Source organism: Pinus tabuliformis, chromosome 1_2 (assembly GCF_031772625.1).
Source record: "Pinus tabuliformis cultivar Carrire ecotype Pingquan chromosome 1_2, CPIR1, whole genome shotgun sequence".
In the NCBI taxonomy this organism is placed as follows: domain Eukaryota; kingdom Viridiplantae; phylum Streptophyta; class Pinopsida; order Pinales; family Pinaceae; genus Pinus; species Pinus tabuliformis.
Window position 1 is genome coordinate 508,121,523 of NC_142298.1, and position 72,089 is coordinate 508,193,611.

Sequence of the window (72,089 nt, forward strand, 5' to 3'; positions counted from 1 at the left end):
ACTTAATGGGGTTAGATGAAGAAGAAACTGGTTTTCTAACTCGGGATGACCAAGAATTATACATGCTTCAACAGTTACAGACCCAAACTAGAGAATCTTTCGATTACAAGAAAGGGTATGACTCTGCTATTTTCGAAGTGCATAAACAGTACAATTTGAGGAGAAAAAAGGACACTCATGTTCCAGACCAAAATAATAAGCCAATACCTAATCAGCCTAAGAAAGTAAAAGCTGTAAATTAGAATCCTTCAGTTACAAAAACTTTGCAAATCCTTTCTAGACCAAGTCAAAATCCTCCCAGTCCTATCATTGAAGATGTAACCAATGACCAACCTTCTAATGAACAACCTTCCACTTCAGTTCCCCTCAAGGAAACAGTGGAACAATCTCCAGAAATTGTATTAGAAAATCCAATTAAAAAGACTCCAAACAATGAAAAAGAAGAACAGACTACTTAGAATCCAGGTGCTAAGATTTCAAATGTTCAAATAGACAAATCCCCTCTGCCTTTCAATTTGGGAGCAGAGGTGGCCAAACTTAAAATATCAGTTCCTTTGACAGAACTGGTTAAACATGAAACTTACAGATCTCAAATAAGAAAATCTTTAAACTTCGTTGAAAATGAAGACTCCGTTAACCTATTTGATGATCAACCTGAGTTAATTTTTGGACCTAATGTTAATGGAAAACCAGTGGAAGGAGGGATACCACCCTTCTACATTAGCCTTAACATCCATGATAAAATCCTACATAATTCCATGCTAGACTCTGGGGCTTCACACAACCTTATGCCTAAATCCGTTATGGAGAAGCTAAACTTGGATATCACCAGACCCTACAAAGACCTCTTTTCCTTTGATTCAAGCCAAGTTAAGTGCCTAGGACTTATAAAAGACCTGTGTGTTTCCCTAGTGCAGTACCCTGCTAAAACCATTCTAATGGACATAGTTGTTGCTGATATACCACCTAAGTATGGTATGCTGTTGTCTAGATCTTGGGGTGCTAAACTCCAGGGATCTCTGCAACTTGACATGTCATATGCTACCATTTCAGTCTTTGGACATCCTAAGAAATTGTATAGAGAAACTCTGATGAAGTATGTAGTGAGTACACATGATAGGCCTCAAAACTTTCTTATATATTCAATGCATTCTGATATTGATTCTTTCATTCTTTATAATGCTGAATCTAACCAAGAAAATACTTCAGACAACACTATAGCAGAACCAAAAGAAATTACAGTAACAAAAGAAAATCAAAGTGTCCAAATTCATGAAATTTCAGATAATAAAGATGACCTAGATACTTTAGTCAAAAAATATTTCATTCCCCCAGACAGTGAAAATTATGAGCATGAAATCCTATGGCATCTTGAATTTGATGGGTCAGTAAACAAACTAGGTGCAGGAGCAGGAGTATGGATTTACAACTTAGAAAATGATCATTCAGAGGGTCATGCCTATAGATTGAACTTTAAATGTACAAACAATATGGTAGAATATGAAGCACTTTTGTTAGGTCTGAAATTGGTCAAAAGGTTAGGAGCCATAAGAGTCTCTATTATGGGAGATTTTGAGTTGGTAATAAAACAAATTAACGTTGTTTATATGACTAAGGATCCTAAATTAGGATTTTATAGAGGAACAGTTGTAGAAATACTAAATACTTTTTTAGAAACCAAGCTTGCTGTTATTCCCAGAAAACAAAATATGCAAGCTCACAGTTTAGCGATGTTTGCTAGTACTTGCAAGTTGCCATTTCAACCCAACCATCAGTACACTGCTGAGCTTAGGCATAGACATGCTATTCCTGACAACTTAAAGAACTGGCAAGTGTTCAATAATGATCATCAATTAACAATTTTCTAACTTTAGATGAGGAATTTGTAAACAGAAACATAGACACAAACATGACATTAGATTTTGATTGCACTAATGAAGTAGAAATTAACAAAGTAGAAGATGAAAAGATAGATAATTTCTATCCCACAAAGTTTACAAAATTTGATATTCGAAACCTAAAACAAATGGAAATTGATGAAGCAATTGATGAAGAATCTGAAGTCATCAATCTGAAAGATAATTTTTTTCCCAAAGGATTAACTCCTTTGGAGGACTTATTTGATTCAAACGATGTTCCTAAAAAGCCTAAAATGGAACCCTTGAAATCAGACATTGAAGAATGTAACATAGGCTCTGAAGAAGATCCCAAAATGATAAAATTTTAAAAGTCTTTACCTCCCAATGAAAAAGTGAAATACATAGAACTGCTAAAGGAATTCCAAGATGTTTTTGCCTGGAATTATGAGGACCTTAAATCCTAGGATACCAGCGTAATACAACACACCATTCCATTAAAAGAAAATCAAAAGCCTTTTAGATAGAAGCTTATAAGGATTAACCCTGTTCTATTGCCTTCTATCGAAAAGGAGATCAAAAGAATGTATGAAGCTAAGATTATTGCACCAATTAGATTCTCAGATTGGGTTTCTAATTTGGTACCTACAAGAAAGAAAACTAGCAAAATTAGACTATGTGTTGACCTTAGGAATTTAAATAAAGTTTCACTGAAGGATAACTACCCCCTTCCTAAAATGGACCACATATTACAGAGGGTAGTGGGTTCAACCAGAATCTCATTTCTAGATGGGTTTTCTGGTTATAACCAGATCCTAGTCCACCTAGATGATCAAGAAAAAACTGCATTCACTACTCCATGGGGCACTTTCACTTTCATGTATGTGAAAATGCCTTTTGGGTTAAAAAATGCAGGGGCCACCTTTCAAAGAGCAATGTACATAGCATTTATAAAGGAAATCCACAACTTCCTAGTAATATACCTAGATGATATCACAGCATTCTCTAAATCAGATTAGCAACACCTGGATCATCTTAGGCAAGTTTTCACTAAGTGTAGGAAGTATGGAATTTCTCTGAATCCTAAAAAATCTTTATTTGGGTTGGAAGAGGGAAAACTACTAGGCCACATTATCTCCAAATATGGTATCTGGGTTGACCCAATGAGGATTGAAGCCATTTTGCAGATACCACATCCTAGGAACATCAGAGAACTACAAGCATTTTTAGGTAAAATAAACTTTTTGAGAAGATTTATCTCTAATTTAGCTGAACTAATTAGATTACTAAACAACATGTTAAAGAAAGATTCAACTATTAAATGGACTCTAGATGCTAAAAATTCATTTGAAGATATAAAGCTAGCCTTAACACAAACACCAGTCCTCATCAGTCCAATGTTTGACAGGGATTTCATCATTTTTCTTTCGCTTCATAACATACAATTGCTGCAGTCCTACTGCAAAAAAATGATCAGGGTTTTGAACAACCAATAGACTTCTTTAGTAAAGCCCTGGGTGGTTTAAAAATACATTTTTGTAACATTTATTTTTGAGCCAAGGAGCTATTGTACTCGAGACTGGACTGGTTTTGTTGGATATGAAATAAAGCTAAGGAAATTTCATTGGATTCTTGTGCACAGTTGGAACAAACAAGTATTATCTCTTCATGTTTAAATATTGTTTTCTCTTCATGTTATTAATAGTCATATGTGTTTCTTATAAAATCTGTAAAGTAAACAAGGAATAATATCTCAGAATTAGCTTAAATGCTCTTTGTTTTAACTGTTTACTTTCTATATGTTTTCAACTAAGCTATCTTGGTCTGAGAATTCTTAATTGCTCCCTTACTTCCATAGTTTACCCCACCTTTGGTCCATAGTAAAGGATCCTTCATTTCCCTTTGCTATTGATCATCCTTCCTTTCTTCATCTTAATCCCAGTTAAGGATTCTTCATTGCCCTTTGCCTTGGTTAGGACTACCTCATCCATTTGAACCTGCAGATTTGCTTTTGCTGTGCTAGCCTACCCTATGAACTCATACCTCAGTGATTGATCAGATCCATTTAAGCCATTCCTAGATTGACTCCATAGCCCAATTTCTTGAATACTTGCTTTGCCCATCTGTTTTCTTAATTCCACCACCCAAACCAAAACAAAACATCATGAGCACTAATAACTAGCCTGAAATCCTACCCAAAACAAAGTTGAATTATAAAGAGAGAGCCCTCTCTAGACTTAGGTTGGCTAGAACCTGAGTCTAAAGGATTAGGTTTGTGGTTACCTCATACAATTCCTTCTTTAATAACTTCTAGGGAAAACATCTGAGTGATAACACCTGGAATAGGGCAAGGTCTCCATGGTGAATGACTATTTTGATGCAGTAGCCAACTAACTATTATATAGTATCAGAGCTTACGACTCATTTTCCTCATCATATTCATTATCCTCATCTCTTAATTCTTTGCATGTCATGGATTTCTTAGAGCTAGGTTTCTATCATTCATCAACCTCCATGGGCTCTAAAGTGCCTCATTTATTTCTACAAGGTAAGAGAATATTGGCTCAACTAGATTGAGGATAGCTCCAACTTCTTCCCAAGTAGATTTGTTTGCACAATACTGTACTATGGGATTTGGATCATGCTTACGGTTCTCTCGATCCTTATCTTTTCTTACGTCACAGATTATATTATGTGGATCATACCTCTAGGATACATCTTGTTGGAAATAAAATGCTTCCAATATCTTGTCCACTAGCTCCAAAACATTCCTTGAATTCATGAAAAATGGTCCCACCAATGAGGAAGGTAGAAAGTGACTGCTACTTTCCCTGAGGAAAAATATACACTGTCACTAGCAAAACTATGTCGGATGTACTCCAATGTGAAAATGTGAGGAGTCAAGAATGTCAACAACTAGTATGGTTGGCCCTCAAACCCATTAATTTTCATGATTATGTAGTCCTTGAAAAGGTACTAGTCACTAACTCTAGTATTTGGGGTAAATCACAGATTTTCCCTATGGAAAGAAGGGACTCTTGGAATTGGTTGACCATGAAATAGGACGTACACAACTAACATAAAAGATGAAGTATAGTAAAAAAGGCCCTAATTGTTTTTTGACTTTTAGACCATGGGTAGCTACTCATAAAATAGTAATAAGGCATTGAGCCTAACCATTTTGGGTTTCAGATGCTCTAGGTGGGAGCATTGTTGATGGATGAATAAGTGGGCTAGGTATTCTTGGTAGTGGAAGGAATTTCCTTCCCCAAACTGTACCATTTAAGAATGAGTTTCATCTTATATGAACTATGGGAAATTGAATCTGATGCAAGCCTTGGTGGCTAGATGACACAGTGATACCAAAAGACCTAAGATTTCCTTAGCTATATAAACATCAATATCTAAACTAAGAACTTGGGAAACAATGGAGAATGATAACTTTGACATGGAATTAAAGGACGTGATATGATAAGGAGGGTGACCCATGGTAGGAACCACTCCTTCTTTGATAAAATTGTTGATCATCCTTTGGTAGAACATTGGTGCAAGGTTGATCCATTTCTCTTCAATTTCTTCCTTATTTAACTTTTGTAGGTCTATCATATCGGGGAATGAAAGCATGTATGAAATGGCCTATGTAAGTATTCTATTTATTTCCCTACCATCATCGGACGAGACAATCACTCTCTTTTCTGGAAGGTACCTGTGTGCACACTAGGTCACCATCTCTGAAAAATGGAACACCTACGAGACAATGACGAAGACCAAATTTGATGCATGCACATTATTGTGATCTCCTATTACTCCACTGGTGTTCAACATGATCTAAATAACTATGTTCATATCATATGCAGTTAAAATTGGGTCCCAAAAAATTTGCTTTGCATCATAAAAATATGGTTCTTTAGCTTTCCCTTTTATCTGTACAAAAGTGGAAATTTTAGTAGATGAGGAAGCCATTGTAAAACATGAAAAGATTAAGAATAATTGGCTAAAAAAATAGGGATAATAGGAAAAAAGGGAAGATTCTCAAGGGATTAAGAGTGCCAATGAGGATGTGGCATGTGAAAGAGATATATTTGACAAAGGTTGGAGGGAGAATCTTTTGAAACTATGAGAATAGTGGAAATGGCTAGCGTGCACAAGAGGCGAAATTTGGGGTTTCTAAGGACTTTCAACTCAAATTTTGGTAAATTTTAGTGAGAATTTAGCCCACAAATGCACTTGGGAGGTTAATTGAGCCAGGTGAAGATTTTATTTAATGAAAGGAGATTTTTTTCCCTACAAAGAGCACATTTCTCGTCTGTGGTCTAGGGTTTTATTTTTATGGCTCAATTTTTGTGAATTTAAGTTATAAGGGGCTACCTAGGATGCTGAATTCATATGCAGAGGAAAAGTGGTGGTTAAGGTTCATAGTTTTATATTTATAATGCTTGGAATTCAGTGAACATGTTCCATTATGTGTGTGAGCTAATCTAGAATGATGCAATATACAAATTACAAAAAAGTGGGTTCGCTAGTGCCTTTTATTCAAAAATATTGGATGATGTCATTATCACTTGGGACGTGTTGTTTTGGCAGGCTAACTAGGATGGTGATTGGGAATAGAAAGGGGTCATGTGGTAGGTGATAGGCCGACATGTTATGGTGTGTCAAGAATCTACGTGGAGGGCCATGTGATGCCCTTTTGCACAAGACTCAAGTTGGTGTTGGAAAAAATTGGAGTGGTGCAGAGGGAACAAGAGGGTGCCACATGGCCCCCTCTACACTACCCAGCTCGATTATCTAGTGTGTAACTCCATGATGTGGAGTAGTCGAAGTTGTTAGATGGCCGAGTGTGCTCGTCATTGGATCTTGGCGGCATGCAACTCCTAGTGGTGATGCATCTAACACTAACTATGTGTGTAGAATTTTCTCTACAAATCAACTAGCTCACTGATATCATGTAGAAATTTCACTTGTAGATCCAACTAATATGTGCAATGTACTAAAGCATAATACTAGATCTACATCTACCATAAACTTAGCAGAAGCTTAATCAAACATGAGCAACATCAAGCGTGAACACATATAACTAATAAGAAGGAATCAATCACACATAACATAGAATATATCACTGAGGAAAGCACCAGCATAAAACCCCAACTCTGGAAATCCTCAACAACATACAAAAAGAATCAGCTCAATAGCTATCCTTCTCTCTCTGTAATCAGAAGATGAAGATCATAGACTACCTAGGCCTCAATATATAGGCCACCTCCAATCTCCTATAATACATATTTCTCTTGGAAATAGATCCTTCTCCATGCAAGGAATACCTACTAGAAATATCCAAGCATCTGATAGTACACTGTCCCTCATCTGATCTCAACCGGTTCTCTGTCTGAACTGACATGCATTAGTTATTCATGAGGGAATGCTCAGTTATTTGAAATAATAGTTGTCACATGCATGCAAGCATTAACAAACTATATTTCATTATTTTAACAACTTGTTAAAATAATATAACTGGAACTGACTAAGTTAAACTAAGTCAATTGATTCTCTCATTATAGAACTGAACCTTATCTCCTTTAATCAAGGGATAAATTCCTAAATCATGGGAGAAAATAATTGCATGATCTCACAAATACTTCAAGTTTAATTTTCCATAATTACTTAACTCATGGATATTAATTAATTAATATTTTAAATTGCTGTTAAGACCAAATTTGTGTTTACTTCCTATAGTTAGACCAGGGACTGCTAAAATAAGAAGGGACCCAAAAATGCTATTTTTAGAAGATTCTATTTTTAGTAGTTTCACCTCTCACCGAAGGTGGCAAAAATTCTCATTGGCCAAACTGCTATTTTTAACAATTTCTATTTTTACATTTCTTGTTGCACACTTTTCAACACTCCCTCTCAATAAGAAAGGCTTCCTCTCGAACCCGATCCTGTAACTCTGGAATGTTCTGCATGCAACACATCCACTAGGTCCACTTGCTCCAATAACTCTTGGAACAAAAAATCACTCCCAAGTGACCACTCTATTGGGCTAGAAACATACTCTGATGCTGAAGCTCTACCTGCTACTAACAATTGATCCCTCTCTGACATCTATGCTACTGCAACATCTCCATGCATCTCGCACCATTGCACACCTCTCTGTGCCACCTAGCACTGTGCCACATGCTTGTGCCTCTCGCATTGCTGCAACCTGCATGCTATGCGCTGTCTTGGGATTCCCTACACTATAGCTCTCTCTACCACTCCATCCGCATCTGTCTCTACTCAATTAGTTAGTTGTTGCTACTCCACATCAGGGCTCCCATAGCAAGGTCTCATCCAAGAGGTTGGGTACCTCAAGGATCCTGCCCCTCCTCCTTGGGACGATCAATCCACATCACCCCACCTCCTACCTGGAGGTATGGCTGCATCCGATCCCTCTGCCCACCTGGCTCGAAGTTTCCCCCTACTAGAGGTCTCTGCATGAGTAGATGTCTCCACTTGATCTCCTCTCAGCTTCCCCTGTTGTGGCTACTCCACAACCTCCTGAAGCTGCTGCACCAATTGTGGCTCCTCCACAATCATCTGAGACTTCTTCTACGTTGCATGTTGAGAGGTAACATACCCTCCCTCTCAACCACCAAGTCTCCATCTATTTCCTTGCTGCTCAAGGCTTTGCATGCATCTTCAACCTCAAGAGCATACAGGTTCTTGACCCGTGAATCAATCTGTTTCACCTGTCTAGTGATGATGTGTCTAAGGAAAACCTTTCCCTTACTAAAGACTACATCATAGCCTCTGTCTTCCAACATCGCGATCGACACCAAGTTTCTCTTCAGTCCTGGTACATACTTGACATCGATCAAGGTAAGGCGAGCTCCATGCTCCCTTTGAAAAATGACCGTGCCTACACATGAGACACTATACTTCTCATCATTACCCATCGCTATGAGTATATGGAGATCTTTCTCCTCCAAAGTACTAAACAAACTCTTTTCGCCGGTCATGTGGAAAGAAGCTCCATTGTCAAGAAACCAACCACTTCCCACCATGGATGAAACCATGCATGCGAAGAGTGTGAAATCCAACTCAAACTATGAAGCAAGTGCCTCACCTTTAGATCCTTCCCCAGATCCCTTCTTGGATTTCCTTTGTGGACAATTTTCAACATAATGGCCCACCTCATAACAACGAAAGCATCGCACTTTCGATTTGTCAACCTTCTTCCCACCATTGGAAGAACTGGATTCGGAAAGAGAAACCTTCTCCTTCCTCTTCTTTGCCTTACTTGCTAAGGCATAGTTCTCCTCATCCTCGATGGATGAATAATCGTCTCTGGTGCTTCGTCTGATCTCCTCTTGCATCAAATCTGACCATAGTCGTTCCTAATCTGGTAGTTTCTCCCTTCCATTAACTGAGTCCTGGTAGCTATGCCAGTTCTCAGGAAGGCCAAGGAGTGCTAGACTCACCATATCATCATCAACAATCACAACCCATACGCTTGCAAGCTCATCCCTGCAGATGGTGAGCTTGTTCAGGAACGTAGAGATAGTGTCACCCTTTTTGCACTTGATCTTAAGAATTTTGTCCTTCAGTGCTGGATTCCTCTGATCACTGCTATTCTGATATAAATCTTTCAATGTTTTCCATATTGCATGTGGAGTCTCCTTCCCATGGAGGCTCGAAATTATGTGATCTTGAACTCCCTCAAGGATGATTCTCCTAGCTCTAGCCACACACTTCTTCCATTCCGCCAATTGAGTAGCATCAGTAGGCTTATGGAATTCTTGATCAATGAAGTCCTTAAGGTTGTCATCTTCCAATATTGCCTCCATGTGATCCTTCCAAGCTATGTAGTTTTTGCTGCCATCAAGGGCATACTCAAGCCTCAAACCATAGAAAGCCATCGGTGAAATAGATGTGATAAGAACTTGAGATCTATATCCGAATAATAAAATTTGAATTTCTCTTGCTTGTATATTGTTCTTCCTTGATCACCTGTGCTTTGATACCATGTAGAATTTTCTCTACAAATCAGCTAGCTCACTGATATAATGCAGAAATTTCACCTACAGATCCAACTGATAGATGCAATGTACTAAAGCATAATACTAGATCTACATCTACCATAAACTTAGCAGAAGCTTAATCAAACATGAGCAACATCAAGCATGAACACATATAACTGATAAGAAGGAATCAATCACACATAACACAGAATATATCACTGGGGAAAGCACCAGAAGAAAACCCCAACTCTATATTATCAATCAAGTGGAAATCCTCATCAACATACAAAAAGAATCAACTCAATAGCTATCCTGCTCTCTCTGTAATCAGAAGATGAAGATCATAGACTACCTAGGCCTCAATATATAGGCCAGGAGTCCTCCAATCTCCTATAATATGTATTTCTCTTGGAAATATATCCTTCTCCATGCAAGGAATACTTACTAGAAATATCCAAGCATCTAATAGTACATTGTCCCCCATCTGATCTCAACTGGGTCTCTGTCTGAATTGACATGCATTAGTTATCCATAAGGGAATGCTCAGTTATCTGAAATAATAGTTGTCACATGCATGCAAGCATTAACAAACTATATTTCATTATTTTAACAACTTGTTAAAATAATCTAACTAGACTTGACTAAGTTAAACTAAGTCAATTGATTCTCTCATTATAGAACTGAACCTTATCTCCTATAATCAAGGGATAAATTCCTAAATCAAGGGAGAAAATAATTGCATGATCTCACAAAGACTTCAAGTTTAATTTTCCATAATTAATTAACTCATGGAGATTAATTAATTAATATTTTAAATTGTTGTTAAGACCAAATTCGTTTTTACTTCCTATAGTTAGTCCAAGGACTGCAAAAAATAGGAAGGGACCTAGAAATGCTATTTTTAGAAGATTCTATTTTTAGTAGTTTCACCTCTCACCCAAGGTGGCCAAAATGCTATTTTTTAGCAATTTCTATTTTTACATTTCTTGTTTTTCACTTTTCAACAATGTGGTTGTGTGTGACTTTGACACTTTCCCAATAGGGCCTTGTGCCCCTTTAGCATATTTTTCCTTTTTCTTCTCTTTTTCCTTGAAACCTTGAACCTTGAACCTTCCTTTCTATACCTCAGACTTAAAAGTGCCCTCCTTAGCTCTTGAAAGGTCTTGGAGAAAAATTATTAGGGATGGTGAATTATGACACTAACACAACCCTTCCTTAGTTTATAAGCTTGGAAAGGGGAACATCACTTCATGGGGAAAAATGCAACAAGCCTTGAACAAAATATATAGGGATTATTGGATATCAAGAGACACAAGGGGTGAAATATTCAGAATGATACAAGGTCCAGATGAGTAATTCCTAGATGATTTTGAGGAAATATTCCAACTAAGTTATAAGTGGGAACATAATTACACTTTTGATCCATATTCCTTGATACTAATATTACTCTAGGGAGTGAGAGGATAACTAATTGAGATCCTCAACATGTTGGACAATGGAGATATTTATCATCTCAACTATGAAAATATCAAAACAATATTGAAAAATCATTCTAGAGCTACTAGAAAAAGAGGGAAACAAGAAAGGTTTTGGGAAGTACCTCCTCCTCAACTTCAATCACTAAGAATTAAATAGGAGGTATGCTAGAAGATTTAAAATTTGATATCTTACACACCTTTTCTATGCAGATGGACACACTAGAAATTGAGAAAAAATAAGAGGGAAAAAATGGCATTAGCTATATTATTCCCTATATAGACTAAGAGACACCCTAGTAATTAGTGGCCCTTAGATGTCATAAAGGTATATTTTGTGTGGAAGAAAACCACTCCACTAAAAATTTCCATCTTTTTGAGGTTTGAAAGTTGTGTAGCAAGGAGTAGATGGAGGCATGGAGTAATTATGATTTTTCAACTAGAAGAGGCCACATGATCCTCTACCATATCAACAAGGTATAAAATACCCCTCATCTTTCAATACAACTTATAATGCATAATTTCAACCTTGGTATCCACCTAGCACCTCACCTTGGTTTATGCCCACTCCATGGTATTATCCTTCTCAACATGCCATTCCTACATTTCATCCATACCAACACTAACCTCCTTAATGGGGTAATCCATATCCAGGATGGAGGAATTAGGAATCCAAACCACCTACCTTAATTCGTCCTCCTCCTTAGCCACAATTATCCAAAAATATCCCTCCAAAACAACCACAAACTCCTACTCAACTGAACCCAAATCCCAATAATAAGTAGGCCCAACTAGTCTATAGTGGAGAGACATATTATCCAACCTACACTATAGAAATCCAAGAAATTAACCTCAATTTGGGGAATTTACTTCCAAATTCTTACCCACCTTCTCTAATAGAAAATCCTAAATAATAGAAGGAAGATCCTACTCCTCAAGTCAACAAACCTCCCTACCCTTTAATCCCTCCTAGAACACACACCCCAAAAGAAGCTAAACTTTTGGGAGAACTGAAAAATATGTCTTTCAAGACTCCCTTCCAAAAAGGCATCAATGATGTTCCCATATACAAAAAATTCATCAAAGAAGAATTTATTAGGAGGCAAGGAATGAGGAAAACGGATGCCCCTACTATCAATGTCATAGGGTAGCTAGCTAATTTTATGCTTGGGAAGGTCATCATCCCAAAGTATTTAGATCTTGGAAGCCTGATAGTAGACATGCATATATTAGGAGGCAAGGAATGAGGAAAACGGATGCCCCTACTATCAATGTCGTAGGGTAGCTAGCTAATTTTATGCTTGGGAAGGTCATCATCCCAAAGTATTTAGATCTTGGAAGCCTGATAGTAGACAGGCATATTAATGATATTGTATTCCCCAACACCCTCATTGAATTAGGGGCTACAATCAATTTCATGAACAAGGAGACTATGCTTAATTTTTATCTCCAAGAATCCCTAAGGAAAACCACCACAATGTTATAAATTGTTGATAGATCCACAATAATAACATAAGGAATAATTGAATATGCCATGGTTTCCATTTATTCCTAGGAGTGTCCTACATATTTACTTTCTATTTAACCAAAAATCAAGTTTAATGGTTGTCCTCTTATCTTAGGAGGACTTTAATTTTCCATTGTTGACATTTACAGTAGTTGTAGGGATGGAAATATGACCATCACAAAAGGGCAGTATAAAAAACAACGTGTATTTTACCCCCATATAAACCCTTCATTTAGCATGATTCTTCTATTTAGGTAGAAAAATAAGAATAAGAAAACCTTTATCATTCATCACCCTACCCAATATGTACACTAGAAACTACCATTGATAGCACATAATTAGGCAAAGATATTCTAATTGACAAATTTCTGCAAAATAAATATCTTTTTTTCATGAATATTGATGGAATTTCTACAAGACATCTTAACTATTCTCAAGATAATTCATGGGAATATCTAATCATTATTTTTTGTGAACAAATCCATGTGAAAATCATAGAAATCAACCCCTTTCTTTCATTTGATCATGAAGAAAAGATGCTCATTATTTTGAGGAAGAATATTAATGCCTTTGCATGGGATTACAATGAAATGAAGGGAGTCCATCCCTCTATATTCACTCATCATATATACATCAAAGAGGATGAGAAACATATTTTCTAGCCTCAAAGGAGAATGAACCATGAATTAAAAGACATTGTAAAAGAAGAATTGCAAAAAATATTACATGCAGGTTTTATCTATCTAATTTTAGATAGTGAGTGGGTGTCCCCCTTAATTATTGTCCCTGAGAAAAATGGAAAATGGATAGTTTGTATTGATTACATTGAACTCAATAAATCCACTAAAAAGGACCACTTCCTTTGCCTTTTATTGACAAGGTTTTGGATGTTCTTGTAAGGAAAAAGTTTTTTTTTTCATTTCTAGATGGATTCAACTAGTATAATTAGAACAAAATCAGTGATAATGACTAGGGTAAGACCACTTTCACTACCCATGGGGAATTGTTTTTCTACATAGTTGTTCCATTTGTACTTTATAATTCCCCTGCTACCTTCCAAATGACTGTATTGACCATTTTATTTGATCTTGTACATGAGTTAGTAGAGATCTACATGGATGATTTCACACCTTATGGAGATACCTTCCAAGAAGTTCTCTCCAACCTATGAAATTTTTTTCAAATATTTAAAGAGATGAATCTCTTCTTGAGCCCTAAAAAGTGTAATTTTTTTATGAATGAAGGAATTGTTTTAGGTAACTTACTCTCTAAGGAAGGAATTTAGGTTAATCCCAATAAAATAACCATCATTATAAAGGTTCATGTTCCTAAAAAATAGAAAGATGTTAGGATTTTTTAGGAGTTGTTGGGTACTATAGAAGGTTCATGAGGATTTCAACAATATTTCTTCACCTTTGTTCCCTTTTTTAACAAAAGATTCAGAATTCTATTAGACAAATCTATGTCAAAGGGAATTTGAAGAGATCAAGGATAAAATAAAAACTACACCATTCCTTAGAGGCCCAAATTGGGCCTTTCCCTTCCACATCCACACAAATGCATTAGACAAAGAAGATTGGGCAACACTAGGGTAGCATGAAGGTAAATTTCCTTGTGTAATTTATTTCATTAGAAAGAACTTGTCCAAATTTGAGCTTAATTACATGGTTGTTGAAAAGGAACTTTTAGTTGTTGTACATTCCTTTAATAAATTCAAGAACTACATTACTAGATATTATATTTTTGTACATACTTACCATGTAGCAATTAAGTATTTGACAAATAAAATGGATGTAAATCCTCAAATCATTAGATGGTTATTGTTGCTACAAAAATTTGATCTAAGCATTCTCGACAAACTATGGAAATAAAATGTTGTTGTATATTTTTTGTTAAGGCTAATCTTGTTTGTAGAGGATGAAGAGATGGTGGATGACAAGCTCCCTTATGAGAATATTTTTTCCATATCGCTATTGTCTCCATGGTTTGAAAACATGGAAAACTTTTTAGCTACTAGCCAATTTCCCCTTCATTTATCTTCAAAGGAGAAAATAAATATTATCAAATAGAGTGCTCCTTATACTTGGATTGGTGGTAGCCTCTTCAAGTTGGGGCCTAATCATATCCTAAGAAGATGTGTGAGGGAATATTAGGTTTATTACATTCTCTCATATTTTCATGATTGACCATGTGGGGGCCATTTTGATGATAGGAGGACATCCTACAAGATCCTTCAAGCAAGATACTACTAGCCTACCCTTCATCGATATGCCTAGAGATAAACTGCACAATGTGATGAATGTCATAGGATGGGGAAACCTACTCAAAAGGGTGAGATTCCTTTACAAGCTCAAGTGACTTTTGAGCCATTTGAGAAGTGATTTATGGAATTAATTAGCCCTATTAATCCTCCATTTGGAAAAAAGAGGTACATCATTGTGTGAACATACTATTTGACCAAGTGGGTTGAGGTGAAATTAGTAAAGGAAGCAACAAACAAAAAGCTATATGAATTCTTATGGGAAAACATCTTCTACAAATTTGGTTTCCCAAGAGAATTGGTGACAAACCAAGGCTCCTAATTCACTTCTAATCTGATAGAGGGGATCATGAGGTGACCTTTCATATCAGACATAAAAAATATACCCCATACGACCTTCAAGAAAACGGGCAAGAGGAAGAAATTAATAGAGCACTGTAAAGAACTCTGCCTAAGGTGGTTAGTAGCAGCAGAATATATTGGTCAGAAAGGCTTGTTGAGGCCACTTGGGCCTACAACCCAACTTGGAAGACCAATGATGGGTTCACCCCCTTTGAGTTGGTATATGTAAAGAAGGCCCTACTATCTGTTGATTTTGAGTATAGTATATTAAGAATGGAAAAACAACTTGACATGGATGTCACTAATGTACAATAAGAGAGATTGCAAAAACTAAGTGCACTTGATAAGATCAAAATGCAAACTCTAATGCACATTAAAGTGGTTCTTCTACAAAGGAAATTCTAGCATGGTAAACATATTAGAGGATGATTGAACCCTGTTGTATGACTCTAGGTTCAAATATTTTAAAGGGACTATCATGACCAGATGACTGGAACGTTATATGGTCGTGAAATATCATGATAATGGCTTAGTTTAGATCAGGACAAATGATGAAGAGCTGATCCCACTTCTAGCGAATGGCTATCGACTAAAATTATACAAGAAGGCCCTATCAAATGTTGATTTTACTGATTCAATAATCATAGAGATGAATGTGGTTGAGAACATCAAAGCTCCCAATCCATTCAACCTATGATCAACAAAATAAAAAGAAAAAAAGAAAATATAGAAAAGCCCTCAATCTCCTTTGAGGAACTTGAGGTAGGATCATTCACTAAAAACCTTCACAAGGAAACTTGTGTGCCTAAGGAAAAGAAAAAATAGAAGCAATAAATGATTCCTAGGTGAAAACATCCCTTGAGGAACCTACGGTAGACCTACTAAAGCTGAAAACCTCCATGATACAACTAGTGTGCCTTAAAAATAAAAAGAAGAAATGGTTTTACTCACTCTGATGAATGTGCAAAAATAATATAAAATCACAAGCAAGACAGATCGGCCAGCCTAAAAGAAAAATTACATTCACCCTTATAAATAAAAGGAAACCTATCTACACCATTTTCATCCATTAACCAACCATTCATAAGCCTCCAACCATCATTCCCAAGTCCTTTCCATTTTTTTTTTCCTCATTGTCCTAAGTTTCTACAAAATGGGCTTGTAATGTTATAGGATGTCACAAAATGAATAAACAAGACATAGGTTTGAAGCTTTCTTCACTTGCAAGTGAAAGGAAGGTATGTTAGGCTTCATAAAATTGATACACTCTGTCATCACCTATCACCTCTTATCCTTCCTTTCAATGTCCCTCACTTTTCATTCACAAGAGCTCCACATTTTCATTTTTCCCTATCAATCACAAGTAATAACATCAACATCACCACCAACTTCCCTCTAGATCACCAAAATTTTGTGATGGCTCAGAAAAGTAAAATCATGATTTTGAGTAGATTCTATGATTGGTACAAGAAACACATACTATTGCAGCATCCTTCATAAGCCCTACAATCCCAAGTGTCCATCATGTTTGGAAACAATCCATTACATGCCACAGGTTCCAACATCTTTAGAACAGAATAAAATCAATCTTGAGTAGCTACATGATCCCCTATAGGCTATTATAGGATCTCTCACCTACTAAAAATAGCAACAAAAGAACCAGAATGAAATTCACCTACAACAACATCAGAGCCACCTATAGAAACAACACCAAAAGGCTCTAGCAAGATCTCCATCAGAGATATCAAAGGAAGCTAGATCGTCACTATAATCCTCAAAGGCAGCCTCAAAATATACACCAAAAATATCCATGATACCCAGAAGAAGCAATGAAGGTAAGGCATAGGTATGCATCTCCCAAACCTCACCCTTTGAACTTATTCTAAGCTTGAGAAAACATTAAAAGTGAATGGATAAAAGGTATTTATAGCTACATTTAGTTAGCAAGAAGTATCAACCACATCTAGCATTGGAATTCACTTTTCCTCTAAGACACCCACACATGTGGGAGAAGAACAAGACAAAAAGTGGAGAATACTCGAGAAGGTGGGAAGATATCATTTACTCATTGTGAGAGACATGGAGTATGGCGAAGTATGTGGGGGCTAGCTGACCATTGTGCACTATGCCTAACAGCTCGCATCAACCTCAACAAATGACCATTTAAATCAAGGAACTCTGAGTTTATCTTGCATGCAAACTTGTATAAAATTCCAATGGGGCCCTACCATCACTACATGAGATCACCACCACTACGAAGCTTCTGAGATATCTCACTACAAGAACTTACAAGAATTTTCTATAGGAGATAGACAATCTACTACAATAGACAAAATTATTGTTGCGAGAAGGAAACGTTTTCCTAAAAAAGGAATCACAACTTGGAAAGACTTGAAAAGCAAGGGGGTATTCAAATGAAATGTGAGTAAAAAAATTATCCCCACTTACATTTTAAAATAATGTTAAAAATATCTCAACTATCAAGGATAAATCCTTTGGATTATACATTCTAAACTCAAATAATGTAGCATTTAGATGGTTTGAATGTTTTCTTATGAATATAGTGTACCTAATGGTGGAAGGTTACATGATATAATTATTCTTTCTTATCCTTGAAGAAACAAATATGCATCTTTCCTCTGTTATAGAAATTCCTGCTACACAAGAAACCCTTAACTCTTGTAATAACAAAAGACCAATATCCCATTCTACCAAATCTTCTTTTTTCATTCTATAAAAAAATGTACTAAGCCATGGGGAGAGGTTTTAATAGAAGAGAGCCCACAAATACCTCAATAATCCATCCAAACTTTGGAGTCAAGGACATTTTTTAGAATTGAAATTGTCTTGGATTATTTGAAAGGTTGAGAGGTTTTAATGATGAAATTTCTTTGGAATTTTCCGTAAACCTCCAAGATCCTAAAGGGTGTGAGGTGATTATTGTATTCATGGGCATAATTATATACATGAATAAATATCTCATTATAAGGATCACCACTCTTCCCAAGGAAGTCAAATGGAGTAAATAAGAAAGGCATGATGTAGTCAATGCTAAGAAAATATTTTTTCTCCCAGATGAAAACCCTGTGGAGGATAAGAATGGGGTGAGAAGAGAAATCCTACCACATCCATGGGATGAGGTGGATTATCACATACTCAAGTACATTTCTTGTGAGGGAAGGTTAAGTATTTTCTATGCCTACCAGTTCAGGCTACTCTACCAATTAAGATAGCAAGATGACTTACTTGTGCATGAACAACTAAACATCCCACACTTTCTTTTTCAATCCCTAAAGGAAATGAGTAGAAGAGTAAAATGGGGGAAGAATAACTATTTAGCTCACTGTGGTATGATTATATTAATCATTATAGATGCCCTCAAGCACATATAAAACCTTTTCTCCTCGACATACTTCATTGATATGGATAGGGAAGCTTTTTTGGAGATGCAACTAGGACCTCAAATAGGGTCAAAAGATGCAAGGACTGAAGAAGAGGTTGAGGTAGAGACAAGAGAAGTAGTAGAAGAAGAGAAAAAGGAATAAATGGAGGACAAGATAGAGAAAGAGGTAGAAGAAAAGATAGAGATAAAAATTGAGCCAAAAATAGAGGTAGAGATATCTAATATAAGGTTGGCCAAGCTTCATTTAGCATAATCTAAGGCTCATGATATAACAACACCATAAGAACAATCTCAAAAGCCTCAAGAATCTATTAAGACTTCAAAAATACTACCAAAAGAGAGGAACAAGGAGGAAAAAGAAGGTATGATAGCTTAAAGAGAAGAAAACCTAGAGAAGGAGGTTGTTGCTACTCTAACAACCCTGAGCACTACAAAAAATCCCAAAAAACGAAAACCAAGAGAACCCCATGCTTATTTCAAGAGAAGGAAAAGAAATATAATAAATCTCACTAGAAAACCTTAGCCTCCATCTCCCACTCCAATCACCGTTGAAGAATCACATAGCCTTGAGAAGGAAGGACATCAAGAGGAAAAGGGGAAGAAGATAATGGTGACCTCCACACTGCTTAAAGGAAATGAATCACAAACACATCCAGAAGGGCCAAACACTCAAGATAGAGTACTAAAGGAGAAAAATGTAGTGTTATAGGAGTGGATTGTAGTGTTACAGGAATATGAAACAAAGCAATAGGAAGCTCCAAAATATCTCTCTTCCCACTACTCTTGGATTGAGGTAGTGAAAGTACTCCCTATTCAACTTGCACTAGTCTTATTCTTTGAGCTTCAGGGAGAAAAGGGTAGAACCCATAGGTGGAAAAGGATTGCAGAATCTAAGGGGGGTGTTGATGTTGGCATGATGGAAGAAAAAATAAAAATGATTAGAGAGGAGATGGCCCTACTCAAATCTAATGAAGCTAACAAAAGAGACCATCCAGAAGAGCAAAACAAAAAATTGAGGGCCTAGATATAACAAACAAAAAAATTATTGCTAGAAAGAGAAAGATAGATTTCCACAATGGCTAACCTCTATTTAGAAGCTATAAGCTATAATCACCACTCAAAGACCTATTCCCTATTTTTGAAAGATAAATGATGTTAATTTTAGAATAAGATGCTAAGAAAATAGGGATCCCTTCCCCTACAAGATGTAAGACAACTTATTTATTTTTTCCTCCAGAGCAGCATTGGGGACAAGACCAAGAATGCATAATTCTACATGCACAACTTGGTGTTTACTGACATGAACATATGGGACCCTAATTCTTAATTGGGTGATGTGCAATTGATGTCTCTAACCTCATGGATAAGGCATGAAGAAATCAAGGTAGAGGAGGTAAAGTGATTATTAGCCAAATAAATGGAGGTGCCACTATGGGTCAGACCAAAGCTTCCATCCCCACATCTCCTCATTTCCAATCATAAACTTATATCAGTAGATCCTAATCTAGCAACAATTTACAGGAAAAGGTAGGAGAAGAAAATCCTCCACTTTGAGGATAGTTGTAGTCTATTGAATGAGGAAATATTTCATGCCTTACAGAAGAGATGGCACACATTTCCATTTAGTTTGAGGACCAGGGAATATCATTCACTAGAAAGGTTAAAAACTACATTATCCAAAACTCCCTTGAACAAAAGAATAATCGAAAGACTTGGAGTCCATTGGATTAGATTCAAATGTAGTCCTCCCCTTGCCCATTAGAGAAATTTTGAGGTCTAAAATGGGCCTCGTAAGGAATATTATAAAATAATATTGGAAATAATAAAATAATATTAGATTACATCATCAAAATTTAGAAGGAAAAAAAAAAAAAACTACTTTTCAACTCATATTTTCAACTTATCTCCCTACGGTTTTACTCAAATTTTGAGTAGAAGCACTCATTGGATGAAAAATTTAACTCATCATCTAAGGTTGCCCATTCTGCATACTTTTGATGGACCTTGATGGGGTCCATCATTAGCTTTGTTTTGAGTTCATTGTGTTGAAAGTAGCAAGAAGAAATGTTAAAAATAGCATCAAGAAAGATCTTGATTTAATTCGTGCTCAAATTAAATTAGGAATGAAATTGTAATTCCATATCTCATGACAACTTTTATTAGTTAACTAAGTTAATTTGACTTAGTTGGATCAGTTAATTCAATTTGAGGGTCTAACTAGATTCATGTAGAGTGTCTCCCATATTATAGGAGCTCTGGTTGAGTTTATTTTGAGTTGTAATTAATTAATTCAGTCCAACTAAGTTAAAGTCATTTAAACTAGTCCCAACTAATGGAAGAAATAGTGGGAGGTCTAATAGTGTGGTGTTACCTGAAGTACAGTGTGGTGATGCGTGAAGTGTGGTGTGGAGCTGCTTGCAGTCGAGCGTAGTGTTGCCTGTAGTGATCAACGCACAAACTGAAGATTCACTCATAAATAACTCATGCATGTTAGATTTGAGAAATATCCAATTGAGATTGGAGTTTAGGGACAATGTACTATCATTTGTATAATAATCTAAGTTGTACATATGGTGCATGCAGTTAGAGGAAGAGATTAAGGGAACTGCGTAATCCAATGGGGGAAAATTCCTATTAAATAGAGGCATAATTCCTCATGCAACAACGCAAGGAAATAGGGACTTAGGCAATCTAGAAATTGGTTAAGTATTGGCCAAAGCTTATCTAAGAAGTAGTGAGAAAAATAGAGATAGTGCAGAGGTTTCTCGGGCTTGATAAAAGCATTGTAATCTTCTCATATTTTCTGACTAATGCAATATACAAATAGCAAGGGTTTTTAGTTGTGGCTTTCCCTATGAAATAATTGTGTTATGTGTGGTTGAATTGTTTCTGTTGTATGCTTCTTGATTTCTCAATCGATAAATTGTTTCCGCTGATGAGTAGAGTAGATTCAAGTCTTTTGTTTTAGAAAATTACAATTAGCAGTTTGAATCTACAAGGAATTTCTACATGGTATCAGAGCTACATTTGTAGAAATTTCTACATGGTATCAAAGCTAGATTTGTAGAAAATTCTACATAGTATCAGATCTAAAATCACGATAGAAAATAATAATTAAAATTTTTCCTTGTAGATATAGGCAGTGCAACTTTCCTAGTCACAGTATGCAAGTGAAATTCTAGCTAGGATATTCCTAGTGCAAAGCTTTGCAGTCTAGTTTCCAGTATAGGAGGATAGTGTAAGATTCTAGGAGGGAGAAAATATATTTCCCGTAGGGAGATCGAGACTCAAAGGGAGTGAAGTTTTAGAGGGAGCCTCCCCATGGAAGCTATTACTTTAAAATCTAGGGAGATCAGACTCATTATTGCAATAGTTGCTACAACAATGCGAAATCAGTAGCAGAGGTAGTATGAGTATATCATATTTAGCTCATGCATGTAAAGCCTTAAGGAGCAATGAAAAGTTTAGATACTTGGTGGTTGAGAGGGAGCATGAATTACCTCTTAACATGTAGCCTCAAAAGCAATCTCGGCAAGTTGTGGAGAAACCACAATAGTATAAGCAGAGAGGAGACAAGGTAGAACCAACAACTTAAGCAGAGACCTCCAGTAGGGAGAAATTTTGAGCCAAGTGGGCAGAGGAAGCATATGTATATATACCTCTAGGAGCGAGGTGGAGAGATGTAGACTCTTAATCCAAGAGTTACGGAAATTTGGGTAGGTTACATTGAGGTATTTTTTTCCTCATGGATAATTACCTTCCTACGAGGGCCCAAAGTATTCAGTAATAAGAGGATCAGTGTCAGTCAAATAAGGAGGAGTGCAGAGCAGTGTTGACTGCAAAGTAGGAGGCTCAGTAGTAGAGTCAGCAACAACACATTTTTCCCAGTAGACAATTGCAGATTGGTTAAGTGATTATTTTTATTTATTTTTGGATGATTTTCAATTCTAGATGTTACAATAGCAACAACAAAATTGAGGAGTGTTGCATGCAATACATTCCAAAGGTGTTGTATTAGGATAGATGTGAGTCCCTTTTTTTGTTGAGAGGGAGTGTTTAAAATAGGAACAAGAAACGTTAAAAATAGCATCAAGATAGATCCTGATTTAATTTTTCCTTGAATTAAATTAGAAATAATATTTTAATTCCACGTCTCATGACAAATTATATTAGTTAACTAAGTTAATTTTACTTAGTTGGATCAGCTAATTTGATTTGAGAGTCTAACTGACTCATGTAGAGTGTCTCCTACATTATAGTACCCCTGGTTGAGTTTATTTTGATTTGTAATTAATTAATTCAGTCTAACTGAGTTAAAGCCAGTTCCAACTGATGGAAGAACTAGTGGGAGGCCTAGTAGTGTGGTGTTTCCTGAAGTGCAGTGTGGTGTTGCCCGAAGTACAACATTGTGTTTCCTGAAGTGCAGTGTGGTGTTGCCTGAAGTGTAGTGTGGTGTTGCATGAAGTGTAGTGTGGTGTTGCCTACAGACTAGTGTGGTGCTTCTTGCAGTGATCAACCAGTAAAATGAATATTCACTCATAAATAACTCATGCGTGCCAGATATGAGAAAGACCCACTTGAGATTGGAGCTCAAGAATAGTGTACTATAAGTTGTATAATCACCTGAATTGTACAGATGGTGCATGAAGTCAAAGGAAGAGCCTAAAGGAATTGCACAATCTAATGGAGGAAATTTCCTATTAAATAGAGGCCTAATACAACACAAAGAAATAGGGACTTGGGCACACTAGAAATTGGTTAAATATTGGCCAAAGCTTGTCTAAGAAGCATTGAGATAGATAGAGATAGTGTAGAGGTTACTCAAGCTTGAGAAAAGAATTATAATCTTCTCATATTTTTTTACTAATGCAATATAAAGATAGCAAGGGTTTTTAGCCGTGGCTTTCCCTGGTAACTCATTGTGTTATGTGTGATTGAATTCTTTCTCTTGTATTCTTCGTGATTTATTGATCGATTGATTGTTTCTGCTAATGAGTAGAGTAGATTCAAGTCTTTTTTTTAGAAAATCATAATTATTAGTTTGAATATACAAGGAATTTCTACACATGGTGCTATCCTCCAACCCTTAAAACTCTCCTTTTCTCACATTAATTTTCATTTTTAGACACAATATGCTTAGTAGGAAGACTGAAGGGTGTTTGTCATATTGCGTGGTCTAATGTGATTAATATGTAGGAAAAGAAGCATTTTTGGAGATATTTACTATGCAGGGGCTTGATGGAGACAACAAAAGAGAATATAGGAGACTTGTCCACCTCATTAACTCTCCAACTTGGCTTAAGATCAAAGAATCTTCACCAAAATCTGGAATTCACTATCAGCTAAGGAACTCCAATTCCATGTGAAGATGAAGGGGAACTAGATCCACAAATCTCGATATTTTGGAGGGAATCACTCCTCTCTTCAAGGGAGTTTTCCTCATCTAATTTTTATATAAACAAACCATCCAAAAGGCTCATTAGGATTCAAATTTTTGTTTCATCTAGGAGTATCTACTGAGAGCCTAGTGCTTGACATTGTTAGCATATTTCATATGATGTATGCGACTCTTATTTTTCGTTAATTGGAAGTTCACTATGCGGATACATCTGAAGTAGTTTTGCAGGGCTGAAACCCTTAGGTTTGGGCCCAACTTAGAGGATTTAGTCCCTCTCTTGTATTTTTTCCTTGTTCCTTCTCAAGTTATTACAATGCTTTTCTTGTTTCAATAGGTGTTATATTACAAAATTTGTATTTGCGGGTATACCTATCGCCTCTCTTATGGGAAGAGTGATTGGAAGATCTACAATAACAACCCAAAAATATTTGTTTATGATTTCTTGGATATTGTTAAGTATGGGACTGTAATCCTTCTTCAGGTTTAGTTTCTACACTTTAGGAGTTAGTAGCATTATTTTGGAAATCAAAAGTTATGTTGTAGATTAGAATATATTTCAATAAAATTCAACTCATCTTTTCCATGTTATTTTACTTTGTTGTAACAGTGATCAATTGATGCATGTGTATGATTGGTTTGCAAGGATTGTGTTGACCTGCAGGGCTAGTAACACCTTTCTACATCAACCTAGGCCACTCCATCTCCCTTATAGACACCTCAAATTTCTTCCAAATGATTCCACCAAGGTCACTCTACTAAGGTAAATGGAGGACACTGTGGGCACATACGTTGGTGCAAGATAGACCTCCGAGGGTTACTAGGCTTGGCCATGGGGCTCCCACACCCTTCACTCACCCTATCCTACCTTCATCCACATTCTTCTACCTTGAAGACACCGTTCTTGTCCTCAAAATTCTCTTTGACCCCCCTCCTATAGCAAAATAGGGCCTCTTGTAGCAATACAGAGCCTCCTGTAGCACTTCCTGTAGGAGACCTATAGCATTGTTTTCTTTAGCCAAATTTTGTTCTAGTTTTCGAATCTTGAGTATTGAAGTTGAATAATAGCCCACAAGCCTTGATTTCATGATTATGGAATATTCTAGTACCACTTCAACCCCATCCTTTCCTCACTACAACCATAGGACAACAAATAGAATTAGAATAAGCATTTTTTTTAAATTTTGTTGGAAGTTGAATTTCTTATTCTCAAGCAAGTTTCAAATAGATAATTGATTTATGAAAGTATGTTGTTTATTTGATTAAGAATTCAAATAGAATAGCATGGTTGACATCTTGCAACTAGACTCGCCCTTTCCCTTTTTATACCATTTCAATTCAGCATTTACATTGAAAGATTAACATTTTCTATAGCTAGAATCATGTTCATCTCCTTGTGAGTATGACATGCTTTTCTCTTCATAGTTAGCTGAAGGAATGGTCTCTAAACACCTTGATTTCATTTCATGACTGGGGGTGACATGAGTAGAACCTAACCTACTGTGCATATAGCATTGTCACCTCTAAGTTTGTACGAACCCCTAGATGATAATTTAAGTTGAGAATCCCTCGGGAGTTGCAACATCCTTGGTGCAATACTAGGGCTCATCACTTTTTGGCACCATTTTTGGGGAGGTTTCTAAGTAGGTGTTGTTTCTACTTAAGAGTATGTTGTTTTTTTTTTTTTTTTTGACTTAGTCTTATTGTTTTGAAAAAAAGGTGAAAATTTGGGAAAAAAAACTAGTTCTTTCATTCCTCGTAGGAGGGAGGATAACAAAGGGAAACATTTACCAAAAACCCCCACCCCCTCAAGTAGTCAACCTTCATTATCTATTGGTGGCTGTGAACTTCCCTCTTTGACTACAAGGGAGCTAGAAGACCCTCTAGGTAAGCAACCTGGAAATTTAGAGGAACTCATAGGGGAAGAAGAACCTATCTCACCTACACAAAGCATGGTTGAAAATAAGAACAATGAGATTTTCCCTATCTAAGAAACTAATGGAGAGGCCAGAATGAAGAATATAAGCCTTGTTTCCCTTCCACATTTCCATGGCTTAACCTCTGAGGATCCTGACACCTTCACATTGTTTGAGTTTGTTGTTGTCTGCGGGACTTATATTATGCCTCTCATGAGTAGAATCTGAAGTTTTTTCCTTCTACCCTCAAAGATGCAGCCTTGTGCTGGTTTATGAGTTTACTTGGAGGCAACATCACTACCTAGGCTCAAATGAAAAAAATCCTTCAATTAAAAATACAGGGATTGTTGTAGTTCCAAAGAAACAAAGGAGGAAATCTTTAGTATGACCCTTGAACCTGAAGAATATTGGAGGACTATGAGGAAAGATTTCAACTCAATTATAGGAGGTCCAACTTACCCTTGATCCTAATTCACTCAAGCAAGTTATTCTCCAAGGGATTAGGGAGGATGTAATGGAATCCCTTAACATGTTGCCTAGAGGAGAATCACTCTAAGGTTGCTAGCAAAAAAGGGTAGGTCTAGCCAAATATTGGCTAGTTCCTCTCCCTCCACAATAGCCATCAAGCATGAGATAGGAAGTATGTTGGAATATTTTAAGATTGAAATGTTTCATACCTTTTCCCTACAAATGGATACTATGAAATCAAAAAGGAGGCAAGAGGAAGCATAAAGGGCACTAGCTATCTTTTTCCCTAGATGTACTAAGAGACATCCTAGGAATGAATGCCCATTCAATGTCATAGAAGCATGCTTAGTCTATGAAGAGAATCGTGCAATGGAAAAATGTCCCTCTTTGATAGGCCTAAAGGTTGTATGCCAAGGAGGGGTAGAAGGTGGGTCAAAGAAGTTATGCTTCATTAACTAAAGTAGACACATTATATTCACTAAAATCCAAATTAGAATGCACCTTTCCAGCCTTGGTACCCTTCCACTAATCCATCATGATCTACACCTCCTCCTTGGCCTTATGCTCCTCAATATCCTCCTCAGCCTATCAACCCTCCTTTTCAGCCATTTAAACACCAATCTTCCCAATGGGGAAACCCCTCACTAGGGTTTAAGCCTCAAACAACCCAATCTCCTACTTTGTTGCCTCCACCTTAACCTTAACCACAACATCCTCACCAAACTCCACCTAATAAACCTTAAATTCCTGCTCAACCAAATCTAAACCCAAATAATGAGCAAGCATAATAGGTTTACAATGGGGAGACATCCTATCCTTCTTATGTTGTGGAAATCCCAAAGATCAACCTTCAGTCTAGGAAGGTGCTCCAAGATAATCACCCACCTTATCCACCTAGAGAGATTGAAGAGGAGAAGGAAGAGAATACTCATCAAGCCAATTCACCTCCTTATCCTAAAAGGTTGGTCCACCCTAACCAACACACCTTAGAAGAACTTGAACTTTTGGGAGAATTGAAGAACTTGTGTGTCAAGATATCCCTTCTCCAGGCCATCAAAGATGTTCCAATTTACAACAATATTATCAAGGATAAATGTTTCAAATGGATTGGGAGAAGAAGAAAAGATACCCCCATCATCAATGTTGTTGGACAGTTATCTAATCTGATGCTTGGGAGAGTAATCTCCCTAAAGTAGTTGGATCATTGTCACTCAATAGTGGATGTGCACATCAATGGAATTATGGTCCCTAACAATTTGATCAACCTTGGGGTTGCAATTAATGTGATGACTAAGGAAACCATGTTGAAGCTCAATATCCAAGGGGCTTTGAGGAAGACCACTATGGTGTCATAGCTTGTAGAAAAATCCAAAATAGCTCCTGAAGGAGTTATTGAGGATGTCATGGTATCCATTGAATCCCGGGAGTAGCCCATTAATTTCCTAGTCCTCTAGCCCAAAACCAAGTTTAATGGCTACCCTCTCATCTTAGGAAAACTATGGTTGGTCACTACTGATGCCTATATTAGTTGTAGGGCTAGGAACATGACTATTAAGAATGGGAATTTATCAAAAAAACTTGTTTTGTATCCTCCTGTTCAACCCTATATTGAGCATGATTTACCATTATTGTTAGAGGATGAGGATGAAGAAGAATTTTATCAGAAACCCCCCTACATAGTCTTCACATTGGAAACTATTATAGGGGGAGGGAAACTTGATGAAGATGACCTTATTGACCATATCTTACAAATTCAACCCCCCACTACCATACCATTTTATGAACTAATGAAAAAGCATAAGAGTAATCCTTGGACTGAATTGTGCTTTGTTGAATCTATCCTAGAACATGCCAAAGTTGTGGATATTGGCCCATACAAAACTCTAAATATCAACCCCTCTCTCTGTTGAGTAGGAATAATAGGTGTGCAGTGTGCTGAGGCAACACCTGGATTATTTTTCTTGGTATTATAACGAAATGAAAGTTGTACATCCCTTACTCTGTACTCATCATATTTACATCAAAGGGGGGTGTAAGCCTATGTGCCAACCTCAGAGAGGGATGAACCCATATCGTAAGGACATTATGAAAGAGGAATTACAAAAGCTACTGGATGCAGGGTTTATATATCCCATTTCAAATAGTGCGTGGTTTTCCCCTCTTGTATTAGTCCCCAAGAAAAATTGGAAGTGGAGGATCTATTTTGATTACCTAGAACTTAACAAGGCTACAAAGAAGGACCATTTTCCTTTACCCTTCATTGACCAATTCCTATATGGCCTTGTAGGGAAGAAATTCTTCTCCTTCCTTGATGGATTTAGTGGGTACAACAAAATACAGATCAAGTTACCCTACAGACCAAGATAAGACCACATTCACATGTCCTTAGGGTACGTTTTCCTATAAAGTCCTTCCATTCGGTCTATGAAATGCCCCTGCTACTTTCCATAGGGTAGTTCTAACTATCTTTGCTGAACTTTTTCATGACACTCTCAAGATATACATGGATTACTTTACTCCTTATGGATGTGACTTCCAAGAAGCTCTTTCTAATATGTGAAAAGTCTTAAATAAATTCATTGAAATGAATCTTTCATTGAGTCCTAAGAAATGTGATTTTTTATGAATGCAAGGATTGTCCTTGGTCATTCTATATCCAAGGAAGGGATACAGGTTGACCCAAACAAAATTTCCATCATCAAAAGGGTCCCTATCCCTCAAAAACAAAGACATGTCAGTAGTTTTATTGGATTATCTGGATATTATAGAAGTTTCATTAAAGACTTTAGTAAACTGGCTTTACCCTTGTTCATTAAAGGCATAAAAGGCTAATTAAAGACTTTAGTAAACTGGCTAAAGATTCAAACTTCTGTTGGAAAGACAATTTTCAAGAAGCCTTCAAAGTATTAAAAGACAAGCTAACCACCTCACCCATCCTTAGAGGTCCCGATTGGGCATTACCTTTCCACATACACATAGATGCTTCAGATAAAGTTGTAGGAGAAGCCTTAGGAGAATTGGAGGAAAATTTTCCTTATGTTGTCTATTTCATCAATAATAATATTTCAAAATCTAAGATAAATTATACTGTCACTGAAAAGGAACTCTTGTTGTGGTACATTCTTTAAACAAGTTTAGGCATTATATCACTGGTTATCAAAAAAAATTTCACACTAATCATGCAGCCATTAAGTATTTAATGAATAAACGTGATTTCAGTACAAGGATAATTAGATGGTTTTTATTATTGTAGCAATTTGATTTGATTATTATTAGACAAACCAGGGAAAGAGAATGTGGTTGCAGATTTCTTGTCAAGACTAACACTTCATGTAGAAAATGAAGAGATGGTGGATGATCAACTCCTAGATGAACACCTATTTTCCATCTCGGTGCTTTCTCCTTGGTTTGCTGATATAACCAACTACTTTTTTGCTAGGAGGTTCCCTCCTTATCTATCCTCTAAGGAGAAAAGCCAAATTGTTAGGAAAAGTGCCCCATTCACTTGGATTGGGGGAAATATTTTCAGATTGGAGTGAGATCAGATCTTGAGGAGATGTGTGAGGTAAGAAGAGGTATTTGACATCCTCTCAGCATGCCATGATGGACCTCATGGGGGCCACTTTTTTGCTAAGACAACAACCTTCAAATTTCTACAAGTAGGTTACTACTAGCCCACTTTATATCAAGATGCAAGGAGGTACACCACCGAGTGTGATCAGTGCCAAAGTATGGGTAAGGACACACCTAAGGATGAAATTCCCTTATAACCCCAAGTGACTCTGGATCCATTTGATAAGTGGTGCATGGTTTTCATTCGACCTATTGATCCCCCATCAGGACAAAAGGCTTATATCATTGTGTGCACTAGTTACTTGACTAAATGGGATGAAAAAAAGGAAGTTAAGGCAACAACTAAGAAAAATGTGGCTTAGTTTTTGAGGGAGAACATCTTCTACAAGTTTGGATTTCCAACAGAATTAATCACTAACCAAGGAGCACAATTCACATCAATTTTGATTGAAGATCTCATGAGGTAGTACCACATCAAGCACAAGACATCCACTGCCTATCACCCTCAGGAAAGTGGGAAAGTGGAGGTCGCAAAAAGAGTATTGGAGAATATTCTAACCCATTTTTTTAGCAGTAGCAGAAAAGATTGGGTAGACAAACTCGTAGAAGCCACTTGGGCCTACAAAACCACTCGGAAAGCCACCACTAGATTTACTCCATTTGAACTAGTCTATGGGAAAAAGTCTTGTTGTCCATTGAATTTGAATACAACACCTTAAGGATGGAAACTCAGTTAGGCTTAGACCTCACTACAACAAAACAAGAGAATCTGATCCAACTCAATGGTTTAGATGAATTTAGGTTGCAAGCTCTTCTACACACTGAGGTAATTCAACTATAAAGGAAGATTTGGCATGACAAACACATTAAAGAGAAGAATTTTCAAGAAGGGGATTTGGCCCTGCTGTATGATTCTAGATTCAAGGATTTCAAGGGAAAGTTAATGAAAATATGGTTGGGTCCCTATCTAGTAGATATATGTCATGAGAATGGGTCTATCCAGATCAAAACAATTGATGAGAAAGGGATTTCCTTACTTGTCAATGGTTATAGGTTGAAATTGTATAAGATACCTATGTCCAAGGAAGAGTTTATTGGTTCAATCAGTAGAGAATTGAATGTGATTGGGAGACTCGCAGCTCTCAATCCACACAAATTATAAAAAATAAAGGGCTTACATGAAAACCTCTATGAGGCATATAGGGCCAACTCTAGGGTTGAAAACCTCTCTACGACAGTCCAAAAAAAAAAGAAAAAAAAAAGAAAAGAAAAGAAAAGAAAAGAAAAAGAAGAAGAAGAAGAAGAAGAAGATCCCCAGGTGAAAACCTACTCTAAGGAATTCCTTAGGGTAGGCATGCAGGTTGAAAACCTCTGCAGAGGTAGTCTGCGTGTCTCAAAAAAAGAAAAAGAAATAAGACAAGGAAGAAGTCCTTACACCAATCTAGCTAACATCTCCCTTTTGCAAGGTTCCAGACATCTAGAAGAATAGTGGCTACAAAGAAGGTTCCACTGATTCATTTTTCCATTCCTTCCAACTATCCATTGCATTTCCCCCTCTTCATTCACCTCCATACCTCTCTCCATAATTTAACCAACAATTGGACCATGTTTTCCTCCTTTTTGAAGTGCTACAGGACTATCCTAAATTTCTACAGGAGGCCCTGTTTTATTATAGAAGCAACCTAAATTGCTACAGGAGGTAGATCTGATTGGACATAGGGGCCAAAAGGTCATGTTTTCCTTAGGAAATTTTGGGATAGTTCCACCAAAATTCCTCCATCACTCATACACTCCATATGTCCAAAATTCATCGTCAAAATTATACTCTACCATGCATTAAAAAAACCAAAAAGAAAAGACCGTCTTCAACTTTTTCATTACATACATCACCCTCTGATGATTTTAATCATGTCCCCATACCTCCTATGTTTTTTATAAATTATAGAATTTAATATGAGGTCTTGAGGAGGGATTAAGTGACTACTACAAGAAGGGGATCCCTCTTGTAGTATCCTGTACAGTGACAACAAAATTCTAAACCATTCTCTTCTTAGCCCTAGAATAGAAGATTCAACAACCTTGAGGCATCAAGAAGACATTAATGAAGCTGAGAAGGCACACACCATCCCTAGAGAGAAGATGATAAGTTCTCCATCCATCAAAACAACAGTAGAATGAGCACGAGAAAGAGGCCTACACACAAAATGGGGATTTTATCAATAAAAAAAGCAACAAGTTATGAAGACCTGTGCAAAAACAAACAAACAAAATCAACACCTTCAAACTCATCCTGATATGAAGTCTAGTAGTAACATGCATACATATCCAATAATTCGACATCAAGTAGGCTCTGGTATGACACCCCTCACCTCTTCCCTATGCATATAATGAAAAATGTGTTTAATGAATGAGAATGGAATTTTTTATGGGCTAGAAGTAGCTAGTAAACTTGGCCACCTTTGATCATTTAACTACAGTTTATTTAGCCACCATGCAACATGGAAAATTTGAGTTAAGTGGGGTGATGACTACAAGGAGTGGGGTGATGATTACGAGGAGTGGGGACAATGCTTCAAAAAAGGAAACTCATGCAGATGGCAAATCATCACAGGGCTCCGAGCCTTTACCACAAAAGGAATAAAATGTACAAGGCTCGACTGCACTCACATAATCGCTCATTTCTAGAAAACAGTTGGAGAAGGATGAGCTAGATGTTACCAGAGACTACCTAGGGTGCCACTAAGCTACCACATAACATGTTTGTAGGTGCTACAGGAGGGTCAAGACTGCTATAGAAGGGTATGAACTGCTACAGGAGTGTAGAAAGGAAGCTACAGGGGGGATTAAAAGGAAAACAAGGAGCCAAAGGCCATCAGAGATTGTCCTAAAATCCTCATGCACACAATAAAATCATTATGAAACAATTAAGTTTCCTCCTCCCTCTCTAATTCCCATACACTTGCATGAAGAATTATGTTTGAATTCAGTATCCTCGAGAAAACAATTGAGCAATAGTTTCCTTTGAAATTTTTGGAAGAGAACGTAAGATAGGGATAGAGAAAAAGATGGTTTTTGATAGAAACATATCATTCTTCTCCTCCTCTGAAAAAAAAAGAAGGAAAATTTGATACTATCTATGGACCAGAGTTTGCTCTGAGGCCAAAATTGAAATTCAACCAAAATAACCCCAAGGAGTAAGTAGGAGCAATGGGGGGAGGTTTAAACAAGAGAGATCCCACATACACAAGTAGAATCCATCAACATCCTCCTGTGGTAGACATTTTTCTAAGACGTCAATGGATGGGCTTCTTTCAACAATTTAACAGGTATGATGATGAGATCACTCAAGAGTTTTCCATGGAACTAAATTCTTAGGGAGAAAATAGTGGCACTACTGTTGTTAGAGAACTTTCCATCTCTTTAAATGCTGAACTCAAAAGTAGAATGATTACCCTACCCTTAGGATTTAAATGGAGAAATGAAGATAAAGTAGTAAGTGCTATACCTAGGGAGAACTTCTTCATTCATAGAGAAAATATTGTAGAAGATAAAAATCGAGTGAGAAGATAAAGCCTACCATACTCATGGGATGAAGTTGCCTATCACATCCTCAAATACATATCTTGTGAGGGTAGGTTGAGGATTGTGTATGCCTATGATTTTAGGATACTCTATGAACTAAGGTTCAAAGAAGAATTACCCATTCCATAGAGACTTGGTGTTCCACATTTTCTCTTGCAGTATATCATTGGAATGAGCCAGAAAGTGAGGGAAGGGAAACACCAACACATTTCCCATCATGGCCTTATTAAGTTGATTATTATGGATGCCCTGAGCCACTTAAGGAACCTTGTGCTATGAACTGACTTTGCGGACATGAATAGGGAAATTTTCATTGAAATGCAAGTCATTACCTCCACACAGCAAGAAATAACACCAACCTACAGTATTGGATAGAGAAGTGTTAATGGTGTCAGACTTGCCAACATTCAGGGGATCTCCCTGATATGAAGTCCCAACTAGACCTCACACCATTTGGAGTAGGATTCCTAGCAGTGGGTGGTAATGGCGTTCCTTGACCACGATAGCACGCAAAAATAATTATGATAACTTTGGATGAGACCAACTATGTGGCCCTACAGAGACTCAAGTGCGATACGTGGTTGTTCCAACACATGAAGGGAAAAGGAAGTGCACCCCTTAGAAGCCTATAACAGTACACAGCTTGAAAGGAACACACGAGAAAAATGAGATCACAAACTAAGATGCAGAATATTCCACAAATTAAAGTGGTGAGTTAATCCAATAACATGCAGTCAACAAGATTCATACAAATTAGTTCATAAGAAAATGCATAATTTAAATAACATACATTAGCAATACAACAATAATAGTCCTGCTATATTAATAACATATGAATGAAAGCGTGTTGGCTCTAATTTTATTATTATAAGTGAAATTTCCATCCATACATACACCATTAATGACCATTATCCCCAGTAGTGGAACATTATAGTCAAGAACACCTGCTCCTCCAAAGAAGTATACTCACTCTATGCTATGGAGAATCCAAGTCTCTTCACAATTCTCCCAAGCATTTTCTAAGCCTAAGCCTAGACAAAAGGTTGGCTCCCAAAAGCCTGTTACATGAGTTATGAGGTTCTATTTATAACAAGAGGGTGTGAGACTTCAACTCCCCTTTTGTGACCTTTGGACTACCCTCATGATTCTTCAACTTCTTCACTAAATGACTCATTACATTACATGGTGACTTTTCGTATTCCAATATTGACACTTGGAATTTCACTTATAACATAATAAAAAATAATATTATACTTTCCACATATACCCATATAAGAAAAAATAGGGTGGAGACAACCAAACAAGACATAATGCTATGATTCTGAAGCTTGGGGAAAGTCCATCTCAACAACCTCCACTTGTTGTTTCTCGGTCACATATTGGTGCTAAGCTCGGTATTGTGTGATGGTGTCCCCAAACTGCTTATCGATGTCTTTATAAAAGCGGACTCTAGTCTCCATGGCATCTAAGAACATTGCCTTGGAACCTCTATCCAACTCATTCTTAAACATGAGTAGCATTGTCTTGACCTTGATACGGCCACCGATGAACTTTTACATGTCGTGTACGTTTATCTCCAGGTATTCCTTGGTGGCTTCTTGTCTGAGCTGCTCCATGTACTCATCGATCTCTATCCCAACCTGATTCTTGGGTTTAACATCGGTGAGGGAACTGATTAATGGGATCTGATTCTTTCTCACCAACATCCAAACTACTATACAACTGTACATATGAGGCATGTGTGTTGCCGAAGAATGAGGCGAGCTACTCATTGTTTTGAATCAATATTCAGAACTTCACTTTCTCCAACTCTGCTTGTGGTTTCATCCTCTTTACTAAGTCAAGTGGGGCCCCTTTGTACCATGTTTTCCACACTTGTACATGGGCGATGGCAACATGTATGTTTTTGAGAGTTTTAATAAACTCTTTGCTCCACTGCTCTAGGCCATGAAAACGGACAAATGCTTTATGCACAGCGAAAAATCCATCATAGAGATTTCACATGGTTTCCCCAAGCGATGATACTTTAGCAAGCGTCGTCATCCTCATCAACCCCAATGTGGAAACTCAGTTCTGGATTGTTTCTTAGAGTTGTTATGCCTCTTTCCTGACAACCTACAAGTTCTTTTCTAGTTGTTCATTCTCAGTTGTCAGATACTTAACATTTGAGATATTTTCTCTTGCATAGGCCAAGATAGCTTCGTAAATGGAAATTGGATGCTTCCTGGTGTCCAACACTATCACCCTTTCCTTGATGAATGTAGGTGATGCCTAATCATCTGAAAAGTGCTTCCTCTATGCCTGTACAAACCTATTTTGCAACTTATCAAATGATAGATTGTACACATCCATTAATGGATCATCATCAAGGAGAACATCATCCCCTTGCTCACTCAGGACTGGCTCTGTTGCTAGAGGTGGTGGAAACTGAGGTATGACCTGTAGTATTCTTAGTATTAGGTTAACATCTTGATTTTGGGGCTCCTGTTCCAACTCCATGTCTATCACCTCAATCAATTTCTCAATCTGCTGAGAAAGCTCTAGATCATGTATCTTCTCACCTTCCTCCTTTGTTTTTGGATGTTGCAACTATTCAACATGTAAGGGTGTTGTTTCTTCCCTCATTGCACCTTGCCTTTGTTCTTCTTCCTACTTCTACTTCTCTTCTCCTCCTCTCCTCCTCAACTCTTGTTCTTCCTTCAACTTCTTACCTATCTCATGCAACTTCAGTTATGCTTCCCACAACCTCTGATGTTCTCTCTTCCTTCACTTTTCCCTCTTGAGTTGTCACTCCCTCTTTGCTTCTGCTTCCAAAGCTACCTTCTCAAGGATAGAATCTGCCTTCATTTTGTAGCTTTTCTCCCCCTCTTGATTTTCACCAATCTTCCACTTTCCCTTGTCTTGCACTGGATTACTATATTTTGTTGTTGTTGTTATTTCTTCTAGAGTTATTGTTGTCTTTATAGAAACCTTCCAAGTTCTTGCTATATTGACCGGCTCATTGAGTCTGAAGGCATTGTAGCATTACCTCCAAGGGTCCTCCTATGGCCAATGAAATGTCTCGCTGATCCACAGAAAGTAAACTCGCGTGCAGTGGTCCTTAAAAATACTGTGAGGATCATACAGATTAAATTCCTTGGTGTCAAAGTCAAACTTCACTATTTCCTTAGCCTTGACATATGTGTCTTTCAAGCCCTTAATCTCATATAATTTGATATGCAAAGGAAGAGTGGGACATGGCTCTTTCTTCTTCCTATGTAGTCCTCCAGAAAACCTTGTAGCGAGGTGGTATGATACTTCTTGCATGATAAGTTTGTTAGTAGCATACCTTGGTAATAGATGCAGAGGCTTCTCTCCACCAAACACTCTGATGAAGGTGCCACCTAGTGCGGCATACCAATTTGTAATGTCTACTATCACCTCAATTACTTCTCGAGACATGCAAGGTGGATCTTTCTCGAATATAAGCTTATATAATGAGATGATAAAGTGGTCAGTTAGCCTATGTTACAGGGAAAAGTGTCTATTTAGAGCTGCTCTATCCCACTAAGGTGTGATAGCTGCCTTAGAAACAAATAGAGAAAAACTACTTTTGTATTTCCTTTATGAACTATAGATAGAGAGGAATAGAAAGAACCAACCTGTGTCTTGCGCTAGTCCTTTGATCCAATCCTTCTCTTCTTTGATAGTCTCCAGCTACCTGCTCCCTTACTTGCCCAGCTTCAAAAAGTACCTGTAAGATCACAGAAGAAGAAAACTATACAAAGACATGGATCTATATTCATAAACAACTTAGGATCAGATTTAAGTTAACCATACAAATGTAACAAGCATCAATGATACAAAAGCATGGAGGAAAACTCAAATAGCTTTTATTGATAAACAAGAAAAGATCCAGGAGGAGTTACAACCAGTGGTTCCTGACCCAGCATCAACCTCCCAGCAAAGAAGCCCCTCTTCACCTCAAACAAAGCATAGATCACCCAACAATCTGATGTTTGTCTCAAAAAACCAACAACAATTCCTTACAATATGCAAAATTCCAGGCTCTGGATCTCTGGGATGAGGGATCCATATATAGATATCTATAAGGAGGATGAGTCAGCTTGTGATTTTATTAGTGTCTTCTCTCTGTCAGTTCTTGCTTCCACTTGGAGACTGAAGGCCTCTTACTCATCCTTGGTCGAATTCAGTGAGGCAAGTGTCACTGGAGAAGATTCTGGAAGCTTCCATTGTCTCTCCACCTCGCGGAATGACACTGCCATTTGTCATTTCTTGCCCATCGCACCCCACAGAAGGGACTTTTGAAATGCAACGCACCCTCACAGTGTATTTAGGTGCAATGCAACGCACCTAGCTAGTGGAGCAGCTGAAATGATCCTATTTTGACTTATTCTGAGCAGTTTCTGGTGGAGAACTTCTGGGAGAAGCTGTAATCTGTTGACCTTCTTCCTTTAGGGGTTAGAACAACACTTTTAGGGACTTAGGAGCCCTTGGTTTATGGACATTTCATGCTTGGAGTTGTAGGGCACAAAAATGTCTATAACAACCTTGCCATCACTCATCGATAACTGTAGTCAGAAAGAAAATCGCAATAGATGTTCATAGAAATCTCCAATGGTGACCATGTCCAGTTCATGTTAGGGAAATATTGTTGTGCATAAATTGCATCAAGTAAGTATGTGGACATATAGAACCTTGCTTTCTCATTCTTGGGTGGATTCCTAGCCTTAGCTACATGGGAATTCAACTATTGAGCCAATAGATCCAACCAATTGAATGGCCTCCCATCACTCATCAACTAGTCCAATAAGACTGCCCACCCTTCAGGGAAGGTTTTTGTGTTCTCTTGACCATATATTTTGTAGGCAAAGATGACTAAGAACAGATAAGCGTTCCTGGGGGACTTTTTCTTGTAGACATGGGTGGATGTCTATCTAAACTTTGATGGCCCTTTCACCTATGGAAAATTTTAAGGTTGGAAAATTATCTTGAAGTTTAGAAACATTCGCAAATCTCACTAGTCCCTAACATGCAAACTATGAAATGTTTATTGATGTCTTTGTAAAATTATTCAAATTTATAATGATTTTATATATACTCTCTATATAATGTTAGAAATTTTTAAGGTAAAATAATTTTATATTGTAAAATTTGGGTGAATCATTTTTATAAAAAATGGAAATTGACGAATCCTATTTTTGGAAAAATCATGAAAAATTAGCCCACCTACGAATATTAGCCCCTAAAATTTTCCATGCTTTCACCCAGCACTTGAAAATGTCTCTTGTTTTCACATAGATATGGGTGGAATATAAGAGTGAGTCCATGCACTCCACCTTCTTGGGAAAATGATACATCTGTTGAAATTTTTCTGCCCTGAAGGTGGCAAGCTTCCTCTTGCTGGCACTACTCAATGTCATAGCATGTTCATATCTATGTGAGACAATATAGCTCATGATGTTCGAACATGCGCAGGTAGGATATCTGCATGCAACCTTGTATAACCCTAACTGTTGGATACTAACATATATCTATCAATCTTCCAAATCTTCCTCAAAGTCTTTTGCAAAAAAATTTGTGATCTATTGCCATGTTAGTGTTGTTCCCTTCTCAATAAACAATTGAGTATTTGCATACACTGGTAAATCAACTGATATTTGGTCAATTGCTTCCCCATTATTTCTCTCCATGGTTTCCTTTGATGTATCTCTCCTGGATGCCATGATAACTATGACTTCTGAAGAGATTCTCAACAATTGTTGTACATGTGGGACAAAGAGGACACTCATGGCAAGAAAATGTCATCTTAAAGCAAAACAACTTCAAGACAAGTTCAAGCAGCAAGTTGGGCTCTTGATGGGAAGGATTGCATAATTTTTCTTGACAAGGGTGACTTACTGACAGTGGGAACTACGCACTGCACAGTCCCAACAGTCAAGGTGGAAGCCTAATGACTGGAACTACACAATGCACAGTTCAGCCTGGGCCAAGGCTTGGGAGAGACTGCGCATTGCACAGTCTCAGTGGCCAAGGTAGGAGGCTAGTTCCTGGAACTACGAAGTGTGTAGTTGGAGCCAGCCTAGGCTATGATTTACATAATTCTATAGGCCAAGCTTGAGCCTCCAGATTGCATAGTGCAAGTTGTGCAAGGTGAGATCCAAGCAAGGGAAACCAAATCTACCCAAGGGAGTGTGAAAAACAAGTCAATCTGAAAGATAGTGTGAACATGACTGAAAATCTAACTAATTGTAGATGCATGCATGTGAATCAAGTGCAACAATTGATTAAACGAAAGGAAAACGTAGCATGTGAGGAGAGTCGCTACAACGACAACCGTTATTGAAAAAACAGGAAAACTCATGCGACACTTGGGAAAGGCAATCTATAACTTGAAACAACACTTTTACACATTGAAACAAGTTAAAACGTGAGAATCCATGTAGATAAATAATTGAAACAACACTCACACAAGCTAAACAACAAAAAGCGATAGAAAAAGCGACAAAAGACGACAAAAGAAAAACTCACTTGAAAAAGTGACAATGATCACATCGAAGGCTCCTTGATCTCCTCAGGAATGATAGAGCTCCAAGATCGAATGTGAAAATGAACTCTTGCAATGTTGAGTAAATTTATTTGTACAAATTAGGGTTTATGACACACATGCCTAAAATCAAGGAAAAAGTGACACTTGGCCGAAGTTTCTAAAAATAGTGCAAGTGCCTCGTTTGGGATACTAAAAATAGATCCCTATTTTTTAGGGATGTTTCTTTCTTTTTTATTTTGATTTTTTTGTGGAAACTTGCCATGCACACTGTCAAGAAAGACAACATAGTTCTGGGAACTAGCCAACTATTTCCTCAATGCACTATGCGGTTTCTAAGCTTAGTGAGGGTTGTGCAATTTCTAGGCTTAGTGTTGAGCTACCCCCTCATTACTATGCATTTCCTGAGCTAAAGGATCACTGAAAGTCAGGATTATGCAACTCCTAACAAGAAGGCTAGTTTCCCTGAAGAATTGTGTAGTTTCTGGGGGAAATCCTAGAACTTGTATGGGACTAAGTCAGGAGATCAACTTGTGAGCTATAAAATCAACCAAGTAAGCGAACACAATCCAAAAAAAATGATAAGTCTCAGTCAAAGCACGAATACCTAGATCAGTGTGAGATGAGATATTGTGGTTAAGAAGGAAGCCTCCAAAATTAAAGCATAGACAAAATTTTGGAGGGTGGTTGTAGCCGCTACAATATTGGCCACACATTGGTAGAACTCCAACTCTCTATATGGACCTTGTCTCTTGCAAAAAAAGTCTAACTCTTTCAGAAGTATTGTTCAATTCTTTTATTATCATAGCTTCTTCAATTAGCTTGAGTTAAGATGTAGTCCCTACCATCCTCTTCATCAACAACACACATACCAAGCCAAGTCAAACTAATTTGTTTGGATTGGGGATGAGGGGTATATATATGCACAAGTAAAATAGTCTATCAAAGTCTTAGTTTCATCTCTGTTGTTTCTCCACTTCCAGTAGTCTTAGAAAGTACCTCGGTGGAGTCACTTCAGGAACACAAGCATTGCTACATTACCAACGAGCCTGGACAATAGAGTTACTTGCTACACCTCTTTGCACAAGAAGCCTTTCTCTTCTTTCGCCCTTTATTTTGTTTATTTCATTTTTTTTTTCATTTATTATTTGTTCAAATAACTATGCATAGGCACTTATTTATTTCATGGGGCGGAAGACGGATCCCAAATTATTAAGAGAAAAATAGGTTGTCCCTTCAAAGAAGGACAATTATATATACCTCTAACATACTTATTAAGGCTTTCCCCCTGTCCTTACTCTACTTGACTTAGTTGACAAGGGTCAATGAAAAATAGAAAACCGATTAGAGTAGGTCATACTAGTTAAGAGTGCAAGCATCATGATTTCACCATGACTCCCTCTAAAAGGAACACATTTTCCATCAGGGTATCATTGACTAGAACAAATGAAAGATTCACATAAGGAGAGGGAATATATAGATAACCAAGTGTTGATAGTAGTACAAGTTCCTCATGGACTTCACCCTACTTTTAAGAAGCCAAACACGGTTTCGTGTGAAACTGACCTACAGGTGCAAAATAAAACAAGAAAAGGAAAAGTGGGAAATGAAAAAAGAGTAAATAAAATAAAGAAACAAACAAGATAAGAAAATCTACTAATCCTACTCCTAACCTAACAAGAACAAAGGCCAAATAACATCAAGTGATACTTCCAATGTAGCCATCAACGCATTGGTTGGCCGATGTAGGTGAGAGCATATTTGTCAACAAAGATATACAAGTAAACCAACAAACAAGAAAGACAAAACAATGCAAACCAGAATGTTCAAAGTTTGAAAGTACCCACAGAAAAGTAACAACAAAAGGCACATGAAAGAGACTTTGTGGATGTAGAATGGTGTCCTAACACGTCGCAAGTGGAAGAAAAGCATGTACACACTTTCAAACTTGAAAAAGTGAGCAAATATGAAGAAAGAAGAAAATTTAGTTTTTAGAACAATGCTTTCTACGTACGACTCCTCCAATGATTGAGCGATAGGATCGTGTGACATAGATGGAGGATGAGAAAATGGTATGATAGATTGCTTTTGAATGTGAACAATAGAGTGATGAGGAGTTAGGAGAGATTCAACAGATTTCTGATGTGAAGTGGAACTAACCTCAAGACAACAAGAACCTGACATAACCATCAGCTCGAGTTGAAATGCTTTGATAGCTTGGGGAGGTTCCATATCATTAGAAGATGGATAGTTAAAGACCAGTGGCTTAGAAAGATCAAAAGTGAAAGAATCAGAATCGTGATCGAATGAATGAATGAAAAGATCATGACAACCATGATCAGAAAGTTCAAGGTGCCTAACAGAGGCATCCTCGTGATCTAATGAATCATACAGAGGGGATGATGGAAAACTAGAAATTTCACCCTCTATGTTTCTAGAAAGGTAAGATGAAAGATTGGGAGGAGATGGGAAGATAGATTGGTCCTCTCCACATTCAAATGAAAAACTCTAATTCCACGTGTTTTGCAAATGATCGGAAATAGAAACATCAAAAAATGAATTTTGACAAAATGGAACAGAAATGATAGAACTATAGAAGATGTATTTATAAAGCAGCCAAGGTGTGGATAGAAGGAGATCATCCTTTACCGTGAGTTCTTCTTTAGACTCCCACTCATAATCATCAAAATGATATCGCAGGTTGGTTGTTCAACACCAACTCTAACTAGAACTTGATCCTCATGAACATCACAAGAGAGATCTGAGATAGATGAACACAACACACCAAAATCTGGAGGATTAGAGGGATTGAAAGATGTAGGGTGAAGAGATAACACTTCAACACAGTCATTAGGGTTACCATCCAAATTTGCACATAAATTCTAAGTAAGTGGAGTAGGAGGAGATAGTGACAGATCAACAGGTGGATTCTCAACTTCTCCAACCTTGGCCTGCGAAGCTAGAGTTGTTTGATGAGAAGGGGATGGAGGGTCACTTGGAACAACAACCTTGTCCATATCAGATTTAGGATCTCTAACATGGAGGTATGTTGGGATAGGTTTGAAAGATTCTAGCTCATGTGGATTTTTATATACGTGAACAAGGTATTGAAATCTTTCATCCCTAAATTCTTAGTCAACTTCATCTTTAGGAAATTCAAAGCAGTAATGAACAAAACGATCATGAAAATCTTGAAGAGATTCATTGGGTGATTTTTGAAATTTCAAAATTTTTGTATTAAGGGCTTTACGATCATAAACAATGAAAGAACAACATGATTCACCAAAAATCTACTTAAAAGAGTGTATAGAGGTTGTGGGGCACTCTGTGACACCATTTCTTTGTGCGCCCTTCAAACATGATAACAAACAACCCATAGGTAACATCCTCAGAGTAGATATCATGCCTATCACAGAAACCAAGAAAAGAAACTATGTGCTCGAGCAAGATTATTCCACCCTCGCCATTAAACTTAATTTTTGAAAACTCATTAAAAATGCTCACTGACACTTCGAAATGTGCATAGTTATAAAAACATGTCAGGGTTATGATTATGGAATAAGTCTCGAAATATGTGCAGAAATTCAAACAGACTTCAATGGCTCAGCTTCTCATCTGGCTCTCCTTGTAGCGCTAGAAATGTTGACGGTGTTGGACCCCACCAACATTCAAGGGATCTCTCCTTTATGAACTCCCAACTATACCTCATACTGTTTGGAGTAGGAGTCCCAGCAGTGGGTGGTAATTTTGTGACTTGACCACAGTAGTGCCCAGAGATAAGTATGATAACTTTGGGTGAGAGCAAGTGTGTGACCCTGCAGAGAGTCAAGCGTGATGCATGGTGGTTCGAACACACGAAGGGAAAAGGAAGTGCACCCCTTGGAAGCCTATAATAGTATGCAACTTGAAAGGAACACACGAGCGAAATGACATCACAAGCTAAGATGCAGAATAGTCCAAAAATCAAAGTGATGATTTAATCCAACAACACACATTCAACAAGATTAGTACAAATGTGTACAAAGTAGTTCATAAGCATATACATAAGTTAAATAACATACATTTCCAATATAACAAGAATAGTCCTACCATATTAACAACATGTGAATGAAAGCATGTTGGCTATGATTTTATTATTATAAGTGAAAATTCCATCCATACATACACCATTGACAACCACTAGCCCCAATAATGGAACATTATAGTCAAGAACAATTGCTCCTCCAAATAATTATACTCACTCTACGCTATGGAGAAGCCAAGGTTCTTCATAATACTCCCAAGGCTTTTTTAAGCCTAATCCTAGCCAAAATCTTGGCTCCGAAAATCTTGTTACATGAGCTATGAGGTTCTATTTATAACAAGAGGGTGTGACTCTTCAACTCCCCTTTTTTCACCTTTGGACTATGCTCAAGACTTTTCAACTTCTTCACTAAATGATACATTACATTACATGTTGAGTTTTCATATTCCAATATTGACACTTGGAATTACACTTACAACATAATTAGAAATAATATTACACTTTCCACAAGCACCCATATAAGACAAAATAGGGTATAGACAGCCTAATAAGACCCAACACTATGATTCAGAGGCTTAGGGAATGTCCATGTTGGCAACCTCCACTTTTTTTTTCTCGGTCACATATTGGTTCCAAGCTTGGTACTATGTGATGGTGTCCACAAAATCCTTAACAGTGTCTTTTTGGAAGTGGACTCTAGCCTCCAAGGAATCTGGGTACACTATTTTGGAACCTGTATCCAACTCATTTTGAAGCAATGAGAAACATTTTCTTGACCTTGAAAGGGCCACTGATGAACTTATACATTTTTTGTGCATTCATCTCCAAGTCTTCGTCGGTGGCTTCTTGTCTGAGCTGCTCAAAGTACTCATCAATCTCCATCCATACCTAGTTCTTGGGTTTAACATCAGTGAGGGAACTGATTGATGGGAACTAGTGCTTTCTCACCATGACATCCAAACTACTATACAACCACACATATGAGGCATGTGTGTTGTCGATGAATGAGGCGAGTTTCTCATTGTTCTGAATCAACATTCGGACCTTTGCTTTCTCCAGCTTTGCCTGTGGGTTCATCTTCTTTACTAACTCAAGCGGGGCCCCTTTGTACTACATTCTCCACTCTTGTACATGGGGTATGGCAGCATATATTTTTTTGATAGTTTTAACAAACTCTTTGCTCCACTGCTATAGGTCATGCAAATGGACAACTACTTCATGCACTTTGACAAATCCATCATATACCTTCCACATGGTTTCCCCAAGTGATAATAGTTCAGAAATTATCGTTGTCCTCATCACCCCCAATGTGGAAACTCCATTCTGCATTGTTGGTCGGAGTTGTTATGCCTCTTTCCTGGCAGCCTGCAAGTTCCTTGCTAGTTGTTCATTCTCGGCCATCAAATACTTAACATTTAAGCTAGTTGATCTTGCATAGGCCAAGTTGGGTGCTTCCTGGTGTTCGACACTATCACCCTTTCCTTGATGAATGCAGGTGATGTGTGATCAGCCAAAAAATGCTTCCTCCACGCATGTACATTCCTCTTCTGGAACTCATCAAATGATAGATTGTACACATCCATGACCAGATCATCATCAAGTATAACAACATCTCCTTGCTTGCTCTGGATTGGCTCTACTTTTAGAGGTGGTGGGGACTGAGGGATGACCTATGGTACTCTTAGCATCATGTCAACATCTTCATTTTGGGGCTCCTGTTCCAACTCCATGTCTTTCACCTCAATCAATTTCTCAATTGACTGAGCAAGATCTCGATCTTACATCTGCTCACCTTCATCCTCTGTTGTTGCTTTTTCCAACTCTTCAACCTATATGGGTTCTATTTCTTCTGTCATCATGCCTTTCCTTTGTTCTTATTCCCGCTTCTGCTTCTCTTCTTGTTCTCTCCTCTTCAAATCTTGTTCTTCCTTAAGCTTTTTCTCTGTCTCCTGCAGCTTCAATTTTTCTTCTTGTGACCTCTTGTTTTCTCTCTTACTCTACTTTTGCCTCTTGATTTGTTGCTCCCTCTTTGATTCCACTACCAAAGCTTCCTTCTCGAGGATAGGATCTGCCTTCATTTTGTAGCTTTTCTCTCCCTCTTGATTGTCAGAAATCTTCCTCTTTCCCTTTTCCTGCACTAGATTGCTACCTTTTGTTGTTGTTGTTGTTCCTTCCAGAGCTACTATTGTATTTAGAGCAACCTTACAAGTTCTTGCTATACTAACCAACTCATTGAGTATGGAGGCATTGTAGCAGTATGCCTAAGGGTCCTCCTCTGACCAATGAAATGTATAGTTGATCCATGGAAAGTAAACTCTCATACAGTGGTCCTTGAAAATATTGTTAGGATCATAAGGATTAAATTTCTTGGTGCCAAACTCAAACTTCTTTATGTCCTTAGCCTCAGAATCTGCACCTTTCAAGCTCTTAATCTTGTATAATCTAATCTGCAAAGGAAGAGATGGCCATGGAAATTTTTTCTTCCTATGAAGTCCTGCTGACAACCCTCTATATAGGTAGTATGATACTTCTTGCATGATCATTTTTTCAGTGGCATACCTTGGTAACACATGCAAAGTCTTCTCTCCGCCAAACACTCTGATGAAGGTGCCAACTAGTGAGGCATACCAATATGCAATGTCTACTATCACCTCCACTGCTTCTTTGGACATGCAAGGTGGATCTTGCTTGAATATTAGCTTGTGTAACCAGATGATAAAATGGTCAGTTAGCCTTGCCATCACTCCTTGATAACTACAGTCAAAAGTAACTTGTAATAGATGTTCATGGTAGTCTCTTGTCGTGTCCATGTCTAGTTCATTCCAGGGAACTGTTGTTGTGCACAAATTGCATCCAGTAAGTATACATACATATATAGCCTTGCTTACTCATTCTTGGGTGGATTCCTAGCCTTAGCTACATGGTACTTCAACTGTTGATCCAACACATCTACCCAGTTGAATGGCCTCTTAACACTCACCAACTGGTCCAGTAAGACTGTCCACCCTTCAAGGAAGGTTTATGTGCTCTCTTGACCATATATTCTGTAGGAAAATATGATCAAGAACTGGTAAGCCTTCCTGAGGGAATTTGTCTTGTAAACATGGGTGGGTGTCTGTCTAAGCTTCGATGGCTCTTTCAACTAGCACTTGACAATGTCTCTTGTTTGCACATAACTATGGGTGGCATAAAAGAGTGAGTCCATGTGCTTCACCGGCTTGGAAAAGTGATACATCTTCTCAAAGTATTATGTCATGAAGGTGACAAGCTTCCTCTCATTGGCACTGCTCAATGTCACGGTCTATTCATCTGTATGTGAGAAAATCTAGTTGATGATGTCCACACATGAGAAGGCGAGATATTTGCATGCAACCTTGTATAACCCTAGTTGCTAGATACTAACATATACCTATGGTCTTCTAGATATACCTTAAAGTCTTTCACAAAAATGTCTTTGATCTGTTGCCATGTTAGTGTTGTTCCCTTCTCAAAAAACAACTATATGCATATACTAGTAAATCCAGTGATATATGCTCAACTACTTCCATAGTACTACTCTTGGTGGTTTCCTTTGATGCATCTCTCTTGGATTCCATCTTAATTGTGACTGCTAAAGAGATGCTCAACAACTGTTGTACCTGTGGGACAGAGAAGACACTCATTACAAGCAAATGTCATCTTAAAGCAAAACAGCTTCAAGACGAGTTCAAGCAGCAAGTCAGGCTCTTGATGGGAAGTATTCTGCAATTTTACTTGATAGGGGTTACTGAATTACTGTTGGAACTACACACTAGACAGTCCCAACAGTCAAGTTGGAAACCTGATGACTGGAACTGTGTAATGTGCAATTCAGCCTTGGTCGAGGTCTGAGAGAGACTGCACATTGCACAATCTTAGTTGCTAAGTTAGGAGGCTAGATCCTGGAACTACGTAGTGTGCAGTTTGAGCCATCCCATGCTATGCTCTATGCAATCCAAGAGGCCAAGATTGGAGCTTGAGCCTCCAGATTGCTTAATGCAAGGTGAGATATGGGCAAGGGAAACCAAGAACTACCCAAGGGAGTGTGAAAAACAAGAAGATATTAAAGATAGTGTGAAGATGAGTTCATATCTAGCTAATTGTAGATGCACACGTGTGAATTAAGTGCAACCATTCATTAAATGGAAGGAAAACGAAGCATGTGAGGAGAGTCGTCACAATGACGACAATTAGTGCAAAAATAGGAAAACGCATGCGACGCTTGGGAAAGGTAATCTATAACTTGAAAAAACATTTCTACATGTTAAAACAAGTTAAAATGCCAACAACCTTGCAAATAAACAAGTGAAAAAAACTTGCACAAGCCAAACAACAAAAAGCGACAAAAAAAGTGTAAAAAACAACAAAAGACAAAGTCGCCAAGAAAAGTGACGATGATCGCACCAAAAGGCTCCATTATCTCCTTGGGAATGTTATAGCTCCAAGATCAAATGTGTAAATGAGTTATAACAACATTGATTAAATAGATTTGGACAAATTAGGGTTTATGACACACATGCCTAAAATCAAGGAAAAAGCAACACTTGGTAGAAGTTTCTAAAAATAACGCAAGTGCCTCCTTCTGGATACTAAAAATAGATCCCTATTTTGAAAGGGTGTTTTTTTCTCTTTTCTTTTTTTCTTTTTTCGGGGAAAGTTTCCATGCAAACTATTGGGAAAGACAACAAATTTCTGGGAACTAGGCAACTTTCTAGCTCAGTGCACTATGCAATTTCTAAGGTCAGTGAGGGTTGCACAATTTATGGGCTCAGTGTTGGGTTACATACTCATGACTGCACATTTCCTGAGCTCAAGGATCATTGGTAGTCAGGACTGTGTAATTCCCAAAAACAAGGCTAGTTTCCCTCAAGCATTGCACAGTTTCTGGGGCCAAGCCCAGAAATACTATGGGACCAAGTTAGGTGACCGACTTGTGAGTTAGAAAATAAACTAAGTGAACACAATCCAAACTAAAAATATAACTCTCAATTGAAGCATGAATACCAGGATCAATAGAATATGAGCTGCTATGGTTAAGAAGGAAGGCACCAAAATCGAAGCATAGGCAAAATTTTGGAGGGTGATTGTAGACACTACAACAAGAAAGAAAGGAGGAAGCATAAGCCAAGGAAAGAGAGGAAGAGTAACAAATAACAAAGGGAGATAACCCTGAATATACCACCAATCCTCAAGAGATAGAAAGACAAGGACAAAAAATAAGCCTCTCATTAGGAAACATAGAGCAAGAAGTAGCTACCACATTGGCCACACTTGGTACATGTGTCAATCCTAAAAGAAAGCAGCCAAGGAAAGGTCCCTTATATTTTAAAATAAGGAAGAGCACTAGGATAAGGCAAGGGAAGCCTCAACCTCCTTCAAATATATCTATCACCATTGATGAATCAACAAGAAAACAGTAAGAACTGGGACCTAGTGAGGGAAAAGATGAGGAAGTTTCCTCTCCTAAGGCCAAGAAAAAGCAACCTGTGCTACCCATGGGGAGGCCCACCACTAGAGAATTCACATTTAAAAGTATCAAAACACAATTTTCCCTCTTATAAGATGAAACATAAGAGCTACAGGAGAAACAAGGGTTGTTATAGGAGAAACAAGGGCTATTATAGGAGGAACAAGGGTTGCTACAGGAGAAATAGGAGGTGCTACAGGAAAAGGAAACCACTCCAAAATAATAGGAAAAAGGACTCAAAGAGATCTAGGAGCCTAGTCCACAAACTAACCTATCAGCCTACTAAAAATTTGTTGAGGGAGGTAGGATTATACCTGAGAAATTTTCTATCCCACTCTTCTTTGAGTTGGTGAAGGAAAGAGGCATAATACATAGATGGATGCAAATTGAAAAATCATAAATGGTGGAATATGTGGGCCTCATGGATGAAAAATTCAATGAAATAGGCAAGGAATTGAATGACTTGAGAATAAGGGAGTTAGACATGAGGGAGAAACGATATGTAGAAAACATAAGGCTAAGAGAGAAGTTGCAAGAAAAAGAGACACAACTTGCCACTATGGAAAGTTTATCTATGGAAGTCATACAATGTAGGAAACCATCCAAATATTATGTCATTTTTCTCAAGGATAAGTGGCTACAACTATAGATAAAGACACTAGCATAGTAGGGCTCCTTACCTTTCCAAGACTACAGATAATTCATTGAATTTTGCAAAAAGGAAAGTATGGAGGACAGAGCCAAACTAGCTGAGTTTTACATGCACAATCTGATCCTCATATACATGAATTTATGGGACCCCAACTCAAGATTGGGAGACATGAAAATGATTTCATTAGCCTCTTGGTTGACCCACGAGGAAACAAGGGTTGAAGAAGTGAAAATGGTGCTGGCAATGGAAGTACAGGAGCACTTATACATCAAAGAAGAATTGGTAAGCTCAAAGACTGTCATCAGCAACCACAACCTCATTTCCTCTAATCATAAATTAGCACCTAGGTATATGGCAGCCTAAGAACAATCCATCCTACATTTTAGGACACCTTTAGGATGTTGGGGACAAAATGTTTGCAATCTTGCCAAAGAAGATGGCATGCCCTGCCTCACAGTTTGCAAATTAGAGAATATCACTCTCTACAAATACTAAGGAATGCTTGGAGAGAACCCCACTACACAAAACAATCATGAGAAGGCTAAATATCAAGTGGATAGGACTCAAACTCAGTCCTCCCTTACTATTGGGCCTACAAGAAAGAAGAAACCAGGAAAAAGAACAAAAGGAACAGATAGACATAGAGGCAAATGCAATTTTTTATCCATAGTAAGGCACACTATTTGAGGTGCCTTAGGATGCCGGAAAGGCCACCAGGGCCATGAATGAGCTTCATATCAATGACTGAGTTTTTCTGAGGGTGAGAAAAACCTTTAGCAAGGGGTAATGATGGGACCCATCATTAGGTATATTTTTAGGTTCATTGTGCTATCCTTCAACCCTTAAAACTCTCATTTTCTCACATTAATTCACATTTTTAGCCATAATATGATTATTAGGAATACTAAAGGGTGTTTTTCATATTTCATGGCCTTATGTGATTAATATGAGAGAAAAGAAGCATTTTTTGAGATATTTACTATGCATGGGCTTGATGGAGACAACCAGAGAGAATATAGGACACCTGTCCACCTCATTAACTCTCCACCTCGGCTTCAGATCAATGAATATTCACCAACAACTTGAATTCACTAGCAGCAGAGGAACTCCAAGTCCATGTGAAGACCAAGGCAAACCAAATCCACAAATCTCGATATTTTGGAGGGAATCACTCCTATTTTAAAGGGAGTTGCCCTCGACTACCTTTTGCATAAATAAACCAGCCAAAAGGATCATTAGGATTCAAATTTTTGTTATAGATAGGAGTAGCTAGTAAGAGCCTAGTGCTTGACATTGTTATCATATTTCATGTGATGTATGTGACTCTTATTTTATGTTAATGGGAAGTTCACTATTGGTATGCATATGAAGTAGTTTTGGAGGGATGAAACCCTTGGGTTAGGGCCCAACCCATAGGCATTAGTCCCTCTCTTGTATTTATTCCTTTTCCTTGCTCAATTTATTGTAATGATTTTCTTCTTTTAGTAGGTGTTGTATTATAAAATTTCTAGTTTCATGTGTGCATATCACCTCTCTTATGGGAAGAGTGATTGGAAGATCTATAATAACAACCCAAAAATATTTGTTTATGATTTCTTGGAAATTGTTATGTATGGGACTGTAATCCTTCTTCATGTTTAGTTTCTACACTTTAGGAGTTATTAGCATTGGTTTGGAAATCATAAGTTGTGTTGTAGATTAGAATAGATTTGAACAAAATTCAACTCATCTTTTTCATGCTAATTTACTTTGTTGTAACAATAATCAATTGATGCATATATTTGATTGGTTTGCATGGATTTTGTTGACCTGTAGGGGTGGGAACACCTTTGTACATCCACCTAGGACACTACATATCCCTTATAGACATCTCACATTGCTTCCAAACTCTGCCACCGAGACCACTCTGCTAAGGTAAATGGAGGACATCGTGGGGACAAACTTTGGTGCAATATAGACCTCTGACAGTTACTAAGATTAGAAAATGGGCTTCCACACCCTTCAATCACCTTATCCTACCTTCATCCATCTTATTCCACCTTTAAGAAACCATTATTGTCCTCAAAAATCTCCCAGACCCCCCTCCTGTAGCAATACAGAGCCTCCTGTAGCACTTCCTGTAGCAGATCTCTAACATCATTTTCTTCAACCAAATTTGCTCCAAATTTTGACCTTTGAGTATTGAAGTCGAATAATGGCCCACAAGCCTTTATTTCATGAAGATTCTAAGAGCACTCCAACTGTTGGAAATACTGAGAGGGGGGGTGAATCAGTATTTCTTTTTCCCACTATTGTTTTACCAGTTAAAACATATATATTCAGAACACCATATGAATAGCAAGAATAAATGCTTTTATTAATATAACTGTGCAGTAAAATAAATACAATATATAGATGGTCACAATCGGTTGCCAACTCCAACTTGGACTTTGGTGAGGCTCCAACCTTCAGAGCACCAACTCTATTTTCCCAAGACACCAATCTTGGACTTAAGAGCACCAACTCCCAGGGACTTCAATCCTTCCTACTTTTGAGGAACTAACCCCAAGGACTCCAATCCAATCTCACTTTGGAGGCACCAGCCTCAAGGACTCCCATCCTTCTCACTTTTAAGGCTCCAACCCCAAGGACTCCAATCCTTCTGCTCTCAGAACTCTTCTCTGCTGAGTTCTATCTATTTACAGGTTCACTGTAGTGTCCAAACTAAAGTATCAATGACAACCATGTCTTCTTATGGATGAGTCTTCATAGCTCTGCACACTGCCCACGCATAGTCTCCAATAGCCTTTTCTGCTACTGCTGCCTCTATAACCTTCGCTGCTTCTGCAGCCTCTACAGCCTCCGCTGCTTTTACTACCTCACACTTTGGTTCTTCACACCCACAGCAGCTCCAACAGTGTTCAACAGTCGCAGCAGTGTTCACTATCAAATTCAAACAATGCTCCACCACCTCTGTTGCTTCTGCTACCTCATATTCTGGTTTTTTTTCAACAACCATCACACCATGTAGTCCTTTGTTTACTGTTTTATGCATACCTGTCTTTGTCCATTCGTTTCCTCTTTCTCACTAGCTCTTCGGCTTCCTTCTCGCCTGCTTCAGCTTCCTCACTTGTTGGCTTGTTTGTTGCTGTAGCTTCCTCTGTCCATTCGTTTTCATAGGACACGTTGAACCAATGAGAAAGGATCGACTCATCCATAGAGAACACAAGTTCAAAAACTTGTAACAGCGCTGCTTTGCCAATTATTGTGGGCATACACAGGGATGGAATTTTTTAACGGACAGCCACGTCCTTATCATAATCATAATCGCCATGATTTGGTCTCCCGCACTATCGGAACTGTTCCTCACAGTATTTTCGCCTCCACACTTAAGAATCGGAGCCACCCTTTTATCACCGCTTTTATGTCTATCGAAAGCTTTCCTTAGGCTATGTGCCTTCTATAAACCTTGGACTTACTTAGAATCAGAGCCACCTTTTTATCGGCGCTTTTAATCACGCATCGGAAGCCACCGCCCAACCACGTGTTAACTATCGAGCTAAGCTTTAAAGCCCCACGGAAATGCACATATACAAATATATGGCCAACACTATAAAACCCTGCGGTCACATATATTTTAATACACGAGAACCCATGTAATTCCGCTCAATATGAACATTCGCGGATTTCAAATCTTATCCGCCCACCTTTATAATTATCGGTGGGTCCGAATTTCAGCGATCCCAATTAATCCCTTAACTTCGACCTCCGACGCCCTTGCAGACCCGATATGCCGATTACATCCCTTCCTAAAATGACTTCGGGTCCGGGATGTCGGGGTTATCATGGCTTCTTGCGATGCGATAGTTCTGCGGACCCGATGGCCCATTCAATTGTTCTGTATATTATTTCGGCTCCGTTTATGGGCGTATAGTCCTAAGCTCTTGCGGACCTGATAACCTTTAATGACCCGTTCTATAATGATTTCGGGTCCGGATGATTTCGGCAGGTTCGCATCGGCAGTTTTATAATACAAAGGGTCTGCGGACCCGACGCACCTTTAGGCTCTGTTTTATAATATTTCGGCTCCAATTATCGGCGATGTCACATATCGCTTCCCCCGATCCTTCCGATGCGATCGCTCCGATATGCCAATTGCCGATTAGATCTCCGCTGTCCATTATTCCTTCAGATCGGACGGTCGGCGCTAAGTCGCATATCGCGTCTACTGCACTGTTGCTCCGCTGTGATACAAGGCCTCTGGGGACCCGATGTTCCTTAAACTTGGCTTCATAATAATTTTGGCTCCGGACAGTCGGAGCTTACACTTAACAGTCCCAAAGGCCTTTGCAGACCCGATATTACTTTATGCTCCCCTTTATAATGGTTCGGCTCCGGTCTGTCCGAGCATACACTTCGGTGATTGCGAAACACTCCACTCCTCCGATGCGATATTGATTTCGGACCCGAAATCCTTATCCGCTGCACTTCATAATACTTCGGCTCCGGGATTTCGGAGCATACACTTCGGCGGTTACGAAAGGCTCCACTCCTCCGATGCGATATTGGTTTCGGACACGATATGGGTCTGGACCAATCTTAATAAGAATTCACATCCGCCCAATGTTTCGTTTAATGGAGCATATATCTAGCATATATATATGCTCTGTTCCATTTTCTCTGTTTGCTCCTGTAGCTCCGCTAACTCTGTCTGCTGCATTGCTCCTCTTCTTTGGCATATATGTATGGTCTATAAGTATGGCTCTGATAGCTCCTTCGATGGCTCCTCTTGCTCCTGTAGCTCCTCCGATGGCTCTGTGTGTACCTCCTCTTTGGCATATACTGATGGCTCTATATATATTGCTCCTCTTGGTCCATTTTCTCTTCTCGGTCCGTCTCCTCTTGGCTTCTCTTGTTCCATCTGCTCCTCTCTGATATGCTTGTTTTGGCATATGTATATATGTATGTGGCTCCTTCTGCAGCTCCTTTTAGTCATGTCCAATGTGGCTCCTCTGGCTTCTCGTCTCCATCTACTCCTCTGGCTTGGCAGTGTCTTTCAAGGACCTCCTTGCATATAAGTCTGTTTCCGCATATATATATGCTATATATATATATATATATATATATATATATATATATATATATATATATATATATATATATATATATATATATATATGGCTCAGCTATACTGATGGCCTTTGCTCCTGTCTCTTCATGAATCTGCTGTGCATCCCCTTGGCTTCATGTCATCCTCTAGTATCCAGAATATTGCCATATTGACATCAACGACAACCTAGTTCAACAATCTCCCCCTTTGTTATTGATGGCAATATTCTTCTTCTCTCCCCCTTTGACATCAATGGCAAAGGAGTGCTCTGGGACTCCCCCTATCAAACTGCTTCTGTTCTTCATGAATGGTAAATCTTCATGGGTCTGTGGCTCCCCCTGTCATAGTGCTCTTCTTCTTCAAGATAGAAGGATTGATGCTTTATCATCTTCATGTCTCAGAACTGCTTTATCATGTCTTCAACAATGCTTCAGGATGCTCTACTTTAATGCTTTCATTCAGATTGCAAATGGCCATACACAGGTGTCCAAGTCCAGGCTTTCATGCTCAATCCATGTTGATGTCTCCATAGGCAGAATTGAGAGACCTTCATAGTTCGAATCAAGAGAGAAACTGCTACTGAGATTGTCTTTCTTCAGATCTGAGTTTATTTGTGTCTTTGTGCTTCCCCTTAAGTTACTGCCATCTAGTATTCAATCATCATTGCATTTAGACAAAAATGTGAGGAGTTGTGCCTTGCTGTTGCTATATTCCTTAAGTGATCTGTATCAGTTTCAGTTATGCTTGACTACAAAACATTCTCCTTCCTATGATCCATCTTTTCCTTGTGTTCTTGTACATATCTCTGCAGATTCAACTATCCAATCTGTGACTGCCTTTTGAATACAATTGCTGATCTGCATCCTTTTACAGTGCTTCAGTTTGTTATATGCTGCTAGCTGCTCTTACTTCAAACTCCATTCCAGATGTATCTATTTGTTTGAAGACTGCCTCTATCAGTGTCCAAAATTTATCTGTTCTCACATTAAATTCTTGAGTTAAGACATAAACTTCCGTGATAATAGCACCATGGTTGTTTGCCCTATTTCTTTAACAACAGTCCAAAGAATGGTTACAGGATCATATGCTTCAACGGAATGCTCCTGAGACATGATCTTCATCAAAGAATGACTGTTAATATAGCTCAATAAGGATTTCATAGGGACCCTTTCACTAATAGCTTCAGCAATAATGAACAAGAACTACATGCTCCCCCTAACTGTATGCATCACCTCTTTTGGGCAGAGTCTTCTCATAAAATGCTTAGATTGGCTAGAGAGCTTAAGGGACTTTCGGACTGTATTTCCTTCCTTCTCCATACTTGTGTAACTTTCTTCTTTTGCATGGTTCTAGCTTGTGTAAGAGCCCATGTTAATTTACAATCACGTGCCATGTGACCAATGTTATGACACTTGAAGCATTCTACATTGTTCATGAATAAGAACTCATGATTTCTTCCTGTAAACTTATTTCTTGGAGGTTGTCGGAGACTATAGCATCTATTTCTGTGAGATGGTTGGGGACCATAACATCTATCTTTATGATATACTTTACAGTCTTTTGCCATATGACCAAAGTTTGAACAGGAATAACAATAACCAAAAAATGAACTTTGGTACCTGGGAGATGGAGGTTTCTTGGATGTAATTCTGAATCCTTGCTGCCTTGAGATCCTTTGATGATGACCATTGCCTCTCACATCTTTGTCATCATCTATATTTCTTCTTGGAGCAGGATTTCTTCTATTGTAGCCTTGATTTTTCTCCTTACCTTTGCTGGAGCTGGGAGCATCACCATTTCTTTCTGGCTTCTTCACATCTCTTTTGTTTAAAGCATGTTCATTCTTGTTTGAGGATTCACCTAAATATCCGAGACCTGATTTATCAGATGGACATCTGTGATAGCTGAGCATGTCATCCAAGGCCTGAGAGCTCTTCATGATTTTTTTCATCCCTTCAACCTTTTTCCCGAGGAGGACAATCTCTTCTTCCAACCTTTCACACTCATTATTCTTCTTTGCAAGTTGTTCCTCAGTTTCTTCCTTGCTATGAGTATCTTCAGCTGCTACTATTTTAAGGGAGATGATATCTGACTTCATTTTGAAGATTTCTTCATTCTTTGCTTGACTGCTCTCCATTCTCTTCTCAGCTCCTTGTGCCTGTTTCCTGGCTTCTTGTAATTGAGACTTAAAGGAGGAAACCTCTACCTTGTACTGACCAATCTCTTCTTCAAGTTTGTTCACGCTCTTGTGCCTTAGTTCAAGTTGACTTGACAAGGTATCTTCCCGCTTCTTTGATTTATGATATTCCTTCTTAAGCTTGGCAAGCTCTACATCCCTTTCTTGTACTTGAAGCTTGATGAGATCAACTTTCTTCCTTGTTTGATCTTAGTCACCAACTGGAGCTATCTTCTTAAGTGCCTCATTTTCTTTTTTCAAATTATTATTCTCTTCCATGACAGTCATAAGTTGAGCAAGGAGTTCTTCTACAAATTCTTTTTCATTCTCTTCATCTTTTTGGTCTGCTACAGTCTTGATTTCATCATTCTTATTTTCAGCTTCTATGATGGGTTCTGGATTTCCTTCTAGATTTCCATTATCTTCTTGATTGATGTCCATGGTCAATGCTCCTTTTGAGTGAAGGTCATGAAGTTTGTCCCATATTCCCTTTGCTAATGAACATTTTCCTAGATTATTCTTTACAGAATCAGGTAGCCCATTCAAGATTACCTTTACTGCTTTTGCATTGTACTCCTTGGATTTTTCATCCATACTGCTATCATCAATCACAGATTTCCAGATTTCAAAGCCTTGAGTCTGTAAGAAATTCCTCATTCTTACTTCCCATATATTAAAGTTCCCATTGAGCCTTGGAGCCTCCTCAAATTCATTGTCTTCTATTTTAGTAGTAGAGGGAGACACATCCTTAGGAGGATTGGATACTTTCTTCCTTGATCTCGCCATTTGTGTTCTAAGAGTCAACCTTCAAGCTGTTAAGCTTTGAATGAAGGAACCTGCTCTGATACCAATTGTTGGAAATACTAAGGGGGGGTGAATCAGTATTTCTTTTTCCCACTATTGTTTTACCAGTTAAAACATATATATTCAGAACACCATATGAACAGCAAGAATAAATGCTTTTATTAATATAACTGTGCAGTAAAATAAATACAATATATAGATGGTCACAATTGGTTGCCAAGCTCCAACTTGGACTTTGGTGAGGCTCCAACCTTCAGAGCACCAACTCTATTTTCCCAAGACACCAATCTTGGGCTTAAGAGCACCAACTCCCAAGGACTTCAATCCTTCCTGCTTTTGAGGCACTAACCCCAAGGACTCCAATCCAATCTCACTTCTGAGGCACCAGCCTCAAGGACTCCCATCCTTCTCACTTTTAAGGCTCCAACCCCAAGGACTCCAATCCTTCTGCTCTCAGAACTCTTCTCTGCTAAGTTCTGTCTACTTACAGCTTCACTGTAGTGTCCAAACTACAGTATCAATCACAACCATGTCTTCTTATGGATGAGTCTTCACAGCTCTACACACTGCCCACACATAGTCTCCAATAGCCTTTTCTACTGCTGTTGCCTCTATAACCTCCGTTGCTTCTGCAGCCTCCGCTGCTTTTACTACCTCACACTCTGGTTTTTCACCCCCACAGCAGCTCCAACAGTGTTCAACAGCCGTAGCAGTGTTCACTAGCAAATTCAAACAATGCTCCACCACCTCTGCTGCTTCTGCTACCTCATATTCTGGTTTGTTTGCAACAACCATCACACCATGTAGTCCTCTGTTTACTGTTTTATGCATACCTGTCTTTGTCCATTCGTTTCCTCTTTCTCGCTGGCTCTTCGGCTTCCTTCTCTCCTGCTTCAACTTCCTCACTTGTTGGCTTGTTTGTCGCTGTAGCTTCCTCTGTCCATTCATTTTCACAGGACACGTTGAATCAATGAGCAAGGATCGAGTCATCCGTAGAGAACACAAGTTCAAAAACTTGTAATAGCGCTGCTTTGCCAATGATTGTGGGCATACACAGGGATGGGATTTTTTAACGGACAGCCACGTCCTTATCATAATCATAATCGCCATTATTTGGTCTCCCGCACTATCGGAACTGTTCCTCACAGTATTTTTGCCTCCACACTTAAGAATCAGAGCCACCCTTTTATCACCACTTTTATGTCTATCGAAAGCTTTCCTTAGGCTATGTGCCTTCTATAAACCTTGGACTTACTTAGAATCAGAGCCACCTTTTTATCGGCGCTTTTAATCACGCATCGGAAGCCACTGCCCAATCGCGTGTTAACTATCGGGCTAAGCTTTAAAGCCCCACGGAAATGCACATATACAAATATATGGCCAACACTATAAAACCCCGCGGTCACATATATTTTAATACACGGGAACCCATGTAATTCCACTCAATATGAACATTCGCGGATTTCAAATATTATCTGCCCGCCTTTATAATTATCGGCGGGTCCAGATTTCGGTGATCCCAATTAATCCCTTAACTCTGACCTCTGATGCCCTTGCGGACCCGATATGCCAATTACATCCCTTCCTAAAATGACTTCGGGTCCGGGATGTCGGGGATATCGCGGCCTCTTGCGATGTGATATTTCTGCGGACTCGACGACCCATTCAATTGTTTTGTATATTATTTCAGCCCTGTTTATGGGCGTAGAGTCCTAAGCTCTTGCAGACCCGATAACCTTTAATGACCCGTTCTATAATGATTTCGGGTCCGGATGATTTCGGCAGGTTCGCATTGGCAGTTTTGTAATACAAAGGGTCTGCGGACCCGATGCACCTTTAGGCTCTGTTTTATAATATTTCGGCTCCAATTATCGGCGATGTCACATATCGCTTCCCCCGATCCTTCCGACGCGATCGCTCCGATATGCCGATTGCCGATTAGATCTCTACCATCCATTATTCCTTCAGATCGGACGGTCAGCGCTAAGTCGCATATCGCGTCTACTACACTGTTGCTCCGCTGTGATACAAGGCCTCCGCGGACCCGATGTTCCTTAAACTTGGCTTCATAATAATTTCGGCTCCAGACAGTCGGAGCTTACACTTAACAGTCCCAAAGGCCTTTGCGGACCCGATATTACTTTATGCTCCCCTTTATAATGGTTCGGCTTCGGTTTGTCGGAGCATACACTTCGGTGATTGCGAAATGCTCCACTCCTCCAATGTGATATTGATTTCGGACCCGAAATCCTTATCCGCTGCACTTCATAATACTTCGGCTCCGGGATTTCGGAGCATACACTTCGGCGGTTCCGAAAGGCTCCACTCCTCCGATGCGATATTGGTTTCGAACCCGATATGGGTCTGGACCAATCTTAATAAGAATTCACGTCTGCCCAATGTTTTGTTTAATGGAGCATATATCTGGCATATATATATGCTTTGTTCCATTTGCTCTGTTTGCTCCTATAGCTCCGCTAACTCTGTCTGCTCCATTGCTCCTCTTCTTTGGCATATATGTATGGTCTATAAGTATGGCTCTGATAGCTCCTCCGATGGCTCCTCTTACTCCTGTAGCTCCTCCGATGGCTCTGTGTGCACCTCCTCTTTGGCATATACCGATGGCTCTATATATATTGCTCCTCTTGGTTCCTCTTGGTCCATCTGCTCTTCTCGGTCCGTCTCCTCTTGGCTTCTCTTGTTCCATCTGCTCCTCTCTGATATGCCTGTTTTGGCATATGTATATATGTATGTGGCTCCTCCTGCAGCTCCTTTTAGTCATGTCCAATGTGGATCCTCTGGCTTCTCGTCTCCATCTACTCCTCTGGCTTGGCAGTGTCTTTCAAGGAACTCCTTGCATATAAGTCTGTTTCCGCATATATATATTGCTCGGCTATACTGATGGCCTTTGCTCCTGTCTCTTCATGAATCTGCTCAGCATCCCCTTGGCTTCATGTGATCCTCTAGTATCCAGAATATTGCCATATTGACATCAATGACAACCTAGTTCAACACCAACCCCATCCTTTCCTCACTGCAACCATAGGATAACAAATAGAATTAGAGTTAGCATTTTTTTTAATTGTGTTGGAAGTTGAATTTCTTATTCTCAAGAAAGTTGCAAATAGATAATTGATTCATCCAAGTATGTTGTTGATTTGATTAAGAATGAAAATAGAATAGCATGGTTTAATTCTTGCAAATAGACTAGCTCTTTCCCTTTTTATGTAATTTCAATTCAACATTTACATTGAAAGATTAACATTTTCGTTTCTATAGCTGGAATCATGTTCATTGCCTTGCAATTATGACATGATTTTCTCTTTATAGTTAGATGAAGGAGTGGTCTCTTAACACCTTGGTTTTATTTTATGACTAAGGGTGACATGAGTATAACCTAACATGTTATGCATAAAGTATTGTCACCTCTAAGTTTGTACGAACCCCGGGTTGATAGTTTAAGTTGAGAATCCCTCGGGAGTTGTAACACCCTTGGTGTAATATCAGGGCCAATCAGACCCTGCTACATGAAAAATGAGAAATAAATGAAAAAACATGATTACAATTACATTTTTCATGTATTTCTCATTTTTCATCTAGCATGGTCCATTAAAAGTATGCAACATGGGTACTCCTTTGATGAGGGATTAGATTTAGCATTCAATGAGTGTTATTGCTTGAAACTTGAGTAAAACCATAGAGAGATGAGTTGAATATATATATATATATATATATATATATATATATATATATATATATATATATATATATATATATATATATATATATATATATATATACTCCAAAAATGGTGAATCACCCCTCATGGTTGACATCATCATCTTGAATATGATTAGTTCTTATAAAATTAATTTTTGTTGTATGTTTTTGTTTTGAGGCCCATTTTTTACCTCAAAATATCTCTAATGACTAGGACTATAGGAATTTCAAAAACAGGAGGAAGAAACAAGGAAATGGAAATAAATTTAGGAAAACACAGGTTTCCATCCAGTAGGGGTAACCACATCTAGGATAGCATGGGATGTTAGAATGACCATCAGGAGAATAAATGAAGAACAAAAAAAATGAAGATTAGTAGTTTTCTTATATGATGAGAAACAATTTCAGTAGGGGGGTATGATGGGACTCCTAATTATGTAAAATTAATGCCAATCTAACCTTTCATAGACACATTTAACCTCTCCTTTTGCACTTAATAATGTATTTCTTATATTTAATAAGTTCTTAGGAAGGTTAGAGATGATTTTCATATCGTGTGTGCTTAATGTATTTATTATGCATAATATTTGGTGCAAATAATGAAGAAATATATCCAAGAGAAAAATATGGGACCCCTCCCCTATTGAAGGATGACCAACTCTATTGGCTTAAGGTAATTATCATTCCCCTATAGTTGCAAAGTCATCAAGAAACCATATCCTATTTTCTAAGGTTTTTGGAGGGAAGTAATCCTCTCTTAAAGGAGGCTTACCCTCAACATTTTTGTATAAATAATGGATTTGATTAGCCCATTAGGGACTTAAATTTTTGGAGATTAGAGTCAATAGTGGTAGTGAAGCCTTTTTTCCTAACATTTTAGTCTTGTAATATTTTATGTATGAGCACATTTCCTAATTAATGAGAAATATGTTTGGTTCCTATACTATTTAGATTACTAATCTTTATTTGTTGTTTACAAATTTATGCATTCTATGTTACATAAATTATTTTTTTTCTAAACTATAAGAAACTCCATATTTACCCTTTTGGTGCATGAACTGATTCATCATAGGCATCAGAGCTTGGAAGAGAGTTCTTTACCTTTATTTAACCCTCCTTCACCTTATACTTTTCTCAAACAACATTTAGAACAATTTTCACTGCTTACTAGATTTTCTCTTATAAAAAGAAAAAAAATACTCCTATAGCAGCCCACAATTTGCTTCAAAATATCTTCAATATTTCCATCCAAATCATGATTATATTTCCTTGACATGTTACAACATACACCAAACCCTTAGGATGGAATTTGGAAGCTTAGAGACCCCTCAAAATATTTGACCAAGTTGTTGTGGTAAAACTTCTTTTTTACTACAAATTTGGGCTTAAGGTTTCAAAGATTTTTTTCAGTTTCAATTTTTCTTCTAGTACATAGTAGAGTATATTTTATTTTGATCTAGCTTGCTTCAATTGGTTTTCCCTATTTTTCTACAATTATAATAGATTTACTTATTGTTCTTTTCTTCATACAATTTTGAGTATTTCATGTAGCATTGATAACAGAACAATCTTGATGCAACCTAGTTTCCCTTCAGTTGCATTCACCTACATCAAATTAACAAAAGAAGGACACATTTCATACTGCACATATAGGTTTTCCCCTCTTAATTTTGTATGAACCTTGGGTTGACAATTAAATTCAAGACCTCTTGAGAGTTACAATAGTCTTACTATAATACTGAGGGCCATCACCATGACCATGAAGAAAATGTCTTCTTTTGGATCTGATGCATTGCTCGCATAATCACAACCCTTCTTTTTATGAGACATATTCTTCATACTATTTATTTTATTATCCATAATTCCTTAGATCTATCTTTTAGTAGTTAAGTTTGCTTGAATAAACATGCTCTCATATTAATTGTTAGACTAAAGATTACATTGAGAGGGGGGGTGATTAAATGTAATGGAAAACTTTAATCAATTTCAAAAATTTACCAACCAATCAAAACTCTAACCATAATCATGCAACATTAAAGAACATCATCACATCATCATATGAGAACATTAGATGTATGTGGAAACCCTTGCAAGAGAAAACCACAAATTATTTTTATATTCTTTAGTTTTGATTACATATATTTGTAGGAACCCATCCTAAAAGATCTATTTGTAGGCACCAGCTTGCTGGAGGAACCAACCTATGAAATGTAATTTTAAGGCACCAGTCTGGTGGAGGCACCGACCCCCAAAATGTAATTTGTATGAACCAATATTCTGGAGGCAAAAACCCTGATGATATGAAATCACCAACTTGTAGTAGGTTTCAACCTAATTGAGGCACCCACCTCCATCTTCAACTTGTTGTGGGCCACTTTTCACAATATTTCAAACTAGATCCACAAGCTCTTCACAAAAGTATTTCTTCCAAATATGTTCACAACATCAATCTGTTCTTCTTACATCAACATTAGTTTACCCTTCATTTCTTGTATCAACATCAAACCTGCTAATATGTATCAAACACTTCAAAACAATTAATCATCCTTAAAAATATATCTTCATGGATTTTCATGTCCCTTGCATTGATCACAAGATAACAAAATCCATTTCCACCTTTAAAAAATCAAATTTCCCTCAATTTAACCCATAAAAGCATTATAAACAATTAACTATTTTCACCTTCCAAACTTGTTGCTTATAAAATGTGATTTTCATGGCACATGTTCTACAAAATTACCTTTTATAGTCTAAGTGTTTGAAAAAATGCATTTTGGCAAGAAAAAATAAATTCTCATAGACCCCATCAAATTCAACCCTGCGACCTCTCCCAAACCAAAAAATATCAAAACTAATTCAGCTATTGAGCTAGTCATTCATGTCACTCATGATATTCATATTTAATGGTCATGATTGTACCTATAAGGGTAAAGGATAAACCTTTGGGATTAACAGTACATATCAGACAAGATTCAGACATACAACCATACACAATAGATATTATGAGGAAATTCCTTTGGTTCAATACACTACCATCACCTTCAGATCTTATGATCTAATGCCTTCAAGCTAACTCACAATAGTGCTTATGCCCAACATCTTATGGCTAATCATAATAAATCTTATAGGCTAGTTCCTTCAAGCCAATCATAACAGAAATTGCAAGCCAATGCCTTTGGGCTGATCAAAACAACGCTTACAAGTCAACGCCTTCAAACAACATACCTTATGAGTCAGCACCTTTAGACAACATAGCTTACGATCCAAAGCGTATGGGCCAACAACAACAAATCTTACAAGCCAGTGCCTTTGGGCTGATCAGAAAAGAGCGTATGAGACATTAACTTCATACCCATCACAACATAGGTTATGATCCAATGTCTTCAGGTTGATCATCATAGAGTTGACAAGTTAGGGTCTTTAGCCTAGTCATAACAGATCTTACAATCTAGATGATCAAAATGGATCTTACGAATGTGCTTCTTAAATTCGATACAAAATAGAGTTTACAACCATGCACCTTCAAGCCAATACACAACAGAGCTAACAACCATGTGCCTTCAGTCCCATACAAAACACAGCTTACGACCATGCACCTTCAGGCTTATACACAACATAGCTTCTGACGATGCACATTCGGGATGATACAAAACATACATGAAAAACCTACACTTTCAGGCCAATACACAATAGATCTTACGACCATGTGCCTTTGGGTCAATATGTTATGTAAGAAGGTCCTTGAAAAGATAGATCAATGACTTAAAAATTATCTTCTTTGAGGGGGAAACCTCCTTTACATTACATAAATGATATTTTTTTAGATGATTCAAATGACAAGGCCTCCTTGGTATATATAAGAGTCTAAGAGGTCACAATATAATCAAATCCCACATAACAATAATAATGTAAGGGCACAAAAGTAACAATAGTGGGATTCTATGGGGAACAACAATAACAACACGGGGGATAATGTTATGAAACTAGCTCACAAAAAGATAGAAAAGATAGATCAACACCTTAGAAATAAGCCTCTTCGAGGGGGCAACCTCCTTTACATTACATAAATGAACAATTCTTAGATGATTCAAATGAAAAAACCTCCTTTCTATATATAGGAGTCTACGGGGTCACAATATAACCAAGCCGACCTAACAATAATAATATAAAGGCACAAAAATAACAATAGAGGGATTATATGGGGCACAATAATAACAATAAGGGATACAAGAACAATAGTAATGGGGGGATCACCAATATTATATGGACCTAACATGCCCCTCTCCTTCTTGTCCTCAACGCTTGAGTAGTTCTGGATGCTTCTGTATAAAATTCCCATCCTCCCATGTGGAATCTTCAACGGGTAAGTTCTTCCACTTGATGAGATACTCTGAATTGATCTATTCTGTCGCTGTCGAGTTCTTGTTTCTTTGACTGCTTCAGGTTCCAATATGATTTTTCCTTCCTCATCAAGTTCTGGCAATATTGTCTGAACTGGAAGGTTGTCACCTATAACCTTCTTTAAGCATGAAACATGGAAAACTGGGTGAACTCGAGAAGCTACAGGAAGCTCCAATTTGTATGCCATAGTACCTATCTTTTGTAACACCTTGTACGGACCATAATACTTTGGAGATAATTTGTTATCCTTCTTAGCTTGCTTGAGGGACATTTGTTTATATGGTTGTATTCGTAGGAATACCCAATCACCTACATCAAAGCTTCTTTCGCTGCGATGTTGATCTGCTTGTTGTTTCATTATATTCTGCGCCAAGGTGAGGTTATCCTTTAAGAGTTGGAGAACTTGTTGCTGATGCTCGATGTGATCTTCCACTTATTGAACCTTAGAAATTTCTCTTAAATATGATGTGATGGATGGTGGATGATATCCATAAAGTGCCATAAATGGGGTCATTTTTGTTGTAGTATGGAAGGAAGTGTTATACCACCATTCAGTGAGAGGCAACCATTTGACCCATTGTGTCTGTTTATCAGATACAAAGCAACAAATATATCCTTCCAAACATTTGTTTATTATCTCAGTTTGCCCATCAGATTGAGGATGATAAGATGAGCTATGAGCTAACTGAGTACAAAGACAAGAAAATAATTATGTCCAAAAGTTTCCAGTGAAAATGGGATCTCTGTCACTTACAATAATATTTGGGTTTCCATGTTTCCATGTAGCTTTTGAATTGTTTCCATAAATGCAGTAGAAATTGTACTCGCTTTAAATGGATGAGATAATGCACAAAAGTGTGCATACTTGGTAAGTCTGTCCACTACCACCATGATAACACTCTTTCCTTCGGACTTGGGTAAACCTGGGATAAAATCCATTGAAACCTCCTCCCAATGTTGGCTTGGAATGGATAAAGGTTGTAATAGTCCTAGAGTCTTAATTGTTTCAACTTTATTTTGTTGGCAAACCAAACATTCCACCACAAACTTTTGAATATCCGATTTAAGGCCATCCCAAAAAAAATCCTTCTGAACCCTATGGTAGGTTTTTAGAAATCCTGAGTGCCCTCCTAAGGGGGAGGTGTGCAATTCCCTAAGAATATTTTGTTTGAGTTGGGAATTCTTACATAGGTATACACGATCCTTGTACCATAATGAATCATTTTTCCAAATAAATGTAGCAGATGTACTGGGATCTTGTTGTATCTTTTGAATGAGTGCCCACACTTCCTCGTCATTCATCCATTCATCCCTTGCTTCGTTTATCCAATTTTGTTGGATAATAGAAATGGCGCAAAGAAATGCTTCCACACCCTCATCCTTTCTTGACAGTGCATCTGCCACAATATTTTGCTTCCCTTTTTTTAGATGATTTCAAAGTCATTACTCAACATATTTGTGACGCATTTTTGCTACTCTTCTAAAGATAATATTTGTTCTAAAAAGTATTTAAGACTATCATGATCTTTTTTTACCTTGAAGTGTCTTCCCATTAGGTAGGGTCGCCATTTCTTAAGTGCATGTACTATTGCCAACATTTCCTTCTCATAAATAGCTTTGTGTAAATACTTTCCTTTGATGCAATCCATTTTAACATCATACCTTCAACAATACTAAATAAATGTCAAGCTACTTTGACACCATTTGATCTCATCTTGTTAAGATATGATACTATTTCCTCAGACTTATCGATGGGGGTATGTCTTACTTTGAATTACCATTTCATATCTTTGACACAAGTTGTCATTAATGAAAACACTATGTCTAAAAATATCCCCCTTTTTCATTTATGGAAACACCATCATACATTTAGGGTCATTGATGGAAATAACCTAAACTACCACTATCAAGTTGCTACTAGGTTCAACTCTACTTTATTTTTGTTCTCTCCTAATGATTGCTTTATATTTTTCTATGTATGCTTTCTCTACATTATTTTCCAATTCATGTTTTCTCTCCCCCTTTGAAATCAATGGAAAATGGTGCTACTAATCATGGTTTCTTATCAATGCTTTAGATTGTTCCTCCATTTTCCTATGGACCTATTATCTTATGAAAGAATTACGCCCATGAGAATATGCTCCCTACATTGTGAATATCCACTTGTCAATAAAATTTCTTCTGGGTATGTTTCCTGCTATGTACATACTCATACAATGTAGGTTGCAATCAAATTGTTATGAAACCAGCTCACAAGAAGATAGAAAAGATAGATGAACGCCTTAGAAATAAGCCTCTTCGAGGGGGAAACCTCCATTACATTACACAAATGAAAAATTCTTGGATGATTCAAATGACAAAACCTCCTATCTATATATAGAAGTCTAAGGGGTCACAATATAACCAAGCCGACCTAACAATAATAATATAAAGGCACAAAAATAACAATAGAGGAATTCTATGGGGCATAATAATGACAATATGGGGATAATAGGGGCACCACAATAACAATAAGGGATACAACGACAATAGTAATGGGGGAATCACTAGTATTAGAAGGACCTAACATGCCCCTCTCCTTCAAAAAAGTGTTGTCCTCAATGCTTGTGTAGTTCTAGATGCTTCTGTATAACATTCTCATCCTCCCATGTGGAATCTTCAACGGGTAAGTTCTTCCACTTGATGAGATACTCTAAAATTGATCGATTTCATAACTGTCGAGTTCTTGTCTCTTTGACTACTTCAGGTTCCAATATGATTTTTCCTTCCTCATCAAGTTCTGGCAATATTGATTGAACTGGAATCTTGCCACCTATAACCTTCTTTAAGCATGAAACATGGAAAACTGGGTGCACTCGGGAAGCTACAGGAAGCTCCAATTTGTATGCCATAGTACCTATCTTTTGCAACACCTTGTACGGACCATAATACTTTGGTGATAATTTATTATCCTTCTTAGATTTCTTGAGGGACATTTGTTTATATGGTTTTATTTGTAGGAATACCCAATCACCTACGTCGAAACTTCTTTTGCTGCGATGTTGATTTTCTTGCTGTTTCATTATATTCTGTGCCAAGGTGAGGTTATCCTTTAATAGTTGGAGAACTTGTTGCTGATGCTCGATGTGATCTTCCACTTATTGAACCTTAGAATTTTCTCTTAAATATGATGTGATGGATGGTGGATGATATCCATAAAGTGCCATAAATGGGGTCATTTTTGTTGCAGTATGGAAGGAAGTGTTATACCACCATTCAGCGAGAGGCAACGATTTGACCCATTGTGTCTGTTTATCAGATACAAAGCAACAAATATATCCTTCCAAACATTTGTTTACTATCTCCGTTTTCCCATCAAATTCAAGATGATAAGATGAGCTATGAGCTAACTGAGTACCAAGACAAGAAAATAATTATGTCCAAAAGTTTCCAGTGAAAAATGGGATCTCTGTCACTTACAATAATCTTTGGGTTTCCATGTAGCTTTTGAATTGTTTCCATAAATGCAGTAGAAACTGTACTCGCTTTAAATGGATGAGATAATGCACAAAAGTGTGCATACTTGGTAAGTCTGTCCACTACCACCATGATAACACTCTTTCCTTCGGACTTGGGTAAACCTGTGATAAAATCCATTGAAACCTCCTCCCAACATTGGCTTGGAATGGATAAAGGTTGTAATAGTCCTGGAGTCTTAATTGTTTCAACTTTATTTTATTGGCAAACCAAACATTCCGCCACAAACTTTTGAAAATCCGATTTAAGGCCATCCCAAAAAAAATCCTTCTTAACCCTATGGTAGGTTTTTAGAAATCCTGAGTGCCCTCCTAAGGGAGGGGTGTGCAATTCCATAAGAATATTTTGTTTGAGTTGGGAATTCTTACATAGGTATACCCGATCCTTGTACCATAATGAATCATTTTTCCAAATAAATGTATCAGATGTACTGGGATCTTGTTGTATCTTTTGAATGAGTGCCCACACTTCCTCATCATTCTTCCATTCATCCCTTTCTTCGTTTATCCAATCTAGCTGGATAATAGAAATGGTGCAAAGAAATGCTTCCACATCCTCATCCTTTCTTGAGAGTGCATTTGCCACAACATTTTGCTTCCCTTTTATGTAGATGATTTCAAAGTCATAACCCAACATCTTTGTGACCCATTTTTGCTGCTCTTTTGAAGATAATCTTTGTTCTAAAAAGTATTTAAGATTATCATTATCCATTTTTACCTTGAAGTGTCTTCCCATTAGGTAGGGTTGTCATTTCTTAAGTGCATGTAGTATTGCCAACATTTCCTTCTCATAAAGATCTTTGTGTAAATACTTTCCTTTGATTGGATGATCCAGGTGTCTCCAGGGACACACAGGATAAAGAGGGCTTATGAAAGCTTTAAAATCAAAGTGTTTGGATTATGCTCGAAATAGGTTCATGTTAAAGATCTCATCATTGTGATCATGGTAGTGTGAAGGGTTCGTCAATCCGAGTCCGGATGAGGATGATAGAGGCAGTCAAAGTTTTGGTTGACTTTTGCTAACTGGGTAGGCTTAATGGAGACACAATTTGGAAGTTTTCTAGCAAACGAAATCTAGCCAACTCTGGCTAGATTCTGAGAAAATTATGGCCTCAGTAAAATGTCTCCTACAACCTATTTTCGAATTTTCCAACAAACAACCAACTTGTTTTATAATAAGGAATTAAAATATATATATATATATATATTTAAACTGGTGGTGGGTCATGACCCCCGCCACCCATCACACCCAACTTCATACGTAAATAACTTCGCATTAATTCGAGGCCGGTGGGATTTGAACCCAGGGCCGATAGAAGGGCCGACCCCACCCACACATCCGCCCCACAGTGCACCAACACAACGCTCCAAAACATAACTACGCAACCACCAAACAATAAACATTGCCCATTTAATTTTGTTGCGGAGGTTATGGGGGCAGGCCGCCCAATGCGAACCCAAACCCCCAAAATTAAATATATGTGGGTTGTAAAAACTATAATGCATTAAAATGGGAGGGGAGGGGATTGACCACCCGACCCCTCCTCAACTAATTTCAATTTATGCCAATCCACCAAACAGATTTCTTTTATTACTCTGCCAACAGATTTATATAAATGCTCATTTTGTCAGTACGCCCAAAGATGGAGGAACCACGAGTGTGCACGTAGTTCGAGGAATGTGGGAACCAAGAGCGGGCACGGAAATCGAGACAATTTTTTTTTAATTAATTTATTGCAAGTGGAATCATGATTGAGCAAAAATTCGAGAAGGGTGAAATTTTTGTAGTGTCCAAATTGGACAAATTTTATTTCAATCTTACACCTCTCAGCGACACTAACCCGATGGCACAGTTAGTTTCCTGATCTGAGTAGTAGATTTGTAGAGGACTCGGAGGAG